Source organism: Coptis chinensis, chromosome 9, assembly GCF_015680905.1.
Source record: "Coptis chinensis isolate HL-2020 chromosome 9, ASM1568090v1, whole genome shotgun sequence".
In the NCBI taxonomy this organism is placed as follows: domain Eukaryota; kingdom Viridiplantae; phylum Streptophyta; class Magnoliopsida; order Ranunculales; family Ranunculaceae; genus Coptis; species Coptis chinensis.
In genome coordinates, this window is record NC_141464.1 from 53,144,054 (window position 1) to 53,204,436 (window position 60,383).

General features: G+C 37.4%; 3 protein-coding genes and 1 pseudogene across 3 annotated transcripts; all 4 read right to left on the reverse strand.

The window, feature by feature from the left end:
* Window positions 1–12,299: 12,299 nt before the first annotated feature.
* LOC147476666 (E3 ubiquitin-protein ligase UPL1 pseudogene) lies at window positions 12,300–13,706 on the reverse strand (annotated as a pseudogene).
* Window positions 13,707–36,631: 22,925 nt separating this feature from the next.
* On the reverse strand, window positions 36,632–37,603 carry LOC147476667 (uncharacterized). Its single transcript, XM_086585789.1, has 4 exons — window positions 37,514–37,603; window positions 37,346–37,427; window positions 37,172–37,264; window positions 36,632–36,960 (listed from the first exon to the last, which is right to left on the reverse strand). The coding sequence occupies exons 1-4, from the start codon at window positions 37,601–37,603 to the stop codon at window positions 36,632–36,634; spliced, it is 594 nt and encodes a 197-aa protein (XP_086441915.1).
* Window positions 37,604–48,905: 11,302 nt separating this feature from the next.
* Window positions 48,906–51,927, reverse strand: VOZ1 (vascular plant one zinc finger protein). The gene is made up of 4 exons (XM_086583018.1): window positions 51,503–51,927; window positions 51,251–51,427; window positions 50,100–50,619; window positions 48,906–49,842 (listed from the first exon to the last, which is right to left on the reverse strand). The coding sequence occupies exons 1-4, from the start codon at window positions 51,725–51,727 to the stop codon at window positions 49,289–49,291; spliced, it is 1,476 nt and encodes a 491-aa protein (XP_086439144.1). The 5' UTR covers window positions 51,728–51,927; the 3' UTR covers window positions 48,906–49,288.
* Window positions 51,928–53,079: 1,152 nt separating this feature from the next.
* Window positions 53,080–59,369, reverse strand: LOC147476669 (Optic atrophy 3 protein (OPA3)). Its single transcript, XM_086583998.1, has 4 exons — window positions 59,038–59,369; window positions 56,932–57,066; window positions 54,605–54,691; window positions 53,080–53,483 (listed from the first exon to the last, which is right to left on the reverse strand). The coding sequence occupies exons 1-4, from the start codon at window positions 59,164–59,166 to the stop codon at window positions 53,319–53,321; spliced, it is 516 nt and encodes a 171-aa protein (XP_086440124.1). The 5' UTR covers window positions 59,167–59,369; the 3' UTR covers window positions 53,080–53,318.
* Window positions 59,370–60,383: the final 1,014 nt, after the last annotated feature.

The following is a 60,383-nucleotide window of genomic DNA, read 5'->3' on the forward strand; positions in this document are numbered from 1 at the left end:
CCGAAAGCTTAACTCAGAAATATCCCAGGAAGATAGAAACATGATCCTACAAGAAAATGACATAGACTTCCCCCCTTTGCCTGCTAGTAACGATCAAGAGGATGATGAGTTACCAAAAGAGAATGGCGCTCTCACTTTTCCAGCAGTTGCAATAGATACAGATGATTGGCGATCACCATTTATTGCATTTCTACACAATGGCATAGTTCCAATAGAGCCCAAAATCGCAGATACCGTTAAACAAGATGCATGGAAGTTTATACTAGTAGTTTCTTCTACTGGAACTCTACAATTGTATAGAAAAGGCAATTCATTGTCTCCTATGCTGAGGTGCCTCACAGCACAGGAAGGGTTGGCTGTGCTACAAGAAATCCATGCACGTAGGGAAACTAGGCAAAAATTGGGAAATACCTTTCATCATTGACCGCCCTACCTCCAAGGGATCATATTTCCTCCGCACAATTGAAGGCAGCCATTTTCCGAAACCATGGAACGCACTCCATCTTAGGCGTTTTTATCGTTAACCTTGCTACCTATTAGCATAAATTAGTACTTTGGGTCGACAGTTCCTTAGAACTGGTCTTTGAAGTAATCTTGTTTTCTTTTTCAGATTGTCAACCATCAATAAAATGCATTATTTCACATTTATTTATTTTCATTCAGTTAGTTAGTCAAAAATAATATATATCAATTACTAAGTTACCATTCTTAAAGACAAACAATTGATATAAATGTTAAACTATACAAAACATATACAAATTCAAAAGTCATGGAGTTTGTGTTTGCAACACCTCTCTCCATGCACCAAAAAGTCGTGGAGTATGTTTTTTCAATATCTCTCTCCATGCACCAAAAAGTCGTGAAGTTTGCGTTTTCAACACCTCTCTCCATGCACCAAAAAGTCATGGAGTTTGTGTTTGCAATACCTTACTCTGCGCATCACTAAGTCATGGAGTTTGCATTTGCAACACCTCTCTCCATGCACCAAAAAGTCGTTGAGTTTACATTTTTAACACCTCTCTCCATGCACCAAAAAGTCGTGGAGTTTATATTTGCAACACCTCTCTCCATGCACCAAAAAGTCGTGGAATTTGTGTTTGTAACACCTCCCTCCATGCACAAACGGAAAAAAAAAAAAAATATATATATATATATATATATATATATATATATATATATATATATATGAACCAAATTGCAAAAGGCAAAATGTCTTATGGTTCACTAAGCTTGAATCGAGTCATAGCCTCAGTATGAGCACATTATGCACCACCATATCCAAACCAATTATTCTTCACTACAAGGAACTAGTTCGATCCGGCAAAGAGGGGGCGGTGTATGTGCCACCATATCTGCACCCTTATAAACAACCATCGTTGGGTACCATTATAGCGCCACTCACTACTATGTACGATGCCCAAAATTATAGCATGCCAGCGCTGCCCATAATTGTGGCATGCATTCGCTACCTAAAATTATGGCATGCATGCACTGCCCAAAATTATAGCATGCCAGCGCTGCCCATAATTGTGGCATGCATTCGCTGCCTAAAATTATGGCGTGCATGCACTACCCAAAATTATAGCATGTATGCCCTGGCCAATATCATGGAACGCTTGCCCTACCCAAAATTATGGCATGCCAGCGCCACCCATAATTATGGCATGCCTGCCCTGCCCTGCCCAATATCATGGCATGCCTGCCCTGCCCAATATCATGGCATGCCTGCCCTACCCAAAATTATGGCATGCCTGCTCTGCCCAAAATTATGGCGTGCGTGCACTGCCCAAAATTATGGCACCATAAGCTAGATATAGCATGTTTAGATTTATAAAACATATTTATCAAGATATGCTTCCATATTAAGACTTTACATAATTACAGAAGATTTTCTAGCAATTAAGGAAAGGATATTTCTCAATTATCCTATAAATACCCCATTCCTTTGAAACAAATAACTACGTTCATTTGAGAGACTTGATTCCAGAGAACGATTTGGATGCGTAGGCAGCCTTTGCGGTATAGTCTCAACAATTCATTACAACAACCTCCCTAACGAAACCATTGGTGTGGTTGGGCGAGTTTCTACCCACACAGTATAGTGATCAAGCAAGTGGACGTGTGATCTCTCTACTAGGTTTTAACTTCTCCCTTGTGTCATCACTCAGATATTAACTCATATGAGGCTTTTAAGGCTAGATTCTCACAGGATATGTAAAATTAAGCACTCTAACCTAGGTCTTAGAAAAATACTGCCAAGTACAATCATGGTGTTCATGCAAGACATTTATGAAAAGATGCAATGACTATTACCTATATATTAACTTAAGTTTCTAATAACTACTCTTAATTCTAATGCTAAATGAGACTTCTAGACTATAATCATCACCGGAAAGGAAACAATACCATTATCCCTAAGTGCATAGTATAAATAATATTTATACTTCGTTAAACAAAACATTTTGTTCCTACCCCCAAACTTAACTTAGAAATTATCCTCAATGTTGACATATATGCTCAAATGAAAAAAAAAATAACAACATGGACAAGTAAAGACAAAGGAAAGACGTTACCAATAGCTCTATGAACAAAAAATAAAAGCTCGAGTCACCTGTAGATATTAGTACCTTACAAAATATATAAGAGTAACACTATAAATAAGGAACCAATTTACTACAATGATTAACATGTGTCACGTATCTCATTCCATAGAGTTACACGTCTCCAAAAAGGCGGAGAAAAGGTGCTATAGTGGAATGCATGAGATATGTGCACATAAGACTCAACAATAAAAACAAAAACATAGGTTGCCTCCCATAAGAACTATAGTCAACGTCTCTAGCAGACGAATGCTTCACACACCCAATCCTTGGATTATCTACCATATGAGTTCATGCAATGGCAAGCAGATAATCAAATATTCCAATCTTAATAAACAAAAGAGCATGCAATGCTTAATATAACAACTGCCACCTCCAAACTTATGCAAAACACACTTAACCATGCCATGTATCACCTAAGAATATATGCAAATGCAATGAACAGTAGGTAAACATAAGACAATACACTTAACAAATAGTAATAATGCCATCAAATTTTCTCAAATCCGACAACACTTTCAAATCATCTTATCTCACCCAAACAACACGGACCTTAACTAAATGGTGTCTAGGTTGTGTCAGTTTATATTTCACTCCCATTTTCTAACCATGAGTCCTAGGCAAAGTATAATCACATCTCATAACTCTATTAGGTATACTAGATATAACAACATCATTAGCAATGTCATGAGATGGAGCACGTGATTGTGGAACCTGGTTAAAATATGATAACGGGTGTACATGATTAGATTTATACCAAACCTGAAAATTGCATTTCCTAACATGAGAATGATATTTAATATGACCTACACCACCATAATAATAACAAACAATTGGTTGTCTAGCTAGTACGATCAACATGGGAAGTGGAAGAGATATTAGTTGGTATACACCCTAGTTCTAAAGAAAATGAAACTGACTTAGAACACATAGCAAAATTATCACAAGCACTTGGACACTCTGCAACATTCAAATTGTCACCACCACTACAAAAACTAGGAAATGTCATATTGGGGTCCAAATTCTTCTTTAAAAGATCAAACACAATTTCAATATCCTTTTGAGTTTCCTTAATTATGTTAAATTTGTTGGAGTTGTCCCTCACATGAGGAGGAAAATAAGTTCAGGGCGCACGCGCTTGACTTTGGCCTTGCCCAAGGTGCGCCCGCTCCTATGCCTATTTTCATCACGATTTCTATTTTTATGAAACCGTGAGTTTGCAATATAAGGTTTTGGGTTTTTCACAAAACCTAAGACACGAAAAATACACATAATGCAGAGAGAAACCCAATCTTGAAAGCAATCAAGATTAAGAGATAACCTTTACAGAAAGACAAGCCTGTAAAGGGAGAGGAGTGATCTAGTAAGATGAGAGACTGAAAGGAGTGATTGTAATCTTCCTTCCCACTTTATAAAAGGATTAGCTCTTGTGGAAGTAGGCACCATTGGCCGAACCACGATATATCTTTGTGTTGTGGTGTGCTTGTTCTTCTCCTTACATTATTATATGTTGTTAATAGTTGTTTAGAGAGTTGCACATGTTAGCTAGGTTGTAGTTGATATTTAGAATTTGTCTAGAGTTGTAGTGGGGATTGATTGGTATTGGTATTAACCCCAACAAGTGGTATCAGAGCCAGGTTAGATTAGCCTAGGGTGTTATCCAAATCTTGGTCAGAAGGTGTTTAACAAAATTCCTAAGAGAATATTTGAGTTTAAATAACTTGTAGAGATGGACCATTCCATGAACACTCGTATGACAAGTCTGAATAGGAAGAACTACACCATTTGGAAAACCAAGATGGAAGACTTGCTTTACTGCAAGGACTTGGCACAACCCATTGAGAATGGAGGAGAAAAATTGGAATCAGTTGCTGCGGCTAAGTGGAGCAAGCTTAACAGAAAAGTAATTAGGGTACATTCGACAGTGGATTGGCAACAGTGTCTTTCACCATGTATCCCAAGAGACTACAGGTTTTGGGTTGTGAAAGAAACTTTAAGACCTCTATGAGAGGAAGTCGGGTGGAAACAAAGTGCTGCTCATTAAGAAGTTTGACAACACGAAGTACCAAAAAGGTTCTTCAATGTCTGAACATCTTAATGAACTACAAAATACCATCAATCAGTTGCTATTATTTGATGAAGATTAATATGGGAGACAAAGTTGAGGCTTTGTTTCTATTAGGCTCTCTACCCAAAAGTTGGGAGACGTTAGCAGTTTCTCTACACGGATTAGCTAAGGATGGAATCATTTCCATATAGATGGCTACCGCATCTTTGTTGAATGAGAAGACTAGAAGGAGTTCAAGAAGCAGCTCCTCTCACTCAAAGATCCTTGTCACAGAGAAATGGAGGAGAGGTAGAAGCAGAAAACCATCTCATTCTAGAGATGATAACATAAGCAAATCTAGGGGTAAAACTAAAACTCCTAAGGCAGAGAGGCAATGTTACTACTGTGCCACCAAGGGTCACTTCAGATATAAGTGTAGAACACAAAAGAGGGATGAGATAAATAACTATGTACATGAAGATATGGTAAAGAGGAACGGAAAATCAGGCAGAGATACTAACGCACTAGTCGATGATTGTCTAGTGGGAATTGTGTCAGATTATGGTGAGTGCTGTCTTAGTACCACATGCCAGGATATAGAATGGGTGATAGATACAGGAGCATCCTATCACGTCACACCACACAGGGGATTCTTCACTACCTACAGCTGTGGTGAATATGGTGAAGTGAAGATGGGCAATAGTGGAGTCTCGAAGATTGCAGGCATTGGGGATGTTCATATATAAACCAATGTCGGATACACCTTGACACTCAAGGATGTAAGACATGTCCCTGACATTCGGCTAAGCCTAATTTTCACTAGGAAGTTAGATGATGATGGCTTTCTAAACTCGTTTGGTAACGGGGTATGGAAACTGAGTAGAGGTTCCATTATAACAGCTAAAGGGAAAAAGACTTGCTCTCTTTACAAAACACAGGCTAGTTTTGTAAAGCAGAAGTAAATGCGGCAGAAGAAGAAGCTTCCTCCGAACTGTGGCATAAGAGACTATGTCATATGGGCGAAAAAGGCATGGAAGTTCTTGCCAAGCAAAAGGCCTTGCCAGACATCAAAGGTACACATTTAAATAGATGTACTCACTGTTTGGTAGGAAAGCAACACAGGGTGTCTTTCCAAATATTCCTGTCTCACAGAAAGGACAATGTCCTTGAACTAGTGCACACATACTTATGTGGTCCTATAAAAGTGAAGTCCCGCAGGGGAGTTTTATACTTTGTGACCTTCATTGATGATGCGTCAAGAAAGGTATGGGCATATAGTCTGAAGACCAAGGATAAAGTACTTGGCATGTTTGAGAAATTCCATAGCATGGTGGAAAAAGGGACAGGGAACTTGTTGAAGTGTATTTGCTCAGATAATGGGGGTGAGTACATTGGACCATTTGAAGAGTATTGCCAGAGTCATAGGATTCGTCATGAGCAGACCGTTCCCAAGATACCGCAACAGAATGGAATAGTCGAAAGAATGAACCGGACTATTGTAGAGAGGATGAGATACATGTTGTCTCACTCTAAGCTACCTAGAAGCTACTAGGTAGAAGCAATGCGCACAACCATATATGTGATCAACCTATCGCCGTCGAAGCCTCTGAATAGTGATTATCCAGAGAGAGTATGGTCAAGCATAGATGTTGATTATGGATACTTGAGGGTATTTGGGTGCAGGGCATTTGTGCATATTTCGAAGGATGAGAGATCCAAGCTTGATGAAAAGCTAAGCAGTGCATTTTTTTGGGTTATGGGGATGAGAAGTTTGGCTACAAACTCTATGATTTGATTAACAAGAAGGTAATCCGAAGTCGAGATGTTGTGTTCTTGGAAGACCAAACCATAACAGACTTTGAGGAGGGTGAAAAGCTACAGGCTTTCACTAATGATCTTGTTGATTCAGAACCAGAAGTTTCTACTGTGGAACATGAAGAAGACATTGAAAATGCAGAGAACCATGGTCTTGAAGCTCATGATGAGAATCCTATTGCTCATGATGGGATAGAACCTATTGATATAGAATATACAGATGAAATGCATGAACCACCACTATAGAAAGCAAAGTGCATCCTCCTGAGGCACCAGCAGATGGGGCAAGGAGGTCAGACAGAGAGAGACAAGCTTCAACCAGGTATCCACCACATATGTATGTTTTACTATTTGATGGTGGAGAACCTATGTTCTATCAAGAGGCTCTTGAAGGTACAAACAAATAGAAGTAGTTAAAGGTCATGCATGATGAGATGGATTCTTTGCATAAGAATCACACTAATGAGTTAGTTGAGAAATCGGAAGGAAGAAAAATTCTCAAGAATAAGTGGATTTACAAAGTCAAGCATGAGGAGAATAATCCACACCCAAGGCACAAAGTTTACCTCGTTGTGAAGGGATTTGGTTAAAGGAAAGGTATTGACTTTGATGAGATTTTCTCTCCTGTAGTGAAGATGACTTCTATCCAGGTGGTATTGGGTATGACCGCAAGTATGAACTTAGAGGTTGAGCAGCTAGATGTTAAGACAACTTTTGTTCATGGAGACCTTGAAGAAGATGTCTACATGGACCAGTCAGAGGGGTTTAAGGTCAAAAGCAAGGAGTACCTAGTATGCAAGCTTATAAAGAGCTTGTATGGGTTGAAGTAGGCACCGAGACAGTGGTACATAAAGTTTGATTCCTTTATGGCGAAGCAAGGATACAAGAAGTCTGCTTCCGATCATTGTGTGTTTGTTCAGAAATTTCTATATGGGGATTTCATAGTGCTCTTATTGTATATGGATGATATGTTGATAGTTGGCCCAAACATCAACAAGATATCCAAGCTGAAGAAAGACTTGAGTAAGTCCTTTGAGATGAAGGATTTGGGTCAAGCAAAGCAGATACTTGGGATGTGGATCACTCATGATAGAAAGAGTGGGAAGTTGTGGCTTTCTCAAGAAAGCTACATTGAGAAGGTGTTGAAGGGATTCAACATGGATCAAGCGAAGCCAGTCTGTTGTCTGCTTGGTGGCCAGTTCAGCATGGCCAAAGAGATGTGTCCAAAGGGTGAGCATGAGCAGAGTTAGATAGAAAAGATTCATTATGCATCCGCAGTGGGCAGCTTAATGTATGCAATGGTTTGTACAAGACCGGATATTATTTTCGTCGTTGGTGTTGTAAGCCGTTTTCTGTCAAATCCGGGTAAGGAGCGTTAGGAAAGTGTTAAGTGGATATTGAGATATCTCAAGGGAACTTCCAAATCATGTTTGTGTTTTGGTGGAAGTAAGCCCTTACTTGAAGGCTACATTGATGCAGACATGGCTAGTGATGTTGACTCGATGAAGTCCACCTCCAATTATCCAGTTACTTTTGTAGGGGGAGCAGTTTCTTGGCAATCTAAATTGCAAAAGTGTGTTGCCCTCTCCACTACAGAAGCCGAGTATATTGCAGCCACTGAGTGTTGCAAAGAGATGCTATGGATGAAGAGTTCTTTGATGAACTATGGCTAAAGCAGAAATAGTTTGTAGTTCTATGTGACAGTCAGAGCGCCATCCATTTAAGCAAGAATCCGAGTTTTCATTCTAGGTCCAAGCATATACAAGTGTGTTATCATTGGATTAGAGAAGTACTCGAAGACAAGCATTTGTGTATTGAGAAGATCCATACCGACAAAAACAAGTTGGATATGATGACCAAAGTCTTACCGAAAGGTAAGTTTGATGTTTGTTGTGCTACCGTCGGAATGGTAGCAAACTCCTCCTGTTGATTTGGAAATTGCATGGAGGTACCCCCACTGTTCGGGAGGGGGAGATTGTTGGAGTTATCCCTCACATGAGGAGGAAAATAAGTTCAGTCTATGTGAAGAAGGCTGAGCGCGCGCGTGCTCAGTTTGGTCTTGCTCAAGGTGCGCGCCCATGCCTTGGATGACTTACAGTGTTTTCAGGGTGCGCGCGCGCTCGACTTTGGCCTTCCCAAGGCGCGCCTGCGCCCATGCCTATTTTCGTTAGGATTTCTATTTTTGCAAAACCGCGAGTTTGCAATATAAGGTTTTGGATTTTTGACAAAACCTAAGACACGAAAAAGACATAGAACACAGAGAGAAACCCAATCTTGAAAGCAATCAAGATTGAGAGATAACTTTTACAGAGAGACAAGTCTGTAAAGAGAGGGGCTTGATCTAGTAAGGTGAGAGACTAAAAGAAGTGATTGTAATCTTTTTGCCCACTTTATAAAATGATTAGCTCTTGTGGAAGTAGGCACCATTGGCCGAACCACGTATGGTATATCTTTGTATTGTGGTATGATTGTTCTTCTCCTTACATTATTATATATTGTTAATAGTTGTTTAGAGAGTTGGGCATGTTAGCTAGGTTGTAGTTGATATTTAGAATTTGTCTGGAGTTGAAGTGAGTTCAAATACAAGTTATCTGTGTAGTGGGGATCGATTGGTATTGGTATTAACCCCAACAAAACTCATATTCCAAAGAATTATGCTTATGCATGAGAGATTCATTCTTTACCTTCAACATATTAGCAACACACATAGTCTCATTAGCATGAGAACTCAAAACAATATTTTCACTTTCAAGAGTGATTATCCTATCAGACAACTTGTCATTTTCCTCAAGCAATTCTTGATTTTTCCTTAAAAGTGCACGATACATCTCATGAAAATTATCATTTGAATCACTCAACAAACTATCATTGCTATTACTTAGATTAAGAGTGCAATCATTAGAAAAAGGATCATTGGAAATAGGGCATGAATAATCATCAAGAGGATCACTAAAAGAATAGTCCTGAGATATAGGATTCACTACCTCTCTGTGTTCCTCATCATCACTATCACTAAAGTGGTTTGGACGAACATATAAATATGCAACAAAATCATACCAAAAACCATCATCAGCGTCATCATTATTACTTAAGAATTGATCATTAGTCTCAACCAAATTAAGCTCATATATATTTTATGACTTTTCAAGTTGGTTGCTTATATTAAAGACATTAGGCTCTAATTGGTTTTGGAGTTCTCTCTCATTATTTTCCTCAATAAGGTTGACTAATTGATTGACACGAGTTTCAAGTAGTTGGGTTGTCACATAGGTAGCTAGTGTCTCTCTCCTGACCTCTTACATTCCCAAGGTACTTTGCTCCAATTGAGCAAGAAAGTGTGCTAAAAAAGATGAAAGTGCAGAAGGATTGTATGCATTACAACCCCACATGTTCATCATATTCAATTCATTTTTTTTTGAAGACTCGAAATACGACAATCCCCATAAACAATATCAAACAAGTATATCAATTCCAATTTAAAAATAATATGTTTAATATTGTTGCTCCTAAGTTCCAATAACACGATTCCCAGTTTTTGTGCAAAAGCACCGTCACTCGATCCACGTGTCAAAAATGTTTTCCTAATGAGGGGCTTAACCTGTCCTAATGCAAAATGCCTAGGGCTGGTCAAGGTGAATTATCCAACTGTAAATGCAAATAAATTAAAAACAAACAAAACAAACAACGTTCAACCCCACAAAGGAAAAAGACGTGCCTCCGGCGTGAGCCTTTGAGGGCTACTTGCGATGCCGGGTGATGACAAACAAACAACTTCCCAAAAGTCTACAAGAAAATCATGACTATCAGCTTTGTAAGGAAACTTATTTGCTTACTGTCTGTGAAAATCAAAATTAGACACAAAAACTAAGAAATAATAAAACTACGACTAAAATTAAACTACGAATCACGATAAATAAAGTTTTAAAACTCAATTGTACAACTGCAATCCTAAGCAGTGGCGCCAAAAACTTGATAGAAATTTAACCGGTCTAAATAAACAGACTAATTAAATCCTATAATTGTAATACTCGCAAGCGCACGAGGTCTATTGTAATAGGTATGCAAATACGAGGTCGATCCCACAGAGATTACATGTTTGGTACAATTGAATATTAAAATACTATTTAATCTAATCGGAACAAGAGTTGTTTATAACAATATTAATTATTAACCTAAGCTAGTTAAACTATGAAAATAATAAAACTTATATTAAATACTATTAATGGAGAGAATACTGTTAAGGTACTCGAATCCACCCTAGACTGTTGTAAGTTATCAAGGTCAAATCAATTTAAAGTTCTCGTTTAATTATGAGTAGCACAAGGAAAAGGTAACCCTAGCTTTCCCGAAGATGTGAACGTTGAGCTCTTATATGAATCTAGATATTGGTTTGATTGAATTTCGGCAAACGAAAATATAAATTCCTAGCAAAAGTTGTCTTCTTACAACACAACTTCTCACAGACTTAATTAAATGATAAAAATAGTGCCTTGATGATAAGAACAGAATATTAATCTAACTATTAACTAGTAATGAAGGTATACTACTACTATCAATATGAAAATAATCAAGTTTAATCATTAAGTTGGAGAACAAATAACCAATTCAACAGTATATACCTACACAAATCTAGGGCTTCTTGTATGCCCTAGCTTGGAACTTAGCTACATATGATAATAATAAAACAAAAACTAAAGTAAGGGATAGATGAACTCATGTAGACAGTGGATTTGTTTCTCCCTCTCTTCGAGCTTTTGTCTTCTTCTTTTACTGTTCCTGTGTTGCTCCAAAAGCTTCAGCTTATCCTAAACATATAGCCTGTTTTGAAGCTTTGGCCTCTCTCTCCTATTCTCTTCTTCTCTCTCGAGCTCTTTATATTGTTTCGCTCTTTCTTCTTTACTGCGTTTCTTGTGTTCTAGAGAGGCTCTTTTCTCTTCGTTTTCCTTTTGTTTATATAGTCTCCTTTAGGGAATGCACGAGTTATGATGCAGTACAGCAAGAAGAGTATATACAGCTGCGCAACATGAAGAAAGTGTTAGGAATATACAACTTAATTGTACTTACTCTTTACCAATTACCAAACTATACAAACCTTTTGTCTTGTAAGTGTTTTGTACTTCTTAATTAAATCCGAGCCTAGTGTAGATACACTATGTCCTTAAGACAGATTTTCCCCCTTACGGTGCTTGAAGGTTGATGGGAAACTGTCTCCCAAGATAGAACGGATTTCCTTCTATAGAAAGCTAGCACTTCAATACTATAGAATCAGCGAACACAACATAGTATTTAACTAAGAATAGAGGGAGAAGAGAAAGATCAGAACTCTGTGTGATCTGGTGTATTTTTCTCTCCAAATTCACTACTAAAAAAATGGCTTATAAGCTCAGCTAAAAGGTGAGATGTTAGAGTTTTTACCTCAGTTTTCTAAGAAAAACAAACCGAGGTAAAAACCACTGAGATAATAGAGTTCTATAAAACCGAGATAATAAGCTACTAAATTATCTCAGAAGTCTGACATCTTATCTAAATCTATTATCTCAGTTTTCTCAATCAAAAAGAGATTATATGGAATAAAACCGAGATAAATTGTGATTGAAACCAAATAGTATAGAAGAAAACTGAGATAATTAGTGATTGGAACCGAGATGATAATAGAAACAACCGTGATAAATTCTTATGGAAAGCCGGTTTTTACGCATAAACCTTTTACCTCACCTCTTTTAATTAGCCAACATAACTAAACACTTTTTTTTTTTTTTTGAGATTGTTTGGTATTGTTCACTTAATCATGACAACCTGCAGAGATAAAACCACTTTTCCAACCACATTCACCTTCATATTCATAAACATCAACACCAATCAACAAAAGTAAATTTCTTTGAAGAATCAAATTTCATTGAGAATTGAACAGACAATGTGGAACATGAACATAACTAATAGTTACATCAAGTCATAAAGTAGCTAAGCTAAACAGTTATTTACATTAAAGTTTTGCTACTAAAACTAATAAAAGCTCCAAAATCTTCTCTTTTTGAAAGTGACTCGCATGGAACCTACCAAGCCAAAATGAAGATATTAATTAAATGATTAGTTTGACAATTAATATATTTTATTAATCCAAATGACAAAAAAGTATAACAAGCTCCATATGCCATGTGAATCTGAAAATGTTGAGCGCCAGAGATACCTTGTAATGCTTTAAAACCCTCCAAGGGTACCTTAGATGTTCCAGTGACAAACTGAAGAAATCTTGCCATGTCTTCCTTGTTGAATACTTTGACAACCTCCTAGAACCCTTGGACAATGGAAGATGCAGCTGTGTAACCAGAATACTCAGTATTAGCCTTCAGATCATCCAAGTCAATCTCTGGAAGCCCACTGATAAGAAGCTCAAGCTCTTTATCATTGAATATTGAAATAAGCTCTCTCGGTACTAATTCGTTTGAAACCTTCTAAAAGGAATTGATTTGAGGACGGATGGCATTTGTCAAGATATGCTCCATGACAAGGTCTACATACTGCGTGCTTTGTTTATTCTTTTATCGAATGTTTCTTCCTCCCGGTATGAGCTCATAATCGAACCTCCCGCCTTTCTCATAAAGAATGTGCTTTTCCTCATCAAAGATCCATGCTAAATGTCAAATTAGGTATATCACTAACATCATTCTCCAAAGATCCATTTCAAATTCTTATAATAATCTGGGTCAACAACCTCTATATCATGGTAAGTCACCTTTGCCCCAAGAATGTGCTTGTAGAAGGAGCGAGTGAAGTAAATGTCTAAAAGTTGGCCATCAAACAATGCCTTGGCAACCACTCAGCCCACAAATTTGAAGTAAAAAAGATGCTTAGTTTGGTATACCGAATTGGGGTTCGGTTGGAAAGTTGCATCGCTGCCCACAGTGGTGAACAACAAAGCTCCTTTGTCAAATATGACCACGACAAGAATCGATACCATTCTCTAGTCGGGGCCACCGCATCAATGCCCTCCTCAACTTGAAACTGCACAGTCAGACGCCCTTTCAAGTCTTGAGTAGGACGCATTCTTAACTGATTATAGGAGTCCTCCAACACATGCATGATGAACACTAATACGCAGTGGAGTAGAAGGATGTTGTTCGTGTTGCTGCCTGATTCTCGAGCGAAAATATGCTCTCTTGTTGTCAAAATCAATAAGTCTTGGTGCTTTAAGCACCATAGAGAGTAATTTTTCCAGAGAACCTGGATTCCGCCTGATGAAAGCATTCAATAGGCGTCGATGCTTCTCGAGAAACCTTGCAAATGTCACGAAGCATCGGTCCGCTCGAAGTGCACCACCAAATTTAGTAGATGAATCGGTTGAACTCCCACCGATTCTTTTTACTTCTCTAGCAAAGGACATTGGCATTATCTTGAGGCGAATGGAATGGTTTGTCTAAAAGCTTCTCACAAAAACAAAGAAAGCCTCAATAAATGGAAGAAACCGGCCGCTGCACTGGGAGGAAGAGGTGGGAACCGAGAAGAAGCACCTCCAACGTGGTCGCCAACATTTGTACTAGAAGAGGCGAGCCCCGCCCTAGTTTTTTGTCTCGATGGGTGCATATACAATCGCCGGTTCATGCCACGTGGTTCAAGAGCTACATTCAAGTTCCACATAATGGTTTGCTCCTCCCCATCATTCTTTTACCCTTTTGCATTCAGATCTACCGATTGCCGCCAGGCACCAAGTGCTTGTAGAACAACGTAAAATAGCTGCCCCAACCATGGAACCAAAGACTCGGGCCCAAAGATGTGTGTACACTTTAATGTGATGAGCTCACCAATAGCGTAACTACTTAAGCCATAAGCTAAACCTCGCCAACTCGAAATAAAGAACTTCCTATGGGGACTAGCAACGGAGGCCGGCTTCTTTTAGGCTTTCGACGCAAACAAATACACTTTATCCGAAAAGCCTAGCAATTTTAAATCAAATGACATTACCGAAAAGAGAGGCGAAAAAGTTGACCAAAAGCATACTTAAGTCAATCATATCGCACAAAACAAAATAAAATTTTAATTACCCCTCACGGGCAAGAAGCCCCGCACAAGTTTTGCAAAATCCGACTCGGGGAGCTTCGTAAAGACATCATACATATCAACAGTTCTCTTAATGGTGGGGCGGTATCTCGCTATGAGACACTCTTATCCAACTCTTGGCGAGAATCTACATTAGCTATAGATGCATGTTGTTAACTATCACCGGTTCTTCACCGGTAAACTTGGTACATTTGTCGCACCAAATCCGAATGACGCCGACAATCGACCTTCAAGCACCTCAGTATAAACAAATACTTGAAGCAAGCCCATTATCCGGTCTAGATGAGCATTGCTTTGATAAAAAGAGTGGTTGATTCAATAGCTTCGGAATAATACTATAGGTATATCACGCGGTGAAATGTTTACCATTCAAACAATAGTGAACTAAAACTAAAGTGAAACATGTTACATGAGATGTTAACGGAATCACGAGATATTTACATGATTGAGGTACATGTATTCAGTTCAACCCCAAACAACCAAAAACTTATAGTTCCCAGAGAATCAAATTGAATAAAAAGATGAAAAAATGATGGATGCCACTATTTTATTCTCTAAGGAAATTTGTCGAGCAAATGGTGGTAACACGACTCCAGTTTTCGCAACTATTTTTTAAATAGAGATCAAAGTTCAAAAAATGTGATTCTTAATAAGAAAATTGCAACAATTCTTTTCCAAGCAAAATACAAAACTGAAAATTCTTATGAACTGTCGTCAACAGAAAAAAATTGTGAAGGAAAGCTTACTAGGGATTAGGGAACATATAATTGTTGCCTCCAAGAGAAACGGTTAATTTCAAGTTTCCAACCGTATTTGAGGCTTGCTACTTCGATAGTATGAAGTTGAAGAAGAGAACAATTAGTGGAGATTAGAGTTTCTTTGAAAGCAACGACTGAGGATGTATTTTTTTTTTTAAAAAAATTAGTTAATTGTGGGAGATTGAGTTTGGACTTTGGAGAGACCATGACTTAGTGGACAATTCTTAAGATTGTGTTTTCTACTTTTCACTCCCGCCCCTATTACATCAGTCAGTGAGATAATTGAAAGATAAATTATCTCCGATAAAGATGTAGCTGAGGTAACCGAAATTTATTTTAATTCGGCTACTGATGAACCGATATAACAGACCAATTTTCATCTCGGTCAAGAGTCAACCATGGTAATATGTTTGTTGGTTTTGACAAAAACAATATGAAACCTTATTCAGGTGAGGTATTATCTCGGTATTGAGTACAATGGAGATAACGCAAAAATTGGAATTGAGATAAAAGAACCTTTTTTTAGTAGTGATTCATCCACTATTTATAGGTGAGTAGTGCCTCTTCGAAACAACACAGTGACTCTTGGGAAAAAGTAAGCAACTCTTTGAAAAGTCACATGTTTCGAAAAAACACACACCATTTCGATAAAGCAATCGCTTTTGAACCAATGCTTATTTCGAAAGGTCACACCTTTTCAAAGATGATGATGCTCTATTTCAACCAAAGTGCACATTTCAAAAGTGTCGCGACATTTTTCGCATAATGCAATTGCTTCAACAAGTGCATCATTTTTTGAAAGATTTTTCTCACATTACGCATCGCTTGTTTGAAAAACTCATTTCATTTCAAGTGGGGTAACTTGGGAGACAAACTACTCATTCATATTTTAATGGATTTGTGCAAATTCATTTTTTCTAACAGAAAGTACCTAAGAAGTGATCTTGTCTTTAGTTTTAAAGCCTTGGTTTTCTGCAGTTCGCACCAGGCTTGTTTTCTAGGCTTGTTTAAGTTTTTTAATAAAGTAATCATAGGGTTAACTTGGGTATTTACCTTAGGACGTTTTAAGTTTAGAAAGAAGCATTTGGGTAGTATAAACTATAAAGGCTGAGGAACATTGTTTTAGGGTTGGATGTTATTTTTTGAATTTAGTAATTGAATCCAAAGTTGGATTTTTATCATTATGTTGATTTTTCTTGCTATTTGGTATTCGGTCCTACATCAGTTGGTATCGGAGCTTCAGAACGATCCTCAATATGCCTCCAAAAACTGGAAGGGGACGTGGTAGAGGTCAAGAGGGGAGAGATGCCAATATTTATGAAGTGTATGGGTGAGATCAAATGGCCAAAATCACACAGCAGGTTGAGGTTCTCAGCCGTCAAATGGCAGCTTTGCAGCGGCAGCCAGAATGTGGTCGATATCAAGGTCCAGAAATAGGAGAACATGACTTCGACGAAGAAGCGGAAAATCCTTTCGCTGACGTTCGAGAAGATGAATTTCAACATGTTTTGCATAGGCCCAATGATTCACGGAGATGGGAATCAGGGTTGAAGGTTGAAATTCCTGAGTTTCAGGGCAGTTTGCAACCAGATGAATTGGTAGATTGGTTGTTTGTTGTGGAAGAGGTTCTAGAGTTCAGAGAGGTTCCTGAACATAAGAGGGTGCAGTTGGTGACAACTCGTTTTCGTGGTAGGGCAGCAGCATGGTGGAGACAGTGCTAGTCTACTCGACTTCACAAGGATAAATCAAAAATTGAAACTTGGGAAAAATTACAGAATTATGAGAGAGATTTGTATCAACGCCTTCAAAATCTGAGACAAGGTCCTCGCACAATCGAGGAATACTCTAAAGAATTTTTTTCAATTGACTGCGCGAGCGAATTTAGCAGAAAATGAAGACCAACTAATTTCGAGATATATAGGGGATTTGAGACAAAATTTTCAGGATACATTAAACTTGTTTGACCCGTTTTTGGTGTCTGAGGCTCATCAGCGAGCCATGAATTTAGAGAGACAACTGAATCGAAATAGGGGAGGTGGTCTTGCTATAAATTGTTCCTTTACGGTGCATGCAAATAAACCTCATATTCCAAATCAAGGTGTTGGCTCAAGGCCTAGGACTGAAGTTACTTGTTTCAAATGTGGAGAAGTTGGTCATATTGCTTCCGCTTGTCATAAAATTGTTACTGGGGGGGAAAGAATCTATTAGTTGACACTGACCAACAGGTGGTTCAAAACACTGAAGAGTATAATCCCATTTTCGACTTATATGCAGATGAGGTGGATGAACAAAAGATGTGGATAAGGAAAATTGGTTACGTAATAATATTTTTCATTCTACTTGCACTATTGGAGGTAAAGTCTGTCGTTTGGTGATTGATTCGGGCAGTTGTGTGAATGTGGTGTCAGCTGAGGCAGTGCAAAAACTTTAACTTCCTACAGAAAAACATCCTCACCCGTATACATTACATTGGTTGAAGAAAGGGGATGAGGTAACTGTTTCTAAACGATGTCTGATATCTTTTTTGATTGGGGCGAAATATAAGGATCAAGTGTGGTGTGATGTGGTTCAGATGGATGCTTGTCACTTGTTACTGGGTAAACCTTGGCAGTTCGACCGTGATGTGGTTTACAATGGCAAGAAGAATTCTTACAGTTTTTTGTTTGACTCGGTGCACATAGTTTTTATGCCTAGCAAGGACACCCCGACAACATGAAGTAAGGACTCTCCAACAACATCAGCGGCTATTGAGAATCCCAATTTATTATTAATGCAACATTTTCAGGAGGAGATGGAAAATTCAGGTATGGTTGTGCTTTTGGTAGCTTGTGATGCAGGTTTGTCGATGAGTGTTCCAAGTTGTGCAACAGGTTTACTAGAGGAATTTGCAGATGTGCTTCCGAATGCTTTATCGGATGGGCTGCCTCCATTGCGGGACATACAACATCAAATAGACTTGGTTCCATGTTTTTCTCTTCCTAACCGATCACATATCGTATGTCTCCTACTGAGTATGCAGAACTACAACGTCAAGTGGGTGAGTTGTTAGAGAAAGGGTATATTAGTGAAAGTCTGAGTCCTTGTGCAGTGCCTAATTTATTAATTCCTAAGAAGCACGAGTCATGGAGGATGTGTATCGACAGTCGAGCCATTAATAAAATTACCATCAAATACCAATTTCCAATCCCCCGGCTAGATGATTTATTAGATAAGTTACATGGGGCAGTAGCGTTTAGCAAACTAGATCTAAAAAATGGTTACCACCAAATCAGAATTCGTGTGGGGGATGAGTGGAAAACAGAATTCAAAACTAGAGAAGGTTTGTATGGGTGGTTGGTGATGCCTTTTGGGCTTTCCAACACACTTAGCACTTTTATGCGGGTGATGAACCAGGTACTGAAGCCGTTTTTGGGTAGATGTGTTGTGGTCTACTTTGATGACATCTTGGTCTATAGTGCTAATCTAGAGTCCCATTTGCGTGACGTTTTGTATGTGCTGAGACAAGAGAGACTTTTTGCAGCAGGTAAGAAGTGTGTGTTTTGTGCCGACAGTGTGTTATTCTTGGGTTATGTGATTTCTAAGAATAGTATTTCTGTTGACCAATCCAAAGTTGAAGCTGTCAAACATTGGCCTCGTCCGACAACTACTTTAACAGAAGCACGCAGTTTTCACGGGTTTGCTTCCTTTTATCGCTGTTTTACTCCACAATTTAGTGCTATTATGACTCCTTTCACTGATTGTATGAAAGAACGTAAATTCATATGGACTGATGCAGCTGATCATGTTTTTCATCGTGTGAAGGAAAAATTGATTTCTACACCTGTTCTTTCCTTACCAAATTGTTCAGTCCCTTTTGAAGTACATACAGATGCGTCGAAAGTTGGTATTGGTGTTGTTCTTAGCCAGGAAGGGAAACCTATTGTTTTTTCAGCGAAAAGTTGTCTGGGGCTAAATGAAATTACAGTACTTACAAGATGGAGTTCTATGCCGTTATTCAAACATTAAAACATTGGCGCCATTATCTTATCCACGCTGAATTTGTTTTATTTTATGACCATGAGGCTTTGAAATATATTGGCAGCCAAGAGAAAGTTAGTGCTCAACAGTTATGTTGGGCTAACTATTTGTTTGATTTCACGTACTTTTGTTTTGATACATAAATCGGGTGTTCAGAATCGTGTAGCGGATGCCCTTACTCATTGGGTTACTTTGCTTACTTCCATGCGGACACAAAGTGAGTGGATTTGATGATTTTTGTGACTTGTATAGGGATGATCCTTTATTTTCCCCTATTTGGACTCGTGTGCAACGTGGGGAAAAAAAGAGTTTTCTCTCCATGATGGTTTCTTGTTTTGTGGTAAATGTCTTTGTGTTCCATATGGTAGTTTACGTTTAAAGCTCATTCAAGACTTGCATGGGGAAGGACATTTTGGTCGAGATAAAACTTTGCATCTTTTATCCGAATTGTATTTTTAGCCTAGTCATCGTAAGGAGGTGCAAAGATTTGTGGAACGATATTGTATCTGCCAAGTGTCTAAAGGTCATGCTACAAATGCTGGTTTATATATGCCTTTACATGTGCCTAACAAGCCTTAGGGCAAATATCAGTATGGATTTTGTCTTGGGTTTACCTCAGACACAACGGGGAGCGGATTCTATATTTGTGGTAGTGGATAGGTTCTCCAAGATGGCTCATTTCATTGCTTGTAAGAAGACTTCAAATGCAGTTCATGTGGCTCAATTGTTCTTCAGAGAGATCTATTGTTTGCATGGGTTGCCTGAGACTATTGTTTCTGACAGGGATACACGATTTTTGAGTCATTTTTGGCATAGTTTGTGGAAGCTTGTCCATACTAGTTTGGATTTTAGTAGTGCTTATCATCCTCAAACTGATGGACAAACGGAGGTAGTGATTTATTCTTTGGGAAATATGCTTCATTGTTTGGTTGGTTCTAATGTCAAATCTTGGGATCAAAAACTTTTTTCAGCTGAGTTTGCTTTCAATCGATCAGTTAACCATAACACAGGGTACAGTCCATTTCAGGTGGTGTATGGGTACAATCCGAAGTCAGCAACAGAATTGGCTCCTATTCCGGATCGTCAATGTGTTCATGCCATTGTAGATGAGTTACTTCAGCATATTAAGGACATTCATGCCAAGACCCAATCTAGCATTTTGGAGTCCAATGCTAAGTATAAACTTGCTGTTGATCGTCATCGAAAATTTGTCGAGTTTGATGTTGGTGATTTTGTGTGGGCTGTGTTAACTAAAGATCGTTTTCCTGTCAGTGCATATAACAAATTAGGGCCTAGGAAGATTGGTCCTTTGGAGGTGGTGGAGCGCATTAATTCTAATGCTTATCGTATTCTTTTGCCAAGCCATATCACTACTTCAGATGTTTTCAATGTCAAACATCTGCATCCATACCATGGTGATTCTACGGATGATGATTGTGTTGCTTCGAATTTGAGGTCGAATTATGTTCAACCCGGGGAGGATGATGTAGTACATCAAGAAGAGTATATGCAGCTGCGCAACATGAAGAAAGTACCTAAGAAGTGATCTTGTGTTCAGTTTTTAAGCCTTGGTTTTTTGCAGTTCGCACCAGGCTTGTTTTCTAGGCTTGTTTAAGTTTTTTAATAAAGTAATCATAGGGTTAACTTGGGTATTTAGCTTAGGACATTTTAAGTTTAGAAAGAAGCCTTCGGGTAGTATAAAGGCTGAGGGACATTGTTTTAGGGTTGGATGTTATTTTTTGAATTTAGTAATTGAATCCAAAGTCAGATTTTTATCATTATGTTGATTTTGCTTGCTATTTGGTATTCAGTCCTACATCAAGTTGGGATTCACTTTGGAAAGGTTTCCTTTAGTGTTTGACTCACGGTGAGCGCAAGTTGCGAAGGGTCTGGAAAAACACTATAATTCTACGAAATCTAGAAGAGGGCGCAGGCACACTCTCGAACAGGCCAAATGAATGGCATGGGCGCGCTCTAGAACATGCCAAATGAAGGGCGCGCGCCCTTTGACCTCTTGACAATAGCACTTCAAACTTTGAGTAGTTCTTTAGAATCTTTGATACATACTATTTCCAACATTGTTTTGTGTATTCTCTCTGGATTCAAGCCGTGAGGATCTTACAACCCCGTAAAGTCCCTAGTCTCAGCCCGTTTCGTCGTATTCGCGTTGATTCCTGTAAAACCAATGAAACAGACTAATCAAAGGAACTAATATTAATTAACTAGCCAATATAATGTAAATATGGACATAATTGTGTAGCATTTATGTGCTTATCAGAAGTTGACCCCACCTACAAGTTCCATGAAAGGTGCTTGGGAAAGAGATCTGACTTAGTTTATGTTGATGAAGTACATGTGCAAGTTGCTGCTTTACCATGCCCTTATGATGTATGGTGTAAGAATCTAGGAGAGAGTTGCCCAGGAAATGTTATATGGCCCAAGTCATGTGTTGAGTTTCTGTCGTCTACATCACGGTCTTGATTAAGTTTACTATATTTTTTTTTTGTTTATGATACATGCCTATGGGCATGTTTGACTATGTTATCTCTTTTGCTATTTTGAAACACATTTCTATGTTTACGTCCAAGCTACTACCAAATTGGTATCATTTTGTTTTTATTCAATGTAATACTTGTCTTATTTTGCTAATATCAATGTATTGAATGTTTGATTTCTCTGTTTTTGCTAACCCATTTTTAACTCCGCCAATGCAAGTAAACTTTATGTTTGCATTTGCATTGTCGGTCCAAAGCCTGGAAAAAGGAGGATGGAGAAGTGGTGTATAATATGTTTCTCTTTGTATTTAATTATGTTTATTTTTCTCTGGGCTACAGGGAAGAGCTACCAAGAGGTATAAGGGCAACCAATATACAAAGCATGACTAACTTGCACTCAGAAGTAAGTTTTTCACTACTTGTTTAATACTGTGTTCACAAATATTATGAGCTTATATAGTTTTCCTAACTTACCATTTCTTTTGAAATTTTAGTGCATTGCTTCTTGGTTCCGTGACTTTCGTCTGATATACCCCCACATTGCTTTGGGTGCTTGGGCATTTTCTGCTCATGTTTTCTACTACCTGGGTGATACCAAGGCCAATTAAATTTTGAACCCTAACCAATTCCTTGTATGTAATAACATGTAGGAAACAAGTGTTTGTCAAAGATGTTTTACTGAATATTTTCTGATAATCTTATTGATATAAAACAATAGGTATATATACAAGAATACAGAAGATCTCCTAGATCCACATATCTAGGAGAAAATAATACTCTTACTAAGATTACAAGATACTTGTTAATCCTAACTAAGGTAACAAATATTCCAACACCCTCCCTCAAGTTGGTGCATGGATATCACACATGCCCAACTTGACAAGAGAGTCAATAAACGCCTTGCTAGCCACTGCTTTAGTAAGGACATCTGCTAGTTGGTCTTCAGACTTTACAAATGGAAAAGTAATAATTCCAGCTTCAAGTTTCTCTTTGATAAAAGGTCTATCAATCTCGACATACTTCGTCCGATCATGTTGAATAGGATTATGAGCTAGCTCTATAGCTGACGTATTGTCACAATACAGATTCATTTCCACTTTTGGTTTAAACCCAAGTCCATCAACAAGTTTCTCAACCACAACAACTCACATACCCTATATGTCATACCTCTATATTCAGCTTTAGCACTTAATCTTGATACTACTGGCTGTTTTTTACTCCTCCAAGTCACAAGGTTTCCACCTACAAAAGTGAAGTATCCTGAGGTAGACCTTCTGTTGTCGGCTGAACCTGCCCAATCTGCATCAGTGTAACCTTATACTTTTAGGTGATCATGTTTCGAGAACAATAAGCATTTACCCGGAGCAAATTTCAAATATCTCAATATGTGCTCTACAGCATCCATATGAGGTTTACGTAGGTCATGCATGAATTGACTCATGACACTAACTGCATACACAATATCTGGCCTGGTATGCGATAAATAGATCAGTTTCCCTACAAGCTTCTGATATCTCCCCTTATCGGTTGGAGTTGCATTCAAACACAGAAACAACTTGTGGTTCTGGTCAATGGGAGTATTAATTGGCTTACGTCTGAGCATTCCCGTCTCAGATAATAAATCAAGAATGTATTTCCGCTGGGATAAGAAACTTGATAGGGTTATATACTAAAAGCATTACTTTTGTATTAACTCTAATTCTTTATATTTTGAATAAGAATTATATGGGCAAATGTTATGCATATTATATATGTTATTAGTTATATGCATGTGTCTAATACTTTATGTTGTAGATGATATGGTGTGTGGTGACACACAGAAGATCATATCATCAGTATCTTATAAAGTATAAGTAAACGTTCACAACCTAGATGGATTTGGACAAACCATTGGTAAGGTTGTAGTATAATCTGGAATTAGTCTATCTTGACTACAGGATTATACTACTACACTTTGTGTGTATTGAACAGGACCAAGTGAGGTTGTTTCTCTTTATACTGACTATATAAGATAACAAACACCTCTGTTATTATGGATGTTTGTCCTCTTAATACGGATATAATAACAGACACTTACGTGCATTGTACATTGCTTTAAATCATCAATGAGTGAGATTCATTTGTGAATCAACAAACTCGGTGGATTGGGTAATGACATTGTATGTAAGGTGTGATGTTAATTATAGAAGGAATCTGTGACTCGCAGAACGTCAGGTTGATGATGTCCCTTTGAGGAGCTCATAAGGATTGTCATGTAAACCCTGCAGATGGATTTAATCCGACATGACAATGAGGTTGAGTGGTACTACTCAAAGACATAAGAAGTTGATTAATGTAGTTGTCAATAACTTGACTTAGTCAACGGGCATTCAATATCTTAAACACGAGGAGATCAACGAGCATATAATATGGAGCCCATAAACGTAACACGTAATTTGGGATTAGGGCGGTAGTGCAACAATAGCCTTTAGTGGAATAAGCCATTTGTTGACGGACTTAGGCCGTGTGTTCTGGGTGAACATGGGAAACCCAAGCCCGTCAGGAGACCTAACTCTGATTTCTCCTCATGGTCCCTGTTGTAGCCTATAAATAGATACCTCTTTCTCTAGGCTGTTTTTTCTCAAGGTTTTGCTCAAGAAAAGTAGATCTAAAAATCGGTTTCAAATTTTGTGAGTGAGAGAGGCCAAGAGAGAAAGAAGAGGGTGGTAGATCATTGCCCACACAACGTCCATTCTGATGATAGGAATACAACATAAGATCAAGAGGTTGCTGATTCGTAGAGCTTGGATTCTCAGAGTTATCTTAGCCGATCTAAAGGTATGATTTCTAACCAAACTGTGAACACCTTTATTCCGCTGCGCATGGTGTTTCGCGGTTCGTATTCATTCGATACGACCATAACGGTTCCAACAATTGGTATTAGAGCATGTAGATCTGTTGGTAGATGTTAAACTACTCTAACTTGGTTTTGTAGGCATCTAGACCAACTGTTATGATCAGAATAATTTCTGGAAAGAAATGGATTGATTTTGTTAAAACAACATGTTTTCAATTTTTTTTGTATTTGGTTAATGGTGGATGTAATCTAAATCACAGTTTGTATCATGTTGTTTTTAAATTCCATTATGTAATCATATGTAAAGATCAAAATATCAAAAGATCAAGAATTGGATTGGTCGAAATCCGAACCCGAAGTTTTTCTTCTTTGGAGTCTGAAGTTGAGTGGTCACGGGTTAATTAATCTTTTGAAGTCATTGGAGGCATGAGCGCGCCACGCGCCTTGTGCAGGCATAAAAGGAGCACGGGTCGTGCCCTTAACGCCAGAAAGAGAAAATCTGTTTGCTGTTCGGGGGTCTATGCGGTGATTTCGTGAGGTTTCCAGTGAAGAAAACAAGCAACTAAAAGAGTTCGGCGAACAGGATAGAGCAATGAATATGGGCCATAACAGTTGGGAATTTATTTTCCATTTTATTGTTCATATTTGCTTATTCTATATGCATGTTTTTATTTGTGGATGTTTGCGCTAAAAACTAATCCCACATGAATAATAGATAACATGGACATAGACCTGACTTGTAAACAGAAAGATCCTCAGATCTAAATAACTAAGTGGGAGTGGGAATTTAGTTTCGTATAAATCCCACGGTCTCCATTACTAGTTTGTTGGTAATGTAATTACACTTGCGCGTCGGTTTTAGTGCCTTCCTCCATATCGGATGAGTCTAATTACGGATCACCAGAACAAACTTCTAAAAGACAACTATATAAAGTTATTAATGTATGGATTCACTTCTCCATCTGAAGGGATTCATTACAAATAATGGACTTAGTGTTGAGTAATGGTATACACTTAGATGCAAGTAATGGTATCCTCCCCATCAGAGTCACTGCTATTATTTGTAGGACCAAAGAAAGGTCAGCATTTTAGTTTTACTTGTCTAGATGGCATGTGTCCACTCTAACAAGTGGTGTGCTGTTAAGTTGATGAGAAGTAGAACTAATAGGAAAAACCTCTCTATACGAATGTAGATATGGTAAACGTCCACACTATCGTGGCTTACTACTTCTACTTCTCGGTGTGTAGGGTGCTGACGAGTTAATTAATTAATTTTTTTAGTTAACTCCAAAAGTATTTCAACAAATGTAGAATGGTAAACGTCCACACTATCGTGGCTTACTACTTCTCGGTATGTAGGGTGTTGACTGGTTGATTAATTAATTAATTTTTGTTATTAACTCAAGAAGTTTTTGCCCTACATAATAGTTAATTTTATGTGATTCTCAGGTTTTCAAAATGGTTACTTTCAACCCACTAGCAACTATTCTTAAGGAAAACAAACTTCTTGGCCCTAATTACATAGACTGGAAACGCAACTTGGATATCGTGTTGATTGCTGAAGAGTACAAATTTGTACTCAATGAGGAATGCCCACCTAAGCCTGATGATATTGTTGGAGAAGAGGAGAAAGTAGCATATAAGAAGTGGAATAAGGCAGATGAGATGTTGCGTTTTTGTTACATTCCAGCATCTATGTCAGGTGTGCTGCAACATCAGCATCAGGCCATGACCACGACTTATGATATGATGCTCAATCTCAAGGAGCTCTTCGGACACCAAAATAGGGCTGCTAGGCAAACTGCCATGAAAAACTTGATGACCACAACTATTACTGAAGGGACTCCTGTAAGGGATCATATACTCAGGATGATAGCTTATCTTAATGAGTTGGAGATCCTTGGAGCTAATATCGATGCGGAAACGCAGGTCGATATCATTCTCATGACACTGCATGAAAGGTTTGAACCGTTCTGCCTTAACTACAACATGAACAAAAGGTTGTATTCTTTGGCAGAACTTATGATTTAACTTCGTCGGTGAGAGTCTCTTTAAAAGCGAGTTATGTTCGGGTTTATGCTCTCGAAAGGTTTCTACTTCTACGCCTAATGGCGGTAAGAAAGAAGAATAATGTTCAAAAGCATAGGAATATGGCAAAGAAGCTAGGGAATGGGACCTCAAGGAGCTGTGAAAAAGCCTAAGGGCAAGTGCTATAAGTGCAAGCAGCCAGGACACTGGAAGCCAGATTGTCCTCTTCTCAACCAAGAGAATAATGGAGGTATGTCTCATGCACTAGTCGTTTAACATGTTTAGCAGTGTTATCTACCAGTACCTGGTGTGTAGATACGGAAGCCATTAACCATGTCTATATTTCATTGCAGAGGTTCCAGGAAACCATAAAACTTAGTGCTGGAAAGATTACCATATCTTGGGGGGATGCTACGATAGTAGTAGCTGTTGCAGTAGGAGATGTTTGTTTATCTTTTGGTAGAAATAAGACTATGGTGTTAAAGAATTGTTTTTATGTGCCTAATTTTAGAAAGAACTTGATTTCAGTTTCTATATTAATTAAGGATGGGTATCATGTTTCTTTTAAATGACAAGATCGTCATTAAGAAAAATAAACATTTTATCTGTTCTGGTGCATTAGAAGGCAATTTATACATCATTAATCTTATTCCACCCACAGTGCATTAAATTATTACCCCGAGTAGTATTATTCTAAGAGTATTGAGAGGGAAGAAATTAAACTCCTTCAGCACCAATAGTACAAGAACAGGAACCACAACGTGTCACTAATGACGTACAATAACAAGAGGTGCTTCGTCGTAGTGGGAGGGTTGTTAGACAACCTGACAGGTGGATTGGTTTGGGAATGTCTTCAGACATAACCACTGATAACCAAGATCATTATCCCTTGACCTACAATGAAGCACTCCAAGATAGAGATGTAGAATCTTGGCAAAAGGCAATGAATTATGAGATAGAATCTATGGATTCTAATCAGGTCTGGGAGCTTGTAGAGCCACCCAATGGTGTAAGACCCATTGGATGCAAGTGGGTCTATAAAATGGATGTCAAGACCATAACGGTTCCTACAAAAATACCATTCTTTGATCGGGCTACCTTAATCCCAAGGAAATATTTAAGATCTCCGATTTGTTTCATTTCAAACTCAGAAGCCAGATACTGTTGTAAGCTAGAAATCTCCTCATGATCATCACCTGTCACCACCATATCATCAACATAGATAATCAAAGCAGTGATTTTACTTCTTCTGTGTTTTAAAAACAAAGTGTGATCCGAGTTGCTTTGTTTGTAGCCGAACTTCTTCATAGACTTGGTGAACCTGCCAAACCAAGCTCTTGGGGACTGTTTTAACCCATACAATGCCTTCTTTAGTTTACAGACCATTGTTGTATCTAAGTATTCTGGTATACTTAGGGGAGGATCCATATATACTTCTTCAGTAAGATCTCTATGCAAGAAAACATTTTTAACATCAAACTGAAAAAAGGCCAATCTTTATTAGCTGCTAATGACAAAAGTACTCTCACAGTATTGAGTTTAGCAACCGGTGCAAAAGTTTCTTGATAATCAACACCATAAGATTGTGTATACCCTTTCGCAACCAGCCAAGCTTTGTATCTCTCAATAGCCCCATCTGCTTTGAGCTTGACTGTAAATACCCATATGCACCCCACTGTCTTCTTTCCCTTTGGTAAGATTACAAGTTCCCAAGTGGCATTCTTTTTCAATGCTGCCATTTCTTCTGCCATAGCTTTGGTCAATCTAGAATATGCTAAAGCTTCCTGTATTTTACTAGGAATAGAGACAGATGATAATTGGAATACATAAGATGCATATGACTTGGACAACTTGTGAGATGAGACATGGCTGCTTATGGGATATTTCACTTTAGCTTTAGGATCAAGTTCATATTGAATTGGTGGTTGGCCACCGTTAGATCGAGGTGGAAGATGATATTTAACTAGTTAAGAATTAAGACTAGGTAGATTAGCATCATAAATATTAGAATCACCAACATTATGAGTATTGGAATCAACAATAATAAAGTCGGGCGATACCTCTAATGGGTCTTCTGGAGAAGATTGGATTATATCCGTTGTAGGAGGTAATGTACTATCATGGACTTGATCTTCACATCCTTCACTTGAGCACTCAGTGGAGGTTCCATCGACTTCTTCTATTGAGTTTTTATCACAAGGTGATTATGGTCTCGATAAATCAAAGACCATTATATCATCATGATTCTGTATTTCATTTCTATTCTCCCCCTGAAGTGAAGAATCAGTGATCTCCGTATAAAAAAAGTCGTGTTCATGGAAAATGATATCTATTGAGACAATTTTTTTTTAGAAGATGGATGATAACACTTATAACCCTTCTGAGTTGAGCCATACCCAACAAAGACACACTTTAACGCACGTGGATCAAGTTTGGTGCATTGTTGCATATGTAAGTGAACATACACCACACACCCGAAGATATGATATAGGGTGCTAAATGAACAATGGGTGGAAGTGTACAGTGATCAGAAAGCACATCTAAGGGTCTCCGAAATTGGACAACACCAGAAGGTGTATGATTCATCAAGTAAACAGCAGAGGTCAAAGCTTCGCCCCATAAGTGAGATGGGACATGACCACCAATTAATAAAGACCGAGTGACCTTTAAAAGATGTCTGTTTTTTCATTCTACAACCCCATTTTGCCGAGGGGAATAAGAGCAAGAGGTTTGATGTAGAATACCAGCCGAATGCATAAAGCCAGTCAATTCCTTTTTGAAATACTCACCCCATTATCAGAGCGAACAACCTTTATAGAGATTCCAAACTATGTGAGCACCATCTGATGGAAAAGGGGAAAAACTGTACAAACATCACTTTTATGTTTCAAAAAATATACCCAGGTCATCCAAGTGCAGTCATCGACAAAAGTAATAAACCATTTCATCCCGTTATGTGTAAGACGTGGGGCAGGACCCCAAACATCTGAATGAACTAAAGAAAAAGGAGCATCAGCTCTATTATCACTCGAAGAGAAAATAGTACGATGGCTTTTCGCCATTACACAGGTTTCACAAGCAAAATGAGAAAGACTACAACCATTAAATAAATATGGAAATAATCTCCTAAGATAACCAAATGAGGGATGTCCTAGTCGTCTATGCCAAAGCCAAATCTTGCCTTTACTTTTATTAACCTTATCGTCACTCATAACATGAGTTTGGACTCCTTGATTGGACCATTGAAAACCATCCTCCGGATAGTACAATCCTCCACTTTGTTTACCACTGCCAATCCTTTTCTTGGTAAGGGTGTTCTAAAAAATACATTGAGTAGGAAAGAACAAGGCAACACAATTATGAGATTTGGTTAATTGGGTAACAGAGAGAAGGTTACAGTTTATTGATGGAACAAATAAAACATCATGGATAGATAAAGAAGGGAACAGAGGTACAGTGCCAACACCAACAACTGGAGATGACACACCATTAACATTAGTAATGACTGATTTGGAACAACTAGAGGAGAAATGGTTAAATTTATAGCGATCGCAAGTCATATGATTAGTAGCACCCGTGTCAATTATCCAATCACTATTTCCAGTAAAAGCAATAAGAGTAGAGTTAGATATACCGATCAAGCAACAAATCCGCAAAGAAATGACTAAGTGACTCTTCAAGTTACAAGACATGACAGCGGAATTGTTATTGGAATGCACAACAACAGAATCATTATTGGTAGGTAAGTCTGTCATTATGATATAGAACATAAACAATGAACTAGATCAATAGACAAGAACGATAAGGAAGAAGAGGGTAATAAATACAATATGATATAATGTAACAGATTGTATTATATGACCAGAAAAAAAAAATCAAAACTCCAAAAAAAAAAGGCTCCGAATCGGAGTTGGCTCTTGATACCATGTCAAAGATGTTTTACTGAATATTTTATGATAATCTTATTAATATAAAATAGTAGGTATATATACAAGAATACAGAAGATCTCCTAGATCCACATATCTAGGAGAAGATAATACTCTTACTAAGATTACAAGATACTTGATAATCCTAACTAAGGTAACAAATATTCCAACAATGTTAATTGTTATGAGACCATAAAGAGAAACTGGGACTTGATTGATGATATTGGATCCAGCAGCAGTAGTTTGAAGGAACTTAGCCAGAAGTTCAAATCTTGCAGGTAATCTTATAAATTACACAAGTATTATGCATTATATACTGTTCTTATTCTTTTGTATATATTCTAATTTCTATGCTAATTGCTTTCAATCTGCTGATTTTATTTCTTTTCTTCCTAGCCTTTTGAAGTCATCCAAAGAGTTGAAAGATTATCTTCAAAGGAAATATCAAGATGCTGCACAATACGATTCATTGGAGGACACCCCAGTGGAAAAGATATGCAGTGCTATATATGCAATGTCTGCAGATTCTAATGCTCTTTGCAGAATATTTGCAGGTGTTGTGTTTTAGTTTTTGAAGTTAAATATAAATATGCGTTTTCTAAGACAATCACTATATACACTGATTTCTCAACTTATTATTCTTTGTCGTTGCAGCATAAAGTTTGGTTTACACTAACAAGTAACAACTCTCTATGTAGGAATTGAAGCGATTAAAGGAAATGAACCACCTAAATGTTACCCAATATCAATACTAACTACTTATGTGAGCATATATCAATGGACGTGGCAGGTATCTCAAGTATACTATCGTCTCAGGCTCTCAGCCATAACATTTTCTGATGGATTTGCTTACCTTATTGTTTGTTGTGATACTTCAGATATGCAGTGCAAGTTACAGTCAGAAGGACTATTGTGAAGAATTGTATGGACCTGGTATTCAGAGACCTCATTGGACTTCCATTGTATATGGTGGGAAAGTGAGTATTCAAGCTCTTTGGTTCTTCTTTCCCATTTCAAACTCTCGGCTTGGCCGTGTTATCGGTTATCATGTATAAGTATATATAATGCCCAAGTGATAAAACTTCTAATTTTTTAGAAATTCATATTAATAACCAAATTTGATAAACCCCAAAGGCTAAACGAAACTCACTGTTAGATAAGGACCAATAAATCAATAGCAAGAGTATATATCGGTTCAGGATACTCTAGGAAGCTACAGTAACATTTTTAACTGATTTTTATTTTGCTGAACATTGAAAGCTATTGCAGTTAATTAACTTAGTTTAGTTGTTTAGTTAGGTAGTGAATTTCCGCTAACATCTTTAAGAACTCATGAACTTTGTAGGATATGAAGTTGGTTTTAAAGCGATTTGCAAGCAACATCATATACACAAATGGGATGAGAAACCCATTCAGTGTTGGAGGGTAAATTGATTTATGCTAGAATTTGCTTTTCAAACTTGTTTACAATTGGATGTGGGGGGTTGTTGAACTAACCAAAATTCAACCTTTCCAACCAAAATTGTGATACCCCTGGGTGAGGCCCGAAGAAGGGGTATGATGGAAAGGCGCCTAGCCCGGGTATGGGTGACGGTTGCACCATGGTGCAGTGTGATCCCACTTCGCTTAAGTGGTTGTCCAAAGATCTTAGCTATGAGTAATTGATCCACGAAATTATAACGTCGAGGCCTTTTTAAGCACAATTGGTTGTGGGGTTGGTGAGAACTCTACAGTTATGCGTGCTCGGGCAGGAGTAGTTTTCAGGATGGGTAACCTCCTGGGAAGTCCCATCTGGACTAAACCCCACACTGTCGGGATGGGTGACCTCTTGGGAAGTCCCGCCTGGACAAAACTCCACACTGTCGGAGGTCCGCCGTGGTTAAGTAGGGACAATATCGACTTGGTAGGATGGGGCGGGTCGATACAAAAATCCAACAGCTGCCTTCAGGATGGGTGACCTCCTGTGGCTATTAGAGAGTTGTCCAACAACTGCCTTCACAAAGTGAGTTATATATAATCTGTGTTTTTAATCTTTTGTGCATCTCAAGCTTCAACTGCCATATGTATGAGCATGGATCAAAGATCCATTGTTCAACAAAGCGGTCGAGCCATCGATTGACACAATCCCCACCTTAGAGAAGTTAGAAGTAGTAGAAGTATGAACCAATCTTCCTCTCAACCATCCTGCCTTAGTTTAGCAAACTCCATTATAATGATTTTCTCAGGAAAATCTTTATCAGATTCCAGGAGAAAATTTATAATGAAAAATGTCCCAACAGTCAAAAAGGACCTTAGTTTAATTCCCACTCCCTTTTGCTCTACATTTATAATTTATAGGTGAACTTCCCATGCAACAATTTGTTAAGGGAAACTTGGTGGTGTCTGCTATTGCGAGCTGGTGCCCCGTTGCGTACTTCTCCTATAATGCAATGCCAAAATGTCAGTTTTGTTGTCTTCATTTGGTTCCACTCTAACAACCCATCTCATTCAACTTATAAACGCTTAGTAATACTTGGTAACGACCTTCGTTTGGATTGACACCTCTCATTTATATTCTGATACTGAAGTTTAAATTTTCTTGATGCTAATCCTGGTAAGAGATCTATATAATTAGTTGATGTTATTCTGTTTCTTTTTATGGAGCAGGGGGGATATCTTCACAAGATAAGAGAACGATTACTCTACCAGTGTCCAGCTGAGCACATTCCTCTTAAAGTTGAGGCGGATGTGAACAATTTGGATATTGAAGATGGCGTATACGTGGATGATTTAAAAGTCCTTCCATCGTTGCAGCTCTTGAATAAGAATGAGAAGAAACCAATATGTAAGGTTATGGGAACAAAGCAGTCGTGAAACCTAAGAAAAAGGTAGTTGCAAAAGCAGTAATTACTACTTAGGTTCGGGTAACAGAGCTAAACTCTTGGCACCTATGACACAATCACCACCTATATAGGCCTTTCTCCAGTTTTCGACCCATTATCTGCCTTAGTTCCCATTGAAAAAACCAAGCTTGCTTCTGTTATTAGCTCAACTGAATCTGCTGCTGCTGCTAAGCTTTCTTCATCAACTAGGCTTAACAACCAGGTTTGTTTAGATTTAAAGTCCCCTTAATAGATTAGAACTGTTATGCTATATGCCTATATGTTTATAGTTTCCTCAAGTCTTGCTTGATTGATTCTTGTAGGTTGTAGTTCTAATTTGGAGGAAAATGCATTGGCTTATCAATCGTGTGTTCTGCTGTTAGACTTGGAAAAGTCTCTAAACGATAATGCTTTGTTAGCTTCAAAAATAGGTATTCCGTTACTCTGTTGATTGTTGTCCTAATTTATTCTTTCCTTAAGTTCCATTGAACTTTGTATTTTTCCTTAGCTTCTTGTGTTGGTGTTTATAAATATCGACAACAGATCCCATTCATTTATTCATTCATTCTCTCTCACTCGCTCGACCACTTATTAAACCACTAAACCTTAATAATTCACATATCATTTCGATGAACCAATGATCTCATAAACAATATTTTCCACACAATATAATTCCAACACAATGGATCGCGGTTATATATTCACTAGGAAGTTTTTTATATTATTATTCTTTTTTGTGTTTTTTAGCTTGATTACAAGTTCAGTTTTGGGACAGATTCGTAAGCCAAAGAATGTTCAAGTTTCTCTTCGTGCTAATTGGCCTGGAACTTCACTGTTATTAGAAGTCATTGACGGAGATTGAGAATGTTAACTAGAGTAGCGTAAATGTGAAATGCTTTTTTGAATTTTATGTTCGACAGTGAATTACTATCTAAATAGTGGAAGGACTTGTTCTAGGAGTTCATTGACGTATGGACAGATGGAAATGATTTTGGCCATTTCGACCCCCAACACGCTACCAAAACACGATTTGTATTCTAACAATTGTTAAATTCCAAATCAAATTCTTGAGAAAAATAGAAATGAGCCGCACGGAACAAGTTGTGTTGTCCAGTATTTTTTTCTTCTTTTTAATAAAAAAATTAAAACGGTTCGATTTTGTACCGTTGGAATTAACGGGATATATTTAGTTCCGTTGGACTGAGCCTATATATATTGCATACTTGCTTAACTAATTTTTCTCTAATTCACTCATCTTTCTTCTTTCTTCTTTCTTCTTTTATTCTTCACCAAAATCACAAAATGTCTTCACGAAGGTCTAGAGGTAGAGGAAATATAGGTGGTAGAAATAGTGAAAACCAAAGCCAAGAAAATAGCCAACATACCTCCTATATTCAAGGTCGTTCAAAAAATTTCACAGCCGTATAAGATGAAATTTTATGTCATAGTTGGATTTTTATTTCAGAAGATGCAGTTGCTGGAATGGGCCAAAATACATATGTTTTTTTTGAGAAAATTGTTGATGAAATGAACAAGCGTATGAGCCAGCTTGGTCATGTAGGGGCAACCACGAACTGGTGGATCGGTTCAAGCTCGTTTTCACATAATCCAATGTGCGGTAAGTTTATTTCAAGGTTATTATCATCAACAATTGATTGTGAATGCTAGTGGTACTAATGCGAATGATACAATGTCACGAGCTCATATGATTTTTTTAACTGTTCAAAATAAACCATTTAAATTTGAGCATTATTATTGGATTTTAATTTTAAGTCCAAAATGGAATTACTTCTATCAAGCTAGAAGTGATAGTAGTTCAAAAAAGCAAAGAATCACTTCTAGTAGTGATGTTAGTGGTAGCATCAGTGGTGGATCAACCGCTAACAATATTGGAATAGCCAATATTTCGTTAAATGAAGAAAGTCAACCATCAAGGGAAGTGCCCGAATTAGAAAAATGGCCAAAGGGAAGGAAGTTTAAGAAAAGAGATGTTGATGAAGTTGCGCACCAAATGACACAAACTCTTGAGGAGGTAAGAGACAATCAACTTACAACTACAAAATATCTGCAAGAACAAACAAAGCTAAAATGACAAATGTTCCTCTCAATGAAAAAGGAAAAAGAAGACGAAATATTGAGGCTTGAAGCACAGAAAAAACAAATATATCATGATGCTTGATCTAAGCAAGTTTAGTGGTATTCAACTGACATTTTGGGAAGCTAAGCAAACAGCTATATATAGCAAGTAGGTTGAACAAGAACAAGGTATTCCATCTGCTCCTTTTATTCCTCATTATCCAACCTCTTCTACTCCATACATTTCCTAGTCCATACATTTCCCCTCCTAGTCTATACATTCAAACCCATCCTTCTCAACAGTTTAGGTCTTTTTCTTCTTCTAGATCAACAAACAATGTTAGTCAGTCTCGTGGTAGGCGAGCATGCTCTCCCAATCTATTTCTGAGGGATGAAAATGAAGAATATGAAGATGATGATTTTCAGTTATGGTTAATTAGTATTACACCCCCCCCCCCCACTAGATGGGAAATTAGGGTCTCCCCCCTAAACACAGGGTCAACTTGGTTTGACCATTAACTTTCAAGTCAAATAATTGAAAATTACACAAATGCCCTCATTATTTTCAAAAAGAAAATGTTCAATTTTAATTAGGTGGGGGCAGTTAAGTCATTTTCAGTTGTTTGACTTGAAAGTTAATGGTCAAACCCTAATTTCCTATCTAGTGGGGAATCTAATTGGCTCATCTAGTAGGGGGGTAACACTAGTTCACCCTTTTAGTTATAACGTTTTTAATTTCAAGTATGTTGTAACGTTTTTAATTTCAAGTATGTGCAAATCTTATTCAACAAATCACAATCTTATTTAAACAAAACAAACTTGATGAAAGTACACTTAACAAAAAATACATAAATCACACATAAAAAACACAGTTAACAGAAAACTCAACTAAGACAAATCAAACTTAAACAAACTTATTAGTTGTTCCTTTGGTTGTGGCGTGCACCATAACGTGCCCAATGATGTTCAACCAGATCATTCTTCAATTGTTGATTAGTAGCTCCACAACGAATACTTAATGTCTTGGCTACCATGTTATGCACAAGCAGATGGTCATTACTCTGCATCTCAACTTCATGCCGCAATCATTCATCTATCTGAAGGTGGTTTCCACTTTCAAAGTTGTACATTACGCTCATTCTCAACAATCATGTTGTGAAGTATAATACATGTCTTCATTATACGAGATAGAGCTCCTCTATCCCACTGACGAGCAGGCCTGCTAACAATTGCAAATCTAACCTGTAAAACACCAAAACCATGTTCCACATCTTTACAAGCTGCTTCTTGCGCTTTTGCCAAGTTAATATCCATGGGAGTAGCAGGAGATGAGATTGTTTCAATTAGTGTAGCCCACGGTCGATATATTCTATCAGCAAGGTAGTAGCCCATGTTGTAAGGATTGCTATTAACTTGATAAACACAAGTTGGAGCTGTTCCTCTGACTAAATTATCAAATAAATGAGAATTATCTAACACATTAAGATGATTACACGATCCAGCCATACCAAAGTATGCGTGCCAAAACCATAGCTCCTTGTCTACAACTACTTCCAAAATCACACATTTTTTTAGCATGGCCCAAATGAGTTCCATGCCACGCAGTTGGACAATTTTTCCATATCCAATGCATATAGTCAAAACTACCCAACATACCTGGCCAACTACGTTCTTCACCTACTGCAAGAAAGCGTGTTACATCTTTTTCTGTTAGGCTTCTCAGGTACCGTTCTTCAAAATAGTTGACAACTGCATTGCAGAAATGATGAAGTGATTCTCAAGTCGTACTCTCAACAAGTTTTATCTAGTGATCCATTGAATCAGTTGGACAGCCATAAGCAAGCATCTGTATTATAGCTGTCATCTTCACCAAACCCGAAACCCTAAGCAAACCAAGAGCATCACAAGAAGGCTTAAAATATGGATCAAAATTAGTGACAACTTCCAATATACGGTTAAAAAGTGGTATTCTCATACAAAACCTACGACGAAACCTACCTGCTTTATAATTTGGTCTAACAGCAAAATAATCAACCACCAACCATTCATGCACACCAACACGATCGCGGTTAGTGTATTCTCTACCATTAACAGATCCACCCCATTTTTGTATAGATAAAGCGTTGATAGCCGGAATTATTGACACCACTACTGATAGGGTTATATACTAAAAGCATTACTTTTGTATTAACTCTAATTCTTTATATTTTGAATGAGAATCATATGGGCAAATGTTATGCATATTTTATATGTTATTAGTTATATGCATGTGTCTAATACTTTATATTGTAGATGATATGGTGTGTAGTGACACACAGAAGATCATATTATCAGTACTTTATAAAGTATAAGTAAACATTCACAACCTAGATGGATTTGGACAAACCATTGGTAAGGTTGTAGTATAATCTGGTATTAGTCTATCTTGACTATAGGATTACACTAGTACACTTTGTGTGTATTGAACAGGACCAAGTGAGGTTATTTCTCCTTATACTGACTATATAAGAGAACAAACACCTCTGTTATTATGGATGCTTGTCCTCTTAATCCGGATATAATAACGGACACTTACGTACATTGTTTTAAATCATCAATGAGTGAGATTCATTTGTGAATCAACAAACTCGATGGATTGGGTAATGACATTGTATGTAAGGTGTGCTGTTGATTATAGAAGGAATCAGTGACCCGTAGGAAGACAAGTTGATGATGTCCCCTTGAGGAGCTCATAAGGATTGTCATGTAAACCCAACCCTGCAGGTGGATTTAATCCGACATGACAATGAGGTTGAGTGGTACTACTCAAGGACATAAGAAGTTGATTGATGTAGTTGTCAGTAACTTGACTTAATCAACGGGCATTCAATATCTTAAACACGGGGAGATCAACAAGCATATAATATGGAGCCCATAAACGGTGACACATAATTTGGGATTATGGCGGTAGTGCAACAATGACCTTTAGTGGAATAAGCCATTTGTTGATGGACTTGGGCTGTGTGTTCTGGGCGAATATGGGAAGCCCAAGCCCGTCAGGAGGCCCAACCCTAATTTCTCCTCATGGTCCCTGTTGTAGCCTATTAAAAGAAACCTCTTTCTCTGGCCGTTTTTTGACACTTAGCTCTCAAGGCAAGCAAAAACAGATCCAAAATTCGGTTCTAAGGTTGTGAGAGAGAGAGGCCAATAGAGAAAGAAGAGGTTGGAAGATCGTTGCCCACACAACGTCCACTCTGTGCATAGGAATACAACAGAAGATCAAGAGGTTGTTGATTTCATAAAGCTTGGATTCTCAGAGATATCAAGAAGCTTATCTGAAAAGGTATGTTTTCCTATCCAAAATCATGAACACCATTAATTCCGCTGCGCATGGTTTTCACGGTTTGTAGAAATTTACATTCTGAAATAACAGTTCCTACGACTATAACTGCATCACTTTGTATTTGTTAAACGATTACCGCATTTTCATCATCGTCGTCGAAAATCAGTTCACTTACTTTTTCGCACCAATTGCTATTATGACTACTATAACCCATGACAAAATATAAAAAAAATTATGATTGATGAGAGGAGAAGAAGAAATGAAAAAATATATGGATGCTTGACCTGTGATTGATCTGATATATAGCGTAGAAAATGGAGGGAAATGATGGGCGTGAAAATGATTTGTCGCAACAGAAATGGAGGGAAATGATGGATGGGACAACTTTTGCCGTTTACAAAAAACTTTTTGTCTAGACGGAACAACTTGTGCCATGCAAAATCGAAACAAGAAATTTAGAAATTTTGTGTTGATATGTAACATTTATTTGACCATTTCTATCGTTAAAAAGTGCTGACGCATCACAGTCGATTTTAATAATGCGTCGATGATGCTCTTAGTGGGTGTTCTTGTACTCCGTGATGAAGTATATAAATTTGATTAAATGAATGTTCTGACTGGGATTTTTTTATTTCTCCTAGTCTCCAGACTAAGAACTTTAGAACTTTAAGAGGGAAAAAAAGACTTCAAGTGAAGATGATCCTAAGGTGGTCCCTGTCCTTGTTGCCGAAACTTTTTCAGTTGAAGAAGATGCAGGCCACATGAGACCTAAAGAGTTAGAAAAAAAAAATGTATACTCTACTGTTTGTGTTATGCAGAGAAAAGGAAGCATTGCAAGAGTTCTGAATGTGAAGTTGGCGATATAAATATTGATTATGATCAGAAAAATCCTCAAATGTGCAGCCTATATGCCCCTGAAATATATCGTAATCTACGTTTTAAAGAGGTCCGTATCACTTTTATGTATTTTCTTGTGATTAGTGTCCATTTTGTATTTTTGCCATTCTTTTTATGTTTTTTCTCATATCTTTGGTTGCGAACTTAATTGCAACTTGTGACTACTTGTATTTGAGAGCTGGAAAAGTAGGAGTTTATGTGGACCTCAATTTTCAAGATTAAGCTTTGCTGGCAAATAAATGCCTAAGTGGTCGTTGGATTTTCTGGAGTTAATTGTATCTTATGACTTTACATGTAATACATGCATGAATATTATATGTTTTTAAAATCACTACTCGCTAGTCTTTCTGATTTTGAATCACTAACAAACTTGAAGTTTAACTTCAAGTGTCTTTCCAATTCCTTCTTCATTTTGTTTCCGCCTCTTTAAGAGTTATACAATTTGTTGATGTTAGCTTTTTAAGTGATAAATTGATTCAGAAAGTTTATTTTAGTCTTCTAGTCCTTGATTTAAGACTGTTATCTAATTCGGATATTTAATTGCTCAGGTTTTTTGAAGTATAAATTATGCAAAGAAGCTAGAATCAATGACTGATTACGATGCATATCAACTTTGGCATAGATTAATTAAAACAACATTCCATATGTTAATGGTTAGTAATTTCTCCTTGATTTGATATTTGCTATAATAGATGATTTTCAGTTCTAATGATTGCTTTTAAATGTTGTAGCTATATCTTCAAAGCCTACTCTAAGGCAAGATCATGAAGAGGTACAAACGAGGAATATCGTCTGTCAAGTTTACGTAATATATATTATGTAAGTTAAGATATCTAATGGGATTTTTGTTGTAAAAAAAACCTTATGCCAAGTACATATTGAGTATGAAATATTGAATTGTGGAGAATTAAGATTGTTGTGGGTTTGATTGGAATAATAGAATTTTGTATGCACTGCAGGTGTGATGCGAATTGTATGAATTTAATATGGTGCTAGAATCAATTTTTTTTTATCCAATTCAATACAATTGCCACGGCCATAAACTGTGGCTAAGCTTTAGATACAGTCCAACAAAAAACATTTGCCACGGCCTAGACCTATTCCCAAATTATAGATTCATCCCACAAAAGGCATTGGGCATGGTAGAGGGCTGTCAATGGGTTTTGATAACCCGATAACCGACCCGAACCAAACTGACAAAACACGGGTTCGGATTTGGTATTTCGGGCGGTTCGGTAATGGATCCACTTTTCAGTTCCAATAAGCTATCGGTTTGGTTTCGTTATTTGCTTCCACCTAACCAATATTAACCCTAACCGCTAGAGTGGTATTGTAGTAATATCTGTAATTATTTTGGTATAAGTTAAAGCAAAATATGTGGCTAAGATCTACTGATGAAAAATATCTATGGTTAAGATCCAATCTTTTAGTGAGAATGCAGATCAACTGTTTCCCCACCCACTCAACAAAGCAATGATTCTTTAGCCACAATTTCTTCCATTAATTATGACTTTTCTCTTTTCAAACAAGGTATATACCCATTTAATTTTACTTGCTTAATTTTTAACAACTCAACATTCTCCTCTCTCACTCTCTCACTCAAATATTTATTGCATCTATGTTTTTTATTTTTCCATTGCAGTGCTTATAAAACATATTATGTCTACTCCATCGTCGAGTGTTAGTTCTGTTGCTAAAAGTAATACTATTGTGATTGATGACGGGAAAGATGAAAGCACTCAAATTTGTAAAGTTGCGCCTGCTAGGAAGTTGAGGTCTATTGTGTGGGAAGAATTTGACAAGAAAAAAGATGAGAAAGGAGTGGATAAAGCCATTTGTATACATTGCAAAGAGAATTTTGATGGGAAAAGTACTAATGGAACTAGTCACTTGAGGTCACACTTGAAAAGATGCTCTCGTAGGGTGAAACCAGGGTCAGGTTAGCAACAACTTGTACCACTCAAGAGAGAAGATGGAACTACTTCTATCAAGAATCACAAATTTACTCAAGCAAGGAGTCGTCGTGATCTGTCCAAGATGGTTGTGAAACATGAATATGCTTTTTGTATGGTGGATCGTCTTTATTTTAGGGAGTTTGTGCAAAACCTTCAACCCCTTTTTGACCTTAATAAGTGCAATACACTAAGGTATGATATTACCGAACTTTTTAAAGAGGAAAAGGTTGAGCTATATCGTCTATTAGAGAAGCTTCCACGTTGAATCAGTTTGACAACCGACTTGTGGACATCTGAAAATACAAAAGATTCATATATGTGTGTAACTTGTCATTTTATTGACGATAATTGGGTTTTGAGGTCAAAGATTTTAAACTTTTTGAAGCTTCATTGTGTCATACAGGGGAGGAATTGGCTAAAGTAACGATGAACTGTTTACTTGACTGGAACATTGATAAAAAATTGTTTGCTATTACTCTAGGCAATGCCTCATCTAATGATACATTGATTGTAAGCTTGAAGGGGACTCTCAATTGAGATAGTTTGTTGGTATCGAGTGGGGATTATTTTCATATATGTTGTACAACCCATATCATCAACCTTATTGTTAAAGATGGTCTAGAAGTATTAGGAAATACTTTGAAAAATATTCAAGAGTGTTGTAAGTATGTTAGGCTTACACCTCAAAGAAAGACGAAATGGTAGGCTGCAATTAATCAAGTCAAAGTAACAACAGAAAAGTTTATTTCTCTTGATTGCAAGACTAGGTACGGTGGAATTCAACACAAGAAATGCTTGAAGCTGCACTTGAGTACCAAGAAGCTTTCATGCGTTTAGACCAACGAGATGATGATTTTAAGGTGAATCCTTCGAGAGAGGAATGGGACATGGCAAGAGTTATTTGTAATTGCTTGAAAGTGTTTGATGATTTAACAAACACTCTTTCAGGTATATAATTTAATAAGCAATTCCCTTTTCAATTCTTTTGTAATTGGTTTATTGTTTGATATAATTAAGTGAGTAATCATGTTTCTGAATGTGTACTTTAGGTAAAAAGTATCCAACTGCAAACATTTATTTCTCAGAGGTTTGTGAGATTCACTTGAGCATTTTAGAATGGCAAGACAATCCTATATTTAGTGTGCAAGTTATGGTAGGCAAGATGATGGAGAAATTTAGTAAATATTGGTCTGATTGCAGTTTGATATTGGGAGTGGCTTCTGTGTTGAATCCAGAGTTCAAGATTACATTTATATAGTACTACTTTGCAGATGTTTACGATGAAACTTCAGCCGAGTCGCAGACAAAAAAGATTAAAGCTGCCTTAGTTCATATTTTTACGACATATGATTCGCTCTCGACAAGTCAGGTGTCCATGAGTTCAAGTGGTTGTGCTAGTACACACTATACTAGTGCAGAACGTGTGGTTAGAAAGAAAGCTAGAAGAATGGAAAATTGGTATCTGCAAGAAGTTATTGTTGGTATACAAACAAAATCTGAGTTGGAACTTTACTTGGAGGAATCTGCAAGTGTATTGGATTGGTGGAGGATTAACGCTCCCAAGTATCCCACTTTGTCAAGGATGACGCGAGATATTTTGAGTATTCCAGTTACTTCGGTTCCTTCAGAATCAGCATTCAGTATTGGGGGTAGAGTGCTATGTGTGATAAATGCACATCATTGGGGACTGACATGGTTGAAGCTCTCTTATGCACACAAAGTTGGTTGCCAGCAATTCCAGCAGGTACATATAGTTAAGTTCACTATTGTAATGGATGAATAATATATTAACTTGCAAGTGGTGTCTATTGTAATTTATAGTTACGTAACTTGTCACTTAATTGTTTATCTCAGATTCATCTACATCATTATCTTCAATTAGCACAAGCAAAACATATGGCAAAGAATGATGTAATGGTAGGAACTATCAGTTTAATTAGAAAGCTTGGTATGTTTTAATTACTTCTTGTTATTACACACTTTAAATACTAAAGTATTTTAATTTCATATTTAACATTTGATCATAAGTCCTTTTGTTTTCTGCAGGGTTGATACGATCACCAACTATGTGTTTACAATGTCCTAGATTTGCTAGATAATTAGATGGAATGATATACCAAGATCTCTTGATTTTGGGGTTGTTTTATTTTGGCAGGATTTATTTTGCTTGGAAGCTTGAATTGCTTTGAGAGTTTGCTGGATGTGATTAGTAGATGCAATGATATGCAAAAAAAATCTCTTGATTTTGTAGTAGTTAGATTTTGGGAGGAGATGATTTTCTTGGAAGCTTTATGAGATTTTGCTAGATGTGATATATGTAAAAGATTTTGAATTTTTGCTGGAAGTATATGTAAAGATCTTGAATTTTTCACTTGGTCCCTTATTTAGTTATTTTGGATTACTTATCAGGTCTTTAATATTTGGTCCTAATTAGTGGTTCGGGTCGGATCAGTTTCGGGTTTACTAAATTCTTATCGGTTTGGATCGGTTTGGGTTCAATGGTTCATTAAATTCTTATCGGTTTGGATCGGTTTCGGGTTCACTAAATTTTTATCTGTTCGGGTTCAGATTTTACAGAATTCGATGTAAAATCCAATCCAAACCGATCCATCGACACCCCTACTACTTGTGTGAGCATTGCCCATGGTTTAGTGCTGTGACAAGTTGGGAAATTCACCACGGCCCTTGTAACGACCTATATCCGTGGCCAAAGTTTAGCAACAAGCGCATTGGCAACGGTCGGGCAACGGCTTAGAACCGTGGCAAACGGTCTTTAGCCACGATGTATGACCGTGGCAAATGCTCAGTATTGAAACAATAAGTGATGGTGATTGAAGGGGATCGAGTATGAACGGAATTAAGGAAAGTTCTACTTCTCACGAAGGGGGTTCTGGTCGCTAGTTCCTTCACACTAATAGACATGCTTCTCTGCTAGCCAGTTCATTGCAGTGTGATAATTATATATTTCTCCATTGCACAATAAGCTACTTACTGCGGAACAATGTCATGTTAATGCGGCATCATCGCTCTAACAGACTATCTTTCGGAAATGTCGCCGATGTTATACATGGAAACATATTACATGCAAGCTAACACAGGTCCTATTTCAACTCCAAAATGCACAGAGTTAACACTCGATAGCTATCAATCAGGAGTTGTTTTATTCCCTAGCCCTGAAGTAGTGAGACAGTTGTGAATGTTATATATGCGTGTGACAGATGAAGCTTGTCTGAAAATTGTTTAATAATTTTAAAAATTACAGATGAAGAGAATGGCCAGAGATCTTAATTAAAAAGCTTAGGGGGTGTTTGGATCCTATTTATTTATTGCTAAAAAGTGTTTATTAGGAAAAAAACATTTTTGGTGTTTGGTTTCGTTTTTCATCCAAAAACACTTTTTGGTCCCAAAACTTGTTTTATGATAATTAGGTAAAACTTGTTTTTTAAGTTAAAAACTATTTTTCTTTTGAACACTTTTGGAAAAGGCAAATGAACTTGTTTTAGACTTTAGTGATTTATCTAAACAGCTAGTGTAAATCTGATTTGATAAAATCAATCAACCAAACATTTTATTGAAAAACTGTTTTTAGAATAAATACTTTTTCATAAAAGTGTTTTTTAAGAAAAAATACTTTTTTGAAAAAATGAGAACCAAACACCCACTTAAAGGCCGAGAGGAAAATTGGTTCGGTGGTGATGTTAATAATTAACTAATGACTTCTAAACAGCTCTTAACTCCATTTTATTAGAATAAATCATTTTAATTAATTGGAACTTAAATGATCTCACAAGATTTCAACAAGGTATTGCGTTTCACTTTTTTGCCATAACTATTAATTAAGGCGATTTAGTCATGACCAAGAACGGCGACATCCCCTGATAATATTGTTGACCATCCTCCAGCATTTCACTTAATGATGGAGCCACACTCACGACCACCTGCAACTCCTGCTCTTTATCTTCAGGGTCAACCTGCACCGAGAGTAGTCTAGGGGGCGGGTTTTCCCCGTTCCTGCATCGGTCCATTTGATTGCAACCTCCGTGGTAGTGGTTGGCGGGGATTTCTTTAACACATTTATTATTCCTGGGGTCGCAATGCATGCGATTCCGAGCTATGACAGGATAAGGTATATATCGAACAGCAGTTGTTGCTTCAAATAAGAGGGAGCAGACAAAGAATGCAGCAAGACAAATAAGTACCAATACCCTATTCATGGGCATTGCAGTGAACTATGAAACAATTAATGCAAACAAGGTTGAGTGATCTGAGCTATGGACACTAATGTGCATGGGGAGGGTTTTAAAGAGAGAATCTTCATTTCATGCAAGGGTGGGCTTGCAGTATTTAGGAGATATTAGTTAAAAAAACACCTTGAGAGTTGAATAGTTGATACATCGTAGCTCTTATTACGTGTAGCTGTTAAGAAGCTTAGGAGGAGAAATGTGTGATTAGTTTCTATTGGAACTGAAAAACTAATGAAGTTAATTAGGTAGGTTGCCGTAACTTGATAGATATTCACAGAATTTAAACCGAAACTCATTGATATTCTTCATATCCAACAAAGTGACTCTAGAGGACACTTTTTTTTTAATCACTCACAAGGACCGGGTAGATGAAATGTCAAGTATATTCTTGACGCGAAATTAAAAACGGCTCAAGTAGATGAAATGTCAAGTATACTTCTGGTACGAAATAATAAACGGCCTTATGAGCTATGAACAATCACTTTTCATACCTTAAATGAGCTATAAACACTCATTGTTCATACCTATTTGGGGTATGAGCAATCACTATTAATACTTTAATATAATATATGATCAATAAAAACACCTATTGGAGAATGAACAATTACTGTTTATTTATATCTCAACATGAGCTATATATGAACAATCATTGAATAATTATTGTTCATACCTATTTGGGGTATGAACATACTTCAACATAATATATGATTAATATGAACACTTATTGGAGTATGAACAATCAATGTTCATACATCAATATGAGCTATAAACAATCATTGTTCATACCTATTTGGGGTATGAATTGTTCATACCTCAACATAATGTATGATCAGGAGTATGAACAATAATTATTTATACTTCAACATGAGCTATGAACAATCATTGTTCATACATCAACATAAAATATGAACATTCATTGTTCATAGAAAAACGATAGAAATGGTAAAATCGGAAAATACTTATTTCAAATCCGGGTCATTTGTCCTTAAGTAGGAGTGCAAATGGATAGGTTCGGATTCGGATATGCCTGTATCCGAATCCAAAAATTTATACCGATATTTGAATCCGACGGATATTAAAAATTTTATCCGAATCCAATTTCGAATATCCGAATCGGATATCAGATAAATATCCGATCCGAAAATTAATATAAATTAAAATTTTATTTGCTTTGAATAATTCATTTTACCACTATAAAAACTATTATAAATATATATATTTGTCATTTATTATTATTATTTTGTTATTATAGTTTTATATTATTAGTTTATGATTTTATATAATAATAAATAAATAAATAAATTATAATAATAACTATTAAAATTTTAAATCGGATCAGATATTTTCGGATGCGGATATGGCAGTATCCGAATCCGAATCCGAAACTAGTTCGGACATAAAAAATTATCCGAATCCGATATCCGAAATTTTCGGATAATATCCGATTTTTCGAATACGAATTCGAATATTTGGATATCCACTTGCACCCTATCCTTAAAGGCTATTTTCACTCAAAAATTGGTTTTTCGGGTTGTTTTCACCTAAAATTTGTCCCTGAGAGATTTAAAAAAATCGCTGGTTTTGAGAGTGATTTTCACTCGAAAATAGGCCTCGGACTCCAAAATGAGCCTTGGGACCAAATTCTTGTAATTGTAAACCAAATTATGCATTTGTGCGCCTTAATTAGGTAATTTAATTCAGTGGTGATGTAGTTTGTTATTCCTATTTAAAGACTTTTAGCTAGCTCCTCCTACTAGCACATTTGGGACACTAGAAAGTCCACAAAATCTAAATAGAATGTTTGATGGAACTTGTGCTAAAATTCCACAAAATCTCAAAATTGGAATTTAAAAGCAATTACACCAAAAATTGTTTGATGGAACTGGTGCTAAAATAATCATGCCTGATACCTATATTCTACTAATCTTACTATTACTAACTCTCTAAAGTCTCTATCATTATTTTCCACTTTTCAGGTTTTTTGCCCTTGTGAATAGTTTCGATAAAGTGGTTGAGTTTGTTTGATTGGACCAAACACATGGGAGGTAGAGCAACGCGTGTGGTATATGCACAGCGTCCTGAGGATGCAAAACCACATAAAGCCGTGATGCCATGGAGGTGGTTGGTCACCACATTTTTTTTTCCCGCTTCAAGATTAGATAGACAAACGAATTTCTTCATAAATGTGCATGTTTCACGTTTAAAAAGGGTACAAATGGAAGGAAAAATAGGCACAGCAATAAAGTTAAAGGTAGTAGAGAATATAGATGTACTTAATAACCAGGAACCACTACTTGGAATTCTGACCACTATTTTTTGGTGGATTAGGACGGTACATCCTAGCTTATCAAGCCAAAGCAGCTTCAGGTCCAAAATAATTCTTAGGCTGATTGTGTGACTGCATCTGTCTGGCATATAGAGAACAAAATGCTGCGAAATACTTTTTTTTTTGGTAAGTTGCGAAATACAAATATCACGAAGTATCATGAATACACCAGATTGTGTCAAGAGTAACCAGATCGTTCTCTCAGCTCAATGGGATCTCAGTCAGAGAAGGCCTTGAGGGTAATAAATTACCATTGAACTTTTAGTTCTTCCACGAAGCAAAATAGAAGAATTTTACTAACCAAAGAAAGTGACAATTAGAGGCAATCACTCACCAATAGGCTCAACAATACCACCCAATTGAATCCCAAAGAACTCACAAAAATGCTCTCACAAATTAAGCTTACAACATATGGTATGCTCTCAAATTGAACATACAAAATAGCGAATCTATTGGGGTTTATATAGACCCGTGAATACAAGCCGTGCAAACAAAAAAATGCAACTCATAAACTACGCTGGATGCAGAAACGGGTCATTATACACAAGCTGAATATAGACAGCTCATAATCAGCAGTCTACACAAGGAATAAGCCAAGGCCTTACACAAGGATCGGACCTACAAGAAAAGTAATAAGAATGCAATAGATGAAAATAACTGCAGTTACTTAAGCATTTTCATTCTATACAATACTTGTAAAACTGGCACTGATCTCTTTCCCCACAGTAAAGGAATTACATTTAAGTACAACCATGTCATCATAAGTTAAAAATTAGCAATCGGGAATTGCTTCAGCATCCAGAAGTGCATTATAATGAAGCATTTCTAGATGACAATATACAGATAACCTCATGTAAACACAAAAAGATGAGGTTGACTTAAATGTTATTGAAGACTATAAACCTATACCAACAATTCGTTGAGAAGTTGGGAATTTGCTGCAACAGAACTGACATTTAAACTCTGGTTAAAGGCATCTGTAATTTGTAGGCATGATAATGTGCTGATTTCTTCGACACCTCTCCAATATTACGTCCCATAAAAGTCACTTAAATTTTCAACAAGATAACTGTATGGTGTATTTACCCCATAACCAAAGCTTTGACTTGCAGGACCTATCTGATTTGAAGCTAAACAGACATTTCCTGTATCATCCTTTGCATTAGCTTTTGTCCTACTCTTAACAGCTCGTTTGCTTTCTGCTGGAAATTCGGCAGTTAGCCTCCCCATCTGCTTCTGCAGATCAGCAAGCGGATCATTACTTATTTTTCCTTTAGGGCTCTTTTTCCCATCAACTAGCTTCAGTTCCAGCCTATACAAGGCACAAACATCACAGTTGTTGATCTCATATTCATATAGGTGCCATTCGAATCGGTTCAGCGGTTGGGGATCCATATAATAGGACCTCTTCAAGCCTGCAAATTCCTTCATCACTTGCTTTCTCGATTCATGCCAACCGCGCCCACTGTAATCCGGCAAAGACCGCTGCTTTCTATTCCCACTTTCAAAGGCTCTTCGAGGTTTATCAAAGAAGAGCCACTCCCTAATCGTCTCACCCTCGAGAAAAGATAGATCAAAGAGCTCTGCAATAATAGGACCAACCAAATCAATCAATCAAAAATAAAAACGAAAACAACAAAACCCTGTCCCCTATAACATCGTATCTCACTACGAAAAGATACTGCAGAAATGTTTTTGGTACCAAAACACAAGCTCGTAGCTATATTGATTTTTGTCAACCAATTGTACTAACAAACAACAGCGGCAAACCAGAGATGAAAAATAATGATGAGCAATACAAATTGTATAGAGAAACCATACAAACACGAAAGAAGATTACCAGGGGCGTTCCACGGAGACTTAGTTGTTGCAGCCCCCTCACATTCTGGAATACCAACATCCTTTCCCTGTGTTTTTGCCCTGAGAGCAGCAAAGAGCGGACCATCCTTCAAACCAATGCCCCCAGGTCGAAGAACTGGAGTCATACCTGGTGGGCCTTCATTTAAGGCAAGAACAGCATGAAAGCTGCTGCAGTAGTCAAGAAACCATTCTACTCCCTGAGCTGGTCTGGGGCAATCCCAAAGTGCACATTTTGGACCCAAGAAAGCTGACGGTGGAAAGGAGATGCTCGGTAGCAAGCCAGATATATGGTGCACAGCCTGCTCTCCATATTGAACATTACCATCGAAACCAATATAAAGGCTGTGGTCAAAGTTTTGGTGCAAATCAAAATGCTGATAATCGGTGTGATTCGCCATCCCCAAGTTATTCATCAGAGTAGTTTGTGCCTCTGAAAGAGAACCTTTTCCCTGGTTGACCACCTGGAACACTTGCTCTTGTGATGCATTCACAAAATAATCCTGAAAGAATATGAATTACACAACTCATTAGTAAATATCCAACTCTCTTGCGATGGGCTGATGGCACAAAATTGGTAGAGAGTTAGTCACTTACTATATACAATCAGGGCTCAAAAACTTAACTCGAATATATACACAGGACTGTTGGAATCATTTTGAGACGAGTTAATGGATAAATTGTTAAAAATGAGGTTTTTCTTTTATCCGTCTGGTCTACCCTGTGGGTCACATCTCGGATTGTAGAGCACCTCCCAATTGACATTCTCTGCAGCAGTTGGCAGAGTAAACTATAAATATACTGAGTCTGAGTCGTGTGATGCTCCTCATTCAATTTCAAGCCGCAGTGGTACCATCTCCCTTTGGTGCAACTGTGTAAACCGAGCATGACAGTGAGAGAGCACCTTTCAAATTGTCTGTATTTCCTTGCACATCTCTATTTTCTGGAGAGATGATACGTGATCTAACCAGCGGCTGTATTTCTACCTGTCATTGTTATAATACATCTCATCCCATCTCACCCCCTCATAATCTTCCAGTGTCATTCCCTCTCGGATCTCTATTGTAGCCCAAAGAAATGGCCCAGGGCATTGAAAGCATATAAATAAAATGAATTCGGTAAGAGTTAGTTCACCTGCTGAAAAACAGTGGTGTCTCCTGCATGAAAGCTATGAACAACATCAGTCTCGGGCTCGGGGACCGGTTCAGGCTTTGGGTTTAAGTGAGTTGGTTTACTAGTAGCATCATCTTCTTCCTCACACCGCTTCAACAATCGACACACATCATTCGAAAACGACCCCAAACTTCCACCCTACAATAAAAACAAATCAATTAACATCAACAACTAACTAAAACAGCAGGAGAAGAATAAGAGACATGTACTTACAAGCAAGGAAGATGCAGGAGAAGGTTGATTCAATTCAGCTTTCCATTCACGCAACATTTGATGAACTTGTTCTTCTAAAACAGCAGCATCACTAGACCTAGACTCCTTTCTAGCATATTGTAAATCAGTAAACACTCCATGTAAATCATCTACTCTGTTTTTAGCTTTATCTTTGAATAACTGATGTGAAGCTGATTTGCAATTGGTTTTCTTTGCAACTTTCATTTTTGGAAACCCTTTTGATTTTAATTGAGATTTAATTTGGGGGAATTTTTTGAAACCCTAATTTTGATTTTTTTGTTGGGGAAATAATTGAGTGTGGAAAAGAGAGATGTACCAACTCACTACTCTCTCATTCCATCCATGCATAGAAGGGGGGAAAAAAAAAAGGTAAAGGGAATTATGCTGTTGTGAGGTGAGATGTGAGTTTGTCATTTTGTCACAGTCAAAATATAGTCCCAGTCCCCACATAAGATAGGAAGCCGTCCTTGATACTATAGATAGGGGATTGCTTGCACGGGAGTAATTTTAAGACGAAAGACCTCGTGAAAAATTTAGAGTGGCTAAGTGGAGAGAGTATCAAAGTGGCTTTTGGGTTATAATATAGATTTTTATCTCCTACTTAGTTCTTTCATAAAAACAAATACGATTCATGGGCGCCTGGGCGGCCTTTTTTTTTTATAAAAGGTACGTGAAAATGAGAATAAGATTATAGCCTCTTAAGATTATTGTTAATTTATTTATATATCGTTGAAGTACTTGGGAGAATCAAATAAATGATTGTATAAGCAAAAAGGAGTGGTTATTCAGAAAGGAGGTTGTGATTTGGGCCTTTTAGATATGTTGAAATCTACGTAGATGAGACTCATGAGAGAGTGAAGTTGAAGCTTTTGAGAGCATATTTTGAACGAGAAGGTGGGCAAGAGACTCGGACAGTGAAATCAACTGAGAGAAGAAAGGGATAAAGTGTTTTCTAGTAATGCGCCTTTCACAATTTACACGTCCGCATAGATTCCTCTCTGGATGATTTATCTGGAGATAATACAATGAATTTGCAAATGGTCGGCTGGTTCATCTAGTTATCGCTATTAAAATGCACGTCTCAATTCACTGGATGTCTATCTAACTACCCAAGACCACGGCATCACGCAATGAACAATTTAGGTTGTAATATATTTATAACCACAATAGCAAGCCATGTGGCGCGTCTTATTTAGTTGGGTAGGTTCTACATTTCAACCATGCTTACTTTTCTGTTTTCGTGATCCTACTTCAGCTATACCAGTCACACGGATTGTGGATCGCTACCTATCATATCCCTTATAACTGTTAGGAGTAGTCGTCAAAACTACATTTGAGCATCTCAAAGAAAGTGCAGTGGCTTGCAGTTGGTGGTTTATGATTTATGAATAAGCTCGTGGACGCCCGTGTAACAGGATTTTCTTAATCTTTAGCGCAAGCCATAACGCCCACAAGTCATATCAGCAAAAGGAGACAATATCAGTCTTATCAGCCGAAGCATTAAAACTTCAAAGTAGTGCTGGGGGTATAAATAAAATACAAAGAAGAAACGAGCAGAGAGGAAAGATATCAACCTTTTATTAGCTCACTCTCAATTAGACTTAAATTTACAGAGTGAAATTGGTAAAATTACAATCAGCCCTGGCATAACCGCAAGGCCATGACATAGAAAAAAATACATAATCTGATCCTTCTGGACGGTAAAACTCACCGATCCAGTCAAATCAACAATGCCAATGTCAAATTGCACAAATTGCAGTTTTCTCAAAGTAATCAGTCCTTATGATCAGATATCTCATTGAGCAGGTGTTGTTGATTTTACATCTCCGGTGCCCTGACCATTCCTGAAGCTGAAGATACCAGACAGTCCTCTTCCCTTGGCGAGGCGTTCTAGCTCTTCAAGTTTTTGTTTAAGAAGCTGCACTTCTCTAGATAACTCTTCGTCTCTCTGCCTCATAGCCTGATAAAATGAAGCAAAACATTATTAGAAAACCCTTTATTAACAGTTAAAGGGTTTGCCTTACTAAGAAAGAACATTGACTTTTGTTTTTACAAGTCCGACAGGGAAACTATAGGCTCAGAACTATATGTCGTTGACCTTAAGCCTTTATGAAACCTGGACCTGGTCCATCATAACATTCCATTAATTTAGCCAAAATCCACCTCGTATTACCTCTTAGGACGCTGGACTAGAAAGGATTTTACACTTTGAATGACAACTTAAGTGAGTTAAGTTGCAAGGGTTAATCTTTTCATAACATTACTGAAACAGTATACCTAAGACACCTCATCTCCCATCTTACTTCTCTTCCTGCTATCTTTCTATCTCATCAAGGTCTAACGTGCAACCAGCTGTTAGGATACCAGCCAATTAAACAGTTGTCCGCTCCTCACATCTCAGGCTTTTGTATTTGCTAGTTACTTAACATCTATCAGAGCATTCATTCTGAGGGTGTGGTTCTCTTCTATTCTTCTTTGATCTTATTATATCTTCTCTTCTTCTTAACTCTCAACCCTCTCTGTAATCTCCATAATTCATTTCTAATCTCGCTAATTCTCTATCATCCCTCTGAAAAACAATTTAAAAATCACGCTTAGTGTTTGTTCATCATTTACAAAGCCCCACCAGCACACCCCAAACTTGATCTATTTGCCAAACCATGTTCTACTCCCTTCTCCTTCACAAATCTACCCTTAACCATGTGTTCTGCCCACCACACAACTAAACCTTATTTGTCCATCGCTAATTCAGTTTTTTTACTTTTTTCCTACATCTTGTCTCAGGTTTATTCTTATACACCTCACTTTATGCAGTCCCACTCTCATTCCCATCCTTAACCTTGCAATTGTTTTATGAGCAAAATGTTCAAACAATTTTGAAGCTCTTACTGTACAGCTTTGAATGCTTCACCCAAAGTCCTTAGTGAAGCTAGAACGTAACACTCTTTTGATTGAGAAGTTTGACATTGCCATTTAGTAACATGGAAATAAGACAGTATGACACTAACATGACTATCCATGTCAATGCTAAAGGATACCGGGGGGAGGGGGGTTCAATGGGGAAGTGCATTCATATGTTACCTCCAGTTCCTGTCGGCGTACTTCCTCCTTTCTAGCTTCTGATCGAGCACTTCTTTGCACCTCAAAGATAATGGCAGCGCCTGCAACCTAAATAAACAGAAGCAACCATTAAAAAGTGAAATCTCGTTTCAAAAAGGTGCGCACAGTATGATGTATGAACAATACAATAGGAGAAGCACTTGACGAAGTAAAGTATCGCCCAACTCTAGATGTACCAAACAAATGTGTATGCAGGAGAAATGGAATCTGGAAAGCCCCACAAGTTGGTCCCTCCAAAAAAATTCAACTAGTCCCATGTTATCCAAAGAAGTTATTCATGTCGATCTATATCTCCCTTCAACCTACCTTTCTAGAGTGTGTTACATCTATATCCAATATGATCACCTTTATACTTTGTAGGTTGGACCTCCAGAACAGTAAAACACAGCTGCACTTTCCTACTTGAATTTTGTTTTACAGCAAACACCACCACTACTGAAAGAGTGTTAGACTGCATTTGGAATCACACAAATTTTGTTAACTGCCTTTCCTTTAGAGTCTATAAATCACACTCCGCTGCAGTGCATAAATCTGAGTTCATTAAGTGAAAACTAGAGTCCCGCCCTCTAACTGCTCTTTAAGATGGCAAATATACCAAAATCCAAAGTCCAAACACATAATTATAATCCGTACTTCTAGCATATGGCATAAACTGCTGAGGAAAAACATGTGGTATTTAAGAAAGGTCAAACACGATCTTATTAGGATATATCAAAATAGAGGGAGTACTGATGTCGTATACACTATTTTTCAAATACTGTGTCAACAGTCTTGGACATGCCACCAAATCAGGCATGGTTTCCAAGGCCTCAGACATATGGATACACAGGGACTTGCATTTGGACATGGGCAAATATAACCATACAACAGATGACTTCCTTGACTCATAAAGGACCAAAGGCCAGCACTCAAACCGCAATCAACCCTCTAACCTCAATTGCTTATAAATGACCAAGCACCACAGAGCACACTAGTAAATTTAGGCCAGAAATCAATACTAACAAGATGCATGCATTAAATTTTACATCTGAAAGAGGTACATCTGGTGCCTGGTGATGCGGGTAGGGGTCTCCAAGATAAGAATATCACTTATCATTATAGTAGTGCCAACTATGAGATCAGGTTAAAGGAATTGGAAAAAGGAACGTGAACAGCCAAGAGAGAACATTCAGTCAGAAGTTAGATGAAAGAGGTCTGATTTCCTTCGCATTCAAGGCGCTTTTCATGTAAGGTTGTGACATTGTGACATAATGGAAATCTGATTCTCAACAATCAGCCTCTCAAATGATCAAAATGAGAATGCCCTTATTTTGACGTGTGATGTCGTCATGCAGCCTCTCTTGGGCAGCAAGGCAATGTGTAAATTTTCCTACAGCTATCAAAGATACATTCGAAAAACAATGCCCAACTTGACTAGAAACCTCTCCTTTCGATCAGATATATGACATTATTGTGATTAACCTGTTTTATATGTTGCTGTTATGAGGTCAGTGGCATTGTTGCAGGAAAAAAAAATTGTGAGACCACCAGGCTTATCATCCCATGACCCATCTGATCCACGCCACGGTCCATAAACCTTATATCATCATCTTAGTCACAGTAACAATATTCTCATATTCATGTCACCATGTTTTTGTATTTTCATCAACTCAAGTGTCTATCTGTTGTCGAGTGAGTGGTCATTTCACAAGAACGTTGTATTTACCGCATCAAATAACAGCACCTTCAACATACAGTTAAGACGCCACGATGTCAAGTCTCTAGCAACAATGTCCAAGAGTTGGGCATGTGCCTTGTCAGGTGTGTGTATGCCCCCATCTTAGATTTGCAGTCCCTTTGACATACACTTGCACCACTTCAAAATTTTAGGCTGTCAACTATCTACTCCACCTCCTCACTTGTCGCCTTGTCACTTTGTAAGGCTAACTTTTTGCCCCGACAGTGATAATTATAAACTCTAACCAATTCACCATGACTAAAAAGAAAAAAATAAATATACGTGAAGTGACCTAGAGTACACAACATAAATTAGCACTGATGGATTTAACGCTGCATTAATTAGGTTTTATTGGCTCAACAGATTTATAGGTTGAGTTTGATTAAGTTGCACAGCAACAACTGAAATCTTGGATTTATCAATGCACACACACACATTCATATCACATAGATGATGTATTATATATGTATGAATCTTTTCAGCTCCTTACTTAAATGAGAAACTTAACAGTACAAAGTTATTTTTGCAGAACCGTTAAAATAGGTAAATAAGCTAAGATTAAAAAGATTACCGAGAATACAAAGAGTTCCCCAAGTAGATCTGCAGCAGCTTGAACAGCTTTCTCCTCATTCAATGGACGGATCTCAACATCAGTTGCATGACCATAAATGCGTCTTTGCATAGTCGTTGTAAAACGATGATTTACCTGAAGATAACATTGTTAGGATGACAACTTTGACCTTGCAATTTGTATAACATCACACGGAAAACCAATAATAATAATAATAATAATAATAATAATAATAATAATAATAATAATAATAATAATAATAATAGAAAACACACAAACAAAGTATTATTATTTAAAATAAACATAAAAAAAAAAAAAATTAGTACAGATGACATAACAAGCTAACTAAAATTCTTTGTTATGTGAATGACGCTGGATTCCTTTGGACAACACCGAGGTCATTCAACAAAGCAAGCTAACCACTTGACCCACTTTCGTAATAATAAGAAGGCCATTGTGTATATGTAATAGAAAGCACTACTATAAAACTGGTTCTGCCAGCTAATGAAGGCTACCAAGAGTCCTGCAACTTGTCTAGTAGAACAAAGAGAACACCATTCAGGTGAACTTTTAATGGTCAAGCTTAAATGCACAAAACAAATCTGAAAAATTGCATGAAGCATGGAAAGGTAAAGTGGTATTCACTTATCTATTAAGATTAAAGTCACAAAACCATTTCTCAAGTCCTTCAAGTAAATCTACAAGGGCTAAAGCCCAAACAGAAAGTGCATTAAACTCGTTTGCTTAAGGTGACAAATTTGAAGTTTTGAGCTTCTGAATAATAAGGAATTAAGGATTATAAGGAACTCAAGATGTGCACTCAAGTTTGTTTCTTATGTTGCATCAGATCCCACTTGCGAACTCATATATCATATCAAATATTGTAAAATATTAACTGAAAGTGCAAAACGTTCTAATACAACACAATTTATAGACAAATAGATGATGGAATGCCAGAAAACGACAAGAAATGGAATGCTCAATGCTCATATATTGCACTAGGTGAACAAAGCTTCTTACTGAGCCTACTGCAGGATTGCAAAAGGCTCTGTAAGCCAGCATTTTTTAGTCAATTTTGAGAACCAAGAATTTCCTAAAAGAACAATAAGGTTATCAGGCAATTGACCAACCCACTATGCTAATGAGAAAACATAATGGAAGATTGCACTAGCTCATCCCCAACTAAGTGATGAGACATCGGAGCTCTGTTGCATGGGTACGCCCTAATTTCCTCTGTATCGTGTACCCGTGTCCTGTGTCCTGCGGACACGGGTACAGACACGGACACGGACACACGGACACAAGCAAAACAGACCCTAATTCTCAGATCTCGCCGTGTCCAAATCGTCGTACCCGTGTCCAAACCAGACACTCCGTCCCATACCCATGCAACACAGCATCGGAGGTTTTGTGGACCTCCCAGGCAATAAATGGAGCCTTTCATTTCCCTTGGGCCACCATACCTACAAATAGCAAGTTCAACAACTGACATTCTGACTCTTTCCAAAGCATTCTCCGTCCTTCCAAGTTTCAAATTTCTTATTCATTTCAAGTAACTATTACCTTTACTACTACGTAACATGGGACGCACCATATTTCAAAAAAGAAAATCTGTGTCAGTGTCAGACACGACACACTCACATAGTATGTGATGCACCTCAATTATTGGTATTTTGCCACCGGATGCAGATAAGCGTACCCGTGTCAATGCAATTTAGCTCTACTTTTATCAAACCAACCCCTTAGCTCACAGCTACACTGTGGGTAACCAATCTATTCCCTACTTCAAGCTACTGTCCTCGGGCAACCCTCCACTAACCTGTCCAGCCCATCTCAGTTTCTCCAAGCCTCATATGATTCAAGCTCAAAATGTATTAACTAAGCAATTTTTATGTTCTCTACTGAAGTCATGTAAATCAAAATAAATGAACTGACAAAATGTCCAATCAGAATACTATATTCTATGAAACAGACAAATGGGTATTTCTAAATCAATCCAAAACTATACCAAAATCAGAAAAACACAGATAAACATCGTATCAATAAGTTCTGAACAAAAAAAAACCCAAATTGAAAAAAGGGGCAAATAAAAAAAAAAATGCAAACCTGAGCAAATTCTACAATCAACTGACGAAACCTTGGATGTTTTCCTGCTTCATTTTTAAGTCTAGAAGCGATTGGTTTACAAAGAGTTTTTAAAGCAAGTGTACCAAGTTTCACAAATGGAAGAATCATAGCTTCCGCCTGCCCTCCACTTTGCAACTAAAACCTCAAAATTGTGACACTCTAATGGCTAACAAGTGGACATTTTTTGGCCATGGTGTTTTAAAGATCGAGTTTCTTGGGTTTGAAGAAATGTGTTTGCAGACTTTGACGACTCCTAAAATAATACTGTTGTAAAGAATGAGAAAACTGTTTTCAGCTGTGGGTCAACCCAATGACCTACAAGGCTACAACTTCATGAACCAGTTCTATGCACTTGGGTTTGATCACTTGGTTAGGCCCAAAATCATAAATACAATACAGTAAATAAAATAAATAAATAAATCTTTCGAAAAGAGCACTAGTACAAACCGTCAAACCTGAGCAATGTCGATAATGAACTGACGGAACTGGGGATGTTTTCCTGCTGAAGTTTTAAGCAAGGCCCAAAATTTCGATATCGATGTATATATCGGTGTACCTAAAAACCGATATATATCGGATATTTCGGATATATCTATTTTTTTGGTAACCAGTCCAAATTATTTAAAATATCAGAAATATCAGATATATATTGAAAATATATTAGAAATATCGGATTTATATTTTAAAATGGTAAAAAAGTCAACCGATATATATCGATTATATCGAAATATCGATTATATCGACGATATAAAGTTTCATATCGAAAATTCCGATATATATCGGAAAAAAAGGATTCAATATTCGGTAGATATATATCGAAAATATCGATATCGGTGTACCAATTTACCGAAATATATCGGATATATCGGCGATATTTTGGACCTTGGTTTTAAGTCTAGAAGCTATGGGTTTACAAATGGTTCTCAAAGCAAGTGTACCAAGCTTATAAAAAGGAAGAATCATAACCATTTTATGGTCTTTACTATGTTTAATCAAATTTTGTAACTGTAATGGGTTTTGATATGTGGAAAATTTAGAGATGGGATAGTTTCTTGCGTAGCAAGATATGTGTCGAAAGATATTCAAGAACCTCCTCATCAACGTAGTTTTTTACTTTTTTAAGTTTGTGGTAAATAAATCATGGATCAGATTTGGGTTCATGTTCACCTTTTGTTTTTGGAATGGCTCAACCGCTCAACTACCTATTAACTTATTCCTCAAGCTGAAGCAATTGCATGTTGGGTAAGGCCCAATATTTCCCCGAGTTTCCGGTATATATTGTTGTTACATTGGAAAGACCGAAAGATACGGTGATATTTCGCAAT

Bases quoted from the DNA above. Each gene is read 5' to 3' on its own strand.
- LOC147476667 (XM_086585789.1), bottom strand. From the start codon at position 37,603: ATGGTAGAGAATACACTAACCGCGATCGTGTTGGTGTGCATGAATGGT. The intron at 37,265-37,345 runs GTCCAACTGATT...TCTGCAATGCAG, and splicing joins ACAGATGCTTGCTTATGGCT to TTGTCAACTATTTTGAAGAA. The intron at 36,961-37,171 runs GTATGTTGGGTA...TTGATAATTTAG, and splicing joins TGAAGAACGTAGTTGGCCAG to TCAGAGGAACAGCTCCAACT.
- VOZ1 (XM_086583018.1), bottom strand. From the start codon at position 51,727: ATGAAAGTTGCAAAGAAAACCAATTGCAAATCAGCTTCACATCAGTTA. The intron at 51,428-51,502 runs GTAAGTACATGT...TTTTTATTGTAG, and splicing joins CTCCTGCATCTTCCTTGCTT to GGTGGAAGTTTGGGGTCGTT. The intron at 49,843-50,099 runs GTAATCTTCTTT...CTATTATTGCAG, and splicing joins GTCTCCGTGGAACGCCCCTG to AGCTCTTTGATCTATCTTTT.
- LOC147476669 (XM_086583998.1), bottom strand. From the start codon at position 59,166: ATGATTCTTCCATTTGTGAAACTTGGTACACTTGCTTTAAAAACTCTT. The intron at 57,067-59,037 runs GTTTGCATTTTT...TGTTATCTTCAG, and splicing joins TGATTGTAGAATTTGCTCAG to GTAAATCATCGTTTTACAAC. The intron at 53,484-54,604 runs GTAACATATGAA...TCATTTTATCAG, and splicing joins TACGCCGACAGGAACTGGAG to GCTATGAGGCAGAGAGACGA.